Source organism: Saccostrea cucullata, unplaced genomic scaffold (genome assembly GCF_032062105.1).
Source record: "Saccostrea cucullata isolate Sc308-1 unplaced genomic scaffold, CSIRO_AGI_Scuc_v1 ctg5618, whole genome shotgun sequence".
Taxonomy (NCBI): domain Eukaryota; kingdom Metazoa; phylum Mollusca; class Bivalvia; order Ostreida; family Ostreidae; genus Saccostrea; species Saccostrea cuccullata.
In genome coordinates, this window is record NW_026938927.1 from 15,775 (window position 1) to 87,863 (window position 72,089).

Sequence of the window (72,089 nt, forward strand, 5' to 3'; positions counted from 1 at the left end):
TTTCGCCATAACTTTCCAACCATAGGAGATAGAGAATTTATATTTGATAAGCATACTCTACTAATTAAGTGCTTTCAAACGACATCAAGGACAATGATTGTGTGACCTTGACTGTGACCTATTTGCTAAAAATTGCTTTTTAGAACTTTGTTGCCGCCGGGCGCTTCGTGTTTAACAAACACATCTTGTTTAAAATACAATTATCACAATTTTTTTTTTACCTTTAACCAGTACTTCAGAATTCTAGATTTTCTGTTCCATTGTAATAGTTTCTTTCCTAATTCAATATAAACCATCATAGAGGAAGTTTTTTAACACCTAGAGACTGGTGTAGTACTCCTTTACAAAAATCTGAGTGGATACTTTCCTTTTCTCCTGCTGCGTAAAACCACCAAACTTCGCAATCATAATTTGCTATACTACCATGTTCGTTATCAAAGTACTTTGCGTTTTATTAAATTTACCGTTATAATTCAAAGTTTTTCCTAGGCAATCACAATTTTCAATAATATCAATTTGTTGCCATACCTTCAACAGTAATTTTTCTTCATCTACCTTGTAAACCTTGTTCTGTCTCTGAGAAAAGCCGTTGTCGCCTGCATACATTATCAAAAATTTAGCAAGAGCTCTTATTTCTACGGGAATATAAATATTCTGTATAAATTCCATTTCAAAATCATTTACAAACAGAGAAATAAAAATGTAGATAGACATTCACACTGTATCAAGCTCTCTTGGCAACCAAAATACTCAAGATTTTATATTAGAATACAAAGATTTAATAATATTCAACAACTGACAATCAAAACCACTTTTTGCTAATTTAGTTTATATAATATTTCAAAGAATTTTATCAAATGCGTTAACTTTTCATAGTCTACAAAACAGCAAAATATTTTTCCTTTTGCCAATAGCTCGGCTGATCAACCTAAGTAAAACAAAAATAGCATCTGTTATAGAAGTAGAATAACCGGCTTTAATACAAATTGTGCGTCACTTATGATACTATATTAATTTGCATTCACATCTCTGTCAATGCTTGTTATACACTTGAAAAAAGTAATTGATGAAAACTTTTACCGTTTAAAAACTTGAACAAGAATCATATACAAAGAGCGTAGACAAAGGTGTTGGGATTGCAGCGGATGGCAATTCTGGATAGAGAATACCAGTTTAAGAAGTCTACGTCTGCTCTACATCCGGTTTGTATTGTTCCAGTTGACGTTGAACATGATTGTTGTTTTTATTTTTTTCATTTCAAATAATTAAACAAATCCCAACTTCACATATAGCTAATTGAAAAATATATATTTCCTATTCTTGCATACTCATTCGTAGAAGTACTTTCAGATTTTTGGATATAATGTACTATATTTTGTAGTGGAGTATGTTTAACGGTTGTAAATGAGAAGGTGGTTTTGGGTTCTTCGTATACGCGTACGAATACCTCCCGGTATTTAAAGTGACAGCTTATAGGATTTTACTCTACAACTGAGTTCTGAAACGGACATATATGTATAAGGATTGTTAAAAATGGCAGAAGGGGCAACAGGTAAAACAATTATACTTATTTTTTGGAATATTGTTAGTACAGGGTTTTAAGAAAATCTGAGAAAAATCGGGTGTATAGTGTCATGTTAAGTGTAAAAGGGGAGAAGCGACCTAATAATCTGACATTTATTCCTTGGTGCCTCTCTTTACACTCTCAAAACTTTTATTATTAATTTGAAAATCCTTACAAATGTTTTGTGAGTTGAAAAGCAGAATGATATCCTTTAAAAATATGTATATCATAAGTAACGTTTTATAAAACAACTTATTTTTGTCACCCTCGCACTCAGTCAAAAGTGTCTTGAAATGAATGGCAACTGACATCCAGCAGCCAATTTTAATCCAGAACTAAAAGAAACAATTATACTCATGGAATGCGCCCTTTATCACCCTCATCCACGACGTACATATAATATATCATGTATAACACTGCAACTGTCGGTTAATTCGGCATACAATTGTGCTTAAATTATTATATCAGCTGTGATAATGAATTTTATGATCCCGTAAACGAAGTTTCGGGAGTATATAATTTTTGTCGTGTCCGTCAGTCTGTCTGTCTTCTGTCTGTCTGTCTGTCTCTCTGTCTGTTAGTCCGCAAACACTTTAACCTTGCCCATAACTTCTGATTTAGAGAAGCTATGATTTTCATATTTCACCTGTGTACTCCTTGTGACAAGACCTTCCTTTGAGTACCACCAAATTCGACCTTTTGACCTTGACCTTGGAGTTTGACCCACTTTTACACAAAATTTCAATCTTTTACTTTGGCTATATCTTTGGAACAGTAGATATCAGGGCATTTATACTTCATATATGTATTCTTTGTTTAAAGACCTTTCATTGGATACCAACAACCTTGACCTTTTGACCTTGAATATTTTCGTACTTGTGAAGAAACTTTAGCCTTGTCCATAACTTTTGAACGGTAAGGGTGAGGACTTTCATACGTCACATATGTAATTCTTGTGAAAAGACCTTTCATTGGATACCAAGAATTTTGAGCCTTTGACCTTGGAGTTTGACCTATTTTTCAAAAGTAAACCATGACCATAACTTTTAAAGGGTTTGGTCTAGTGCTTTCATACTTTACATATTTAATTCTTGTGACAAGACCTTTGATTTGATAGCAAGATCATTAACCCTTTGACCTTGACCTTGGAGTTTGACCTACTTTTAGAAATTTTTAACCTTGGCCATAACTTCTGAACGGATAGGGCTAGGGTTTCCATATTTTATAAATGTGTTTTATATGGCAAGACCTTTCATTGGATACCAATTATCTTGACCTTTTGACCTTAAACTTGGAAATCTTTGTATTTATGAAAAAACTTTAACCTTGGTCATAACTATTGAACGCTAAAGGCTAGTGATCTCATACTTCACTTATATAATCCTTGTGAGAAGACCCTTCATTGGATACCATGAACTTTGAACTTTTGACCTTGACCTTGAAATTTGACCTACTTTTAAAAGCTAACTTTGACCATTACTTTGAAAGGGTTAGGGCTAGTGCTTAAATACTTTACATATATAATCCTTGTGACAAGACCTTTCATTTGATAGCAAGATCTTCGATCCTTTGACCTTGGAGTTTGACCTACTTTTAAAATGTTTAACCTTGGCCATAACTTCTGAACGGTTAGGGCTAGGGCTTCCATACTTTACATTTGTATTTTTTGTGGCAAGACCTTTCATTTGATACCAATGCCATTGACCTTGAAGATTTCCAACCTTGGAAACTTTAACCTTGGCCTACTTTCATATTTCACAATTGTATTTCCTGTGAGAATACCCTAATTTTTATACCAATATATTAAATTTGCATTTAAGAAAATTTTCTTCTTTGCTATGCTGCCATACGGGGGCATCAGTTTTCACAAACACATCTTGTTTTATGGTTGACATTCGCTTTATTTAAGGAATAACTGTCTATTTTTTTTTATTTCATGATATGATCAAGGTATTTATGCATAAAATTATCAAGCAAGCCAATCGATTGATCTGATCATCGTCATGAAATAAAAAAAAAGTTATTCCTTATATTTACATGCTACTGATTCCGCCAATCCAGTGCTACAAGCCCCGCTTAGTCTCTATTTGTCCCGCTCCGCACGTGATTTTTTTTAAACCGCACCTATCGAAGAAACATTGCATTTATGTAGAAATAAAGTACAATACAGTGGAGCTTCAGATATCCGGACGCCAGATATCCGGATGCTTCAGTATCCGGACGATTTTTCATCAGAACGAAATTTTTAAATGCCATTTTGTCTTGTTTAACTTGTGATTCAGATATCCGGATGCTTCACATATCCGGACAAATGGACCGGGAACCAAAGAGTCCGGATAAATGAGGGTCCACTGTACCTATTTGTAATTTTATCTCGGACAAAGACATTGGAAATGTAAATATTTTTAAATAAATTATACTCGATGCTATGTAGTCCACCTTAATGTATGAAAACATAACAATCCCAAAAAAAAATTGTTGAAATCTGCGTTCCATTTTATAATCTATTCAATATTGATTATGTAAAGAAAAAAATAATTTGTCGTTCTGTTCGGACATTTTGGCCACTTTTTTATTGCTTTTTTAAAGACCGCCGATTGAAAGATTTTTTTTGATCCTCAAAGGATTTTATTCTTCAAACTACTTTTTGTAACCAGGATTTTTTATTCTTCATTCAATAGAAAATTCACGGTGTAGCGTGTCTAACATTTGGTTGCAATTTTTTTTCACGCATATTGAATTTTTAATAATATGTTTACCCTAACTGCATGCTGTTTGTATATGCACAACGTGTACAATGTGGCTTGGTTACCTACTTAAGACGATCAATAGTTGTGCACATTTGCATTCGATACTTAGCTGTGAATCTGATATTATAATATCAAACTGCATAATACACCTCTTTGGTCAAAATTTTTGTATCCATTTTAACACTTATGCAATTTATAACATCTTAATGAAAATAAAATTGACTTTATTCATGTGCTGATAATTTCTTGATTATTTTTTTTCAAAGAGACCATCCTTTAACCGTCATTTTTCCCGTCTAGATAAGGAAACAGAATAGATCAGGAAGAAAAAGTTAGGTCATATCTTGACCTTTGGCAAAACCTTAAATTAGTCTTATACAAAATACACTACGTGACAACCAACAAGGAAAAGTGTTTGATTCACACTCATTAAACATTTCTTGGTACACTGTATATATTTTTATGCGCCCGAATTTATTCGGAGCGTATATTGTTTTTGTCGTGTCTGTCTGTTTGTCTGTTTATCTGTTTGTCTGTCTGTTGTCAACTTTAACCTTCGCCATAACTTTTGAACCGTGAGTGATAGAGACTTCATATTTGGTATGCATACTCCACTAATTAAGCACTTTCAACTGACACTAAGGTCAATGACTTTGTGATCTTGACTGTGACCTATATGCTAAAAATAGCTTTTTCAAACTTTCGCCATAACTTTCCAACCATAGGAGATAGAGAATTTATATTTGATAAGCATACTCTACTAATTAAGTGCTTTCAAACGACATCAAGGACAATGATTGTGTGACCTTGACTGTGACCTATTTGCTAAAAATTGCTTTTTAGAACTTTGTTGCCGCCGGGCGCTTAGTGTTTAACAAACACATCTTGTTTAAAATACAATTATCACAATTTTTTTTTTACCTTTAACCAGTACTTCAGAATTCTAGATTTTCTGTTCCATTGTAATAGTTTCTTTCCTAATTCAATATAAACCATCATAGAGAAAGTTTTTTAACACCTAGAGACTGGTGTAGTACTCCTTTACAAAAATCTGAGTGGCTACTTTCCTTTTCTCCTGCTGCGTAAAACCACCAAACTTCGCAATCATAATTTGCTATACTACCATGTTCGTTATCAAAGTACTTTGAATTTTATTAAATTTACCGTTATAATTCAAAGTTTTTCCTAGGCAATCACAATTTTCAATAATATCAATTTGTTGCCATACTTTCAACAGTAATTTTTCTTCATCTACCTTGTAAACCTTGTTCTGTCTCTGAGAAAAGCCGTTGTCGTCTGCATACATTATCAAAAATTTAGCAAGAGCTCTTATTTCTACGGGAATATAAATATTCTGTATAAATTCCATTTCAAAATCATTTACAAACAGAGAAATAAAAATGTAGATAGACATTCACACTGTATCAAGCTCTCTTGGCAACCAAAATACTCAAGATTTTATATTAGAATACAAAGATTTAATAATATTCAACAACTGACAATCAAAACCACTTTTTGCTAATTTAGTTTATATAATATTTCAAAGAATTTTATCAAATGCGTTAACTTTTCATAGTCTACAAAACAGCAAAATATTTTTCCTTTTGCCAATAGCTCGGCTGATCAACCTAAGTAAAACAAAAATAGCATCTGTTATAGAAGTAGAATAACCGGCTTTAATACAAATTGTGCGTCACTTATGATACTATATTAATTTGCATTCACATCTCTGTCAATGCTTGTTATACACTTGAAAAAAGTAATTGATGAAAACTTTTACCGTTTAAAAACTTGAACAAGAATCATATACAAAGAGCGTAGACAAAGGTGTTGGGATTGCAGCGGATGGCAATTCTGGATAGAAAATACCAGTTTAAGAAGTCTACGTCTGCTCTACATCCGGTTTGTATTGTTCCAGTTGACGTTGAACATGATTGTTGTTTTTATTTTTTTCATTTCAAATAATTAAACAAATCCCAACTTCACATATAGCTAATTGAAAAATATATATTTCCTATTCTTGCATACTCATTCGTAGAAGTACTTTCAGATTTTTGGATATAATGTACTATATTTTGTAGTGGAGTATGTTTAACGGTTGTAAATGAGAAGGTGGTTTTGGGTTCTTCGTATACGCGTACGAATACCTCCCGGTATTTAAAGTGACAGCTTATAGGATTTTACTCTACAACTGAGTTCTGAAACGGACATATATGTATAAGGATTGTTAAAAATGGCAGAAGGGGCAACAGGTAAAACAATTATACTTATTTTTTGGAATATTGTTAGTACAGGGTTTTAAGAAAATCTGAGAAAAATCGGGTGTATAGTGTCATGTTAAGTGTAAAAGGGGAGAAGCGACCTAATAATCTGACATTTATTCCTTGGTGCCTCTCTTTACACTCTCAAAACTTTTATTATTAATTTGAAAATCCTTACAAATGTTTTGTGAGTTGAAAAGCAGAATGATATCCTTTAAAAATATGTATATCATAAGTAACGTTTTATAAAACAACTTATTTTTGTCACCCTCGCACTCAGTCAAAAGTGTCTTGAAATGAATGGCAACTGACATCCAGCAGCCAATTTTAATCCAGAACTAAAAGAAACAATTATACTCATGGAATGCGCCCTTTATCACCCTCATCCACGACGTACATATAATATATCATGTATAACACTGCAACTGTCGGTTAATTCGGCATACAATTGTGCTTAAATTATTATATCAGCTGTGATAATGAATTTTATGATCCCGTAAACGAAGTTTCGGGAGTATATAATTTTTGTCGTGTCCGTCAGTCTGTCTGTCTTCTGTCTGTCTGTCTGTCTCTCTGTCTGTTAGTCCGCAAAAACTTTAACCTTGCCCATAACTTCTGATTTAGAGAAGCTATGATTTTCATATTTCACCTGTGTACTCCTTGTGACAAGACCTTCCTTTGAGTACCACCAAATTTGACCTTTTGACCTTGACCTTGGAGTTTGACCCACTTTTACACAAAATTTCAATCTTTTACTTTGGCTATATCTTTGGAACAGTAGATATCAGGGCATTTATACTTCATATATGTATTCTTTGTTTAAAGACCTTTCATTGGATACGCTAGTGCTTCTGAATACATGACAATCCCAAAAAAAATTTGTTGAAATCTGCGTTCCATTTTATAATCTATTCAATATTGATTATGTAAAGAAAAAAATAATTTGTCGTTCTGTTCAGACATTTTGGCCACTTTTTTATTGCTTTTTTAAAGACCGCCGATTGAAAGATTTTTTTTGATCCTCAAAGGATTTTATTCTTCAAACTACTTTTTGTAACCAGGATTTTTTATTCTTCATTCAATAGAAAATTCACGGTGTAGCGTGTCTAACATTTGGTTGCAATTTTTTTTTCACGCCTATTGAATTTTTAATAATATGTTTACCCTAACTGCATGCTGTTTGTATATGCACAACGTGTACAATGTGGCTTGGTTACCTACTTAAGACGATCAATAGTTGTGCACATTTGCATTCGATACCTAGCTGTGAATCTGATATTATAATATCAAACTGCATAATACCCCTCTTTGGTCAAAATTTTTGTATCCATTTTAACACTTATGCAATTTATAACATCTTTATGAAAATAAAATTGACTTTATTCATGTGCTGATAATTTCTTGATTATTTTTTTTCAAAGAGACCATCCTTTAACCGTCATTTTTCCCGTCTAGATAAGGAAACAGAAAAGATCAGGAAGAAAAAGTTAGGTCATATCTTGACCTTTGGCAAAACCTTAAATTAGTCTTATACAAAATACACTACGTGACAACCAACAAGGAAAAGTGTTTGATTCACACTCATTAAACATTTCTTGGTACACTGTATATATTTTTATGCGCCCGAATTTATTCGGAGCGTATATTGTTTTTGTCGTGTCTGTCTGTTTGTCTGTTTATCTGTTTGTCTGTCTGTTGTCAACTTTAACCTTCGCCATAACTTTTGAACCGTGAGTGATAGAGACTTCATATTTGGTATGCATACTCCACTAATTAAGCACTTTCAACTGACACTAAGGTCAATGACTTTGTGATCTTGACTGTGACCTATATGCTAAAAATAGCTTTTTCAAACTTTCGCCATAACTTTCCAACCATAGGAGATAGAGAATTTATATTTGATAAGCATACTCTACTAATTAAGTGCTTTCAAACGACATCAAGGACAATGATTGTGTGACCTTGACTGTGACCTATTTGCTAAAAATTGCTTTTTAGAACTTTGTTGCCGCCGGGCGCTTAGTGTTTAACAAACACATCTTGTTTAAAATACAATTATCACAATTTTTTTTTTACCTTTAACCAGTACTTCAGAATTCTAGATTTTCTGTTCCATTGTAATAGTTTCTTTCCTAATTCAATATAAACCATCATAGAGAAAGTTTTTTAACACCTAGAGACTGGTGTAGTACTCCTTTACAAAAATCTGAGTGGCTACTTTCCTTTTCTCCTGCTGCGTAAAACCACCAAACTTCGCAATCATAATTTGCTATACTACCATGTTCGTTATCAAAGTACTTTGAATTTTATTAAATTTACCGTTATAATTCAAAGTTTTTCCTAGGCAATCACAATTTTCAATAATATCAATTTGTTGCCATACTTTCAACAGTAATTTTTCTTCATCTACCTTGTAAACCTTGTTCTGTCTCTGAGAAAAGCCGTTGTCGTCTGCATACATTATCAAAAATTTAGCAAGAGCTCTTATTTCTACGGGAATATAAATATTCTGTATAAATTCCATTTCAAAATCATTTACAAACAGAGAAATAAAAATGTAGATAGACATTCACACTGTATCAAGCTCTCTTGGCAACCAAAATACTCAAGATTTTATATTAGAATACAAAGATTTAATAATATTCAACAACTGACAATCAAAACCACTTTTTGCTAATTTAGTTTATATAATATTTCAAAGAATTTTATCAAATGCGTTAACTTTTCATAGTCTACAAAACAGCAAAATATTTTTCCTTTTGCCAATAGCTCGGCTGATCAACCTAAGTAAAACAAAAATAGCATCTGTTATAGAAGTAGAATAACCGGCTTTAATACAAATTGTGCGTCACTTATGATACTATATTAATTTGCATTCACATCTCTGTCAATGCTTGTTATACACTTGCAAAAAGTAATTGATGAAAACTTTTACCGTTTAAAAACTTGAACAAGAATCATATACAAAGAGCGTAGACAAAGGTGTTGGGATTGCAGCGGATGGCAATTCTGGATAGAAAATACCAGTTTAAGAAGTCTACGTCTGCTCTACATCCGGTTTGTATTGTTCCAGTTGACGTTGAACATGATTGTTGTTTTTATTTTTTTCATTTCAAATAATTAAACAAATCCCAACTTCACATATAGCTAATTGAAAAATATATATTTCCTATTCTTGCATACTCATTCGTAGAAGTACTTTCAGATTTTTGGATATAATGTACTATATTTTGTAGTGGAGTATGTTTAACGGTTGTAAATGAGAAGGTGGTTTTGGGTTCTTCGTATACGCGTACGAATACCTCCCGGTATTTAAAGTGACAGCTTATAGGATTTTACTCTACAACTGAGTTCTGAAACGGACATATATGTATAAGGATTGTTAAAAATGGCAGAAGGGGCAACAGGTAAAACAATTATACTTATTTTTTGGAATATTGTTAGTACAGGGTTTTAAGAAAATCTGAGAAAAATCGGGTGTATAGTGTCATGTTAAGTGTAAAAGGGGAGAAGCGACCTAATTATCTGACATTTATTCCTTGGTGCCTCTCTTTACACTCTCAAAACTTTTATTATTAATTTGAAAATCCTTACAAATGTTTTGTGAGTTGAAAAGCAGAATGATATCCTTTAAAAATATGTATATCATAAGTAACGTTTTATAAAACAACTTATTTTTGTCACCCTCGCACTCAGTCAAAAGTGTCTTGAAATGAATGGCAACTGACATCCAGCAGCCAATTTTAATCCAGAACTAAAAGAAACAATTATACTCATGGAATGCGCCCTTTATCACCCTCATCCACGACGTACATATAATATATCATGTATAACACTGCAACTGTCGGTTAATTCGGCATACAATTGTGCTTAAATTATTATATCAGCTGTGATAATGAATTTTATGATCCCGTAAACGAAGTTTCGGGAGTATATAATTTTTGTCGTGTCCGTCAGTCTGTCTGTCTTCTGTCTGTCTGTCTGTCTGTCTGTCTCTCTGTCTGTTAGTCCGCAAAAACTTTAACCTTGCCCATAACTTCTGATTTAGAGAAGCTATGATTTTCATATTTCACCTGTGTACTCCTTGTGACAAGACCTTCCTTTGAGTACCACCAAATTTGACCTTTTGACCTTGACCTTGGAGTTTGACCCACTTTTACACAAAATTTCAATCTTTTACTTTGGCTATATCTTTGGAACAGTAGATATCAGGGCATTTATACTTCATATATGTATTCTTTGTTTAAAGACCTTTCATTGGATACCAACAACCTTGACCTTTTGACCTTGAATATTTTCGTACTTGTGAAGAAACTTTAGCTTTGTCCATAACTTTTGAACGGTAAGGGTGAGGACTTTCATACGTCACATATGTAATTCTTGTGAAAAGACCTTTCATTGGATACCAAGAATTTTGAGCCTTTGACCTTGGAGTTTGACCTATTTTTCAAAAGTAAACCATGACCATAACTTTTAAAGGGTTTGGTCTAGTGCTTTCATACTTTACATATTTAATTCTTGTGACAAGACCTTTGATTTGATAGCAAGATCGTTAACCCTTTGACCTTAACCTTGGAGTTTGACCTACTTTTAGAAATTTTTAACCTTGGCCATAACTTCTGAACGAATAGGGCTAAGGTTTCCATATTTTACAAATGTGTTTTATATGGCAAGACCTTTTATTGGATACCAATTATCTTGACCTTTTGACCTTAAACTTGGAAATCTTTGTATTTATGAAAAAACTTTAACCTTGGTCATAACTATTTAAAGGCTAGTGATCTCATACTTCACTTATATAATCCTTGTGAGAAGACCCTTCATTGGATACCAAGAACTTTGAACTTTTGACCTTGACCTTGAAATTTGACCTACTTTTAAAAGCTAACTTTGACCATAACTTTGAAAGGGTTAGGGCTAGTGCTTAAATACTTAACATATATAATCCTTGTTACAAGACCTTTCATTTGATAGCAAGATCTTTGATCCTTTGACCTTGGAGTTTGACCTACTTTTAAAATGTTTAACCTTGGCCATAACTTCTGAACGGTTAGGGCTAGGGCTTCCATACTTTACATTTGTATTTTTTGTGGCAAGACCTTTCATTTGATACCAATGCCATTGACCTTGAAGATTTCCAACCTTGGAAACTTTAACCTTGGCCTACTTTCATATTTCAGTATTTCCTGTGAGAATACCCTAATTTTTATACCAATATATTAAATTTGCATTTAAGAAAACTTTCTTCTTTGCTATGCTGCCATACGGGGGCATCAGTTTTCACAAACACATCTTGTTTTATGGTTGACATTCGCTTTATTTAAGGAATAACTGTCTATTTTTTTTTTATTTCGTGATATGATCAAGGTATTTATGCATAAAATTATCAAGCAAGCCAATCGATTGATCTGATCATCGTCATGAAATAAAAAAAAGTTATTCCTTATATTTACATGCTACTGATTCCGCCAATCCAGTGCTACAAGCCCCGCTTAGTCTCTATTTGTCCCGCTCCGCACGTGATTTTTTTAAACCGCACCTATCGAAGAAACATTGCATTTATGTAGAAATAAAGTACAATACCTATTTGTAATTTTATCTCGGACAAAGACATTGGAAATGTAAATATTTTTAAATAAATTATACTCGATGCTATGTAGTCCACCTTAATGTATGAAAACATAACAATCCCAAAAAAAATTTGTTGAAATCTGCGTTCCATTTTATAATCTATTCAATATTGATTATGTAAAGAAAAAAATAATTTGTCGTTCTGTTCGGACATTTTGGCCACTTTTTTATTGCTTTTTTAAAGACCGCCGATTGAAAGATTTTTTTTGATCCTCAAAGGATTTTATTCTTCAAACTACTTTTTCACTGTATACAAAGTGCTAATCGAAAATCTACTTGATTTGGATCACTAGCTATATTTGTTTGGGTCATTCTAAGTTTCTGTCTGCACATTTAGACAAAAAATGTGCTTTTATATACGTTTTCTTACTGATAATGAAATTACTTCAACCAATATGAGACTTCTTCTTGCTATATTTGAAGATTATCATTTTTTTGTTTCATCTACCCGTCCATAAACATCGATAGCTCGCGTTTTTCACGCATCTAATGATCATTTTTCGACTAAACGTTCTCTGGAATGGACTGTTGACATTATTTCAATAAAACATTTATTGAAATGTTTAATATGAATCTTTATCAAACGTAGATATCAAATTCGACCCCAAGGTCTTTTTCATAACCTGTTAATTACATCAAATATGCACCTACCCAACTTTTCCAGAGCTATATTATGTTTGCGTAGAAAATATCCAGAAAGCTATCTTTGTTGTCATGACAGCTATACTTTTTTCGAGTATACCTATAGCATTTAGGCCTAGTGCAATAAGTACTGTACAATATTTTCTTCTCTTACATTTCAACAATGGCCCAGTCCGTAGGTATGCTCACCTTAAGCGTCTTATGCTCAATCGGTGAGTGTGATACATATTCATTTATATAAATTATAGAAAAAGTAGTGTGGCCTCTTGGTAAGTAACTTAGTTCCATTTTTTCATTCCGGAATAAAGGATTGCTCAAGCATACATTTCTTCAGGAAACGGGAGGGGGTTACATTGTTGTCCTTAACACTAGAAGATCTCAACACAAAAATCCTAGTTTATGGATGGGGATGGAGTCGGCTTAATTGGTGGACAAGCTACATCCTTCCACATATATTCTCATTTTACCTATCAACTTATGACAGTCATTCATCCCCCCCCCCCAAAAAAAAAACATACCAAATTAAGAATTTTCATGTTGCTCACCAATTTACATGTAATATTGTAAAATTTTAAAGATCGATTTCAACTCTTAGACTTTACATATACACATGGTTTTGTAAATATTAAGTGGTATATATATGCATTCAAAGTTTTGATTTGATAATTTAATGATTAATTAAAACGCATTCAACTTCAAATCTTAATGCCGCTTCGTTCATTTACTAATTTCAATTCAGCCAAATAAGCGTTAAGAAGAGATTGCATGAAATATTTTTAAAAATTTCATGTAATAAAAAGAAAACAAATGGTTACCACATTTCTCAAAGAAATGCATGGATCTTTTTACATAGAAATCATAACATATCCCTAAAAATCAGTGAACTTCCGTAACTATATTCTTTTATCGTAGACTGACTGTTAAGAGTTTGCGTTTCTTGGGAAGGAGGGAGGGGGGGGGAGTTATTTTGATATGGTTACTTTAATATTCTTAAATTTTAGTGAATTTGGAAAAAAAAAATCAGGTCTTGATCCCCTAATCTTTATCCTCTTTTCTGGATCTGTCTGTGGGAATATAATGCCATATTTTAATTAAACTTTTAAATTATAGATTCTGTTTCAGATTCTTAGTTTTAAGTTCTGATGTCTGATGATAGTGTGAAAATAGGTGAAATATTACAAAAGTTGCATTATAATCTCTTTATCATAGATTTATAAAAGAGAGAAAAAAAAAGTATACAAGGCGAGGACAATCACCCGCTCTATGACGGAAAAGTTTTATTTTCTAAAATTATGTTGTCGGTAATGTCATATTCAACATATTAGATTCATATATTGTTCTGAAAGGCATATTGATTGAAAATTGTTTTTAGACTTATTTAATCTTATTTAGATTTATAAAAGAGAGAAAAAAAAAGTATACAAGGCGAGGACAATCACCCGCTCTATGACGGAAAAGTTTTATTTTCTAAAATTATGTTGTCGGTAATGTCATATTCAACATATTAGATTCATATATTGTTCTGAAAGGCATATTGATTGAAAATTGTTTTTAGACTTATTTAGTCGAAAATGGGTACGTTTATATTAAATGATTCTAGCTATAAAGTATTGTGTTTAAATTACGGAAAAGTAAATGCATTATGTTTTTTTAATGGCGTCTGAACCCATTCTATCTAAAAGTTGAATATTTCTGAAATGAAAAAAAGTTAGGATAATGGGCATTGATTTATGTCGAAAAATATGCAAACAATACAAACATGTGGGCAGGGCATAAATACCCCCTCCCCCGGGAATATCAGAGATCCAGAGATTTGAACGGGTGCCTAGAGGAGTAAGCATCCCTTGTTGATCGGTCACACATGCTGTGAGTCCTATGCATTGATCAAGTGAACGGAACATTTCGTAATCAAATTTAGTATAAAAACAAAGGTCTAACAGTTGGGTGAGAGAAGTAAGCCAAAAAAAAAAAAAAAAAAAAAAAACGACCCAAGATAAATTAAAGGATAGGTTGAAAAACCTTATTTGTCTCAACAAATTCGTTTCTTTTTAAGCAAACTAACACAAACAACAAGAAGACACCGTAGCAAATTGTGGTTAACGCATCCAGTCTTACGCCTATCATGAGCTTTGGAAAAAATTCGATTAGTTTGTGAAGCCCTTTTTCCGTTTTACATACCTTTAAAACATAAGTAAAAAATATATTACGTGTATTTATCAATAAGTTATTAATGACATAAACTTGAGACAGTGTCTTTGGATTATACTCCCCCTATAAATAAACGCCTTCATTCTTCACGAAGTATTCTACTCTAATCAAACATAGCATTTTTGTATCAATCGTGACAAAACGCAAATCAAGTATCGCACAAACACCAGCAATGATAGCACATTTCATCAAATTCTATATTTATTTATTTATGTTTGACTTCTTTCGACTGATAAATGTTTCTCTTGTGATAATAAATGCTAATACCTTTTTCAAAACTGTTTAAATCGCAATAATTTTATAAAAAAAAACAATAAATCTTAATTTCATGCAAATCACAAAAAGGATCCGAAAAAAGTATAGCCATCGCAAAAATATGTTGCAAACATAGTATAGCATTCACTCAAAACAAGAATAGCCCAATTTCTCTAAAAAGCGTAATTTATAGAAATCTGATGATGTTTTGTGGGTGAATTGAGGCGAAAACTTAGATACAATAACTTTTACAACAGAATATAGTTTGGAAAAAATTAAGAACAATTGAAATAATTCAAAATGAGCGAAAATCCCATTTTAACTTAGTAAATGAGAATGGTATCGAATTTCTAACTTGTTTCAACTTAAAAATTTTCTCAAATATATTTACATTGATTCTATAAAGGTTTAATAAGTTTTCTAATTTCTTAAAGTTACTTTTACCCATATTTTGCCTGCAGCATTTTCTTTTTTACCCATAATGCATCAGAGTACCCAAAGCAATATAGCAAGTGATCCAAATCAAGAAGATTTTCGATTAGCACTTTGAATACAGTGTTTTTGTAACCAGGATTTTTTATTCTTCATTCAATAGAAAATTCACGGTGTAGCGTGTCTAACATTTGGTTGCAATTTTTTTTTCACGCCTATTGAATTTTTAATAATATGTTTACCCTAACTGCATGCTGTTTGTATATGCACAACGTGTACAATGTGGCTTGGTTACCTACTTAAGACGATCAATAGTTGTGCACATTTGCATTCGATACCTAGCTGTGAATCTGATATTATAATATCAAACTGCATAATACCCCTCTTTGGTCAAAATTTTTGTATCCATTTTAACACTTATGCAATTTATAACATCTTTATGAAAATAAAATTGACTTTATTCATGTGCTGATAATTTCTTGATTATTTTTTTTCAAAGAGACCATCCTTTAACCGTCATTTTTCCCGTCTAGATAAGGAAACAGAATAGATCAGGAAGAAAAAGTTAGGTCATATTTGTAATGCTTAGATTCTGGACATCTAGCTACTACCTTCCTGGACAATTCCGAAAAGCTCGGCAAAAAATTTCTGAGGATGTCGTAAAGACACGTCAATTTCGTTTTATCATCTGAAAATACATATAATCTGAAGTTTCGAGATTTGTGGTCTAACCTGCACGTAAATGTACACAAAGTAACAGTAACTCGGGTTGTACAAGAATAAAACCAAGACTTTTATTTCTAAAATTGTAATAATATCTAGCTTTTCTAATCTACCTTCATGGATCTTTCCGGAAAGTTCAGAAAACCACGGCAACCTCGGATATGTTTGCCAGAAAGGTCCGAGAAGATGCAATTGCTAAACAAGAGGCCCATGGGCCACATCGCTCACCTGAGCATATTGGCTAGAAAAAGGCACAAATCAATTAAGTATTGAAAAAATGGGCTTGAATTTTAAACTATTTGAGAATACTTTAATATCAATAACAATGGCTTTACTGTACTTGAACAGAATTTTTTTCCTATATATTCGTTTGTAAAAATTTCATTCCCATTGTGAACCCTCCCTACCCCTGGAATCATAATTTGAACAAATGTAAATATATTACACAATGATGCTTTCATATCAATTAACTATGGCATTTCCAATCTATAGAAGAGGATTTTTCCTATAGATTTTATTTATTTTTGCCCAACCCTACCCTCCGCCACGCCCCCCCCCCCCGCCCGTCATGATTTGAACAAACGATCCTAAACTACCTAAAGGAAACTTTCATTTAAATATGACCAATCAGAAAAAAAAATTCCTATATATTCCTATTCAAAACTTTGATTTTCCGTTGTGGCTCGGCCCTACCCCGGGGGTTATAATTTGAACAAGCTTGATTCTACACTACTTAAGAATGCTTCCACACAAGTTTTATCTTTCCTGGCCCAAAGGTTCTTGAGAAGAAGATTTTAAAAAAAATTTCCCTATATATTCCTAAGATGTAAGACTGATTTTCCATTGTGGCCCTGCTTTATCCCCGGGGGTCATGATTTGAACAAACTTGATTGATTCTACACTTCCTGAGGGTGTTACCACATATGTTTTATCTTTCCTAGCCCAGAGGTTCTTGAGAAGAAGATTTTCCCATATATATTCCTTTGTAAATCTTTGATTTTTCATTGTGTCCACGCCCTACCCCCAGGGGTCATAATTTGAAGAAAATTGATTCTACACTAACTGATGAAGATTCCACATAAGTTTTATCTTTGTAAGCCCAGTGGTTCTTGAGAAGAAGACGTTTTAAGATTTTTCCTATTTATTCCTTTGTAAAACTTTTTAAAAATTTTCCTTTGTGGCTCCTCCCTACCCCCAGGGATCAAGATTTGAACAAAATTGATTCTACACTAAGCGACAATGCTTCCACATTGTTTCATCTTTTCTGGCCCAGTAGTTCTTGAGAAGATTTTAAAAAGATTTTTCCTATGTATATCTATGTTAAACTTTGATCCCCCATTTTGACCCCGCCCTTACCCCAAAGGCCATGATTTGAACAAATTAGAATCTTCACTACCTGAGGATGCTTCTACATGAGTTTCATCTTTCCTGGCCCAGTAGTTCTTGAGAAGATTTATAAAAGATGTTTATAAAGTTGAAACTTTTACAGTTTGTAAATATATAATTGTTTAACAGATAGAAGGTATAACTTGAAAAAAAAATTTAAAAATATATCTATTGAGAAAAATATATAAAATATATTTTTAAAAATTGAATATTTTGAAATAAAATGTGCCTGCTTAATACTGTACTTTTAGTGAAAACCATCATTGAAGAAATATGTTTATAAATGAAGGACAAGTTGGCCGTGATTGGTATTTGAAAGACTCGTATTAAAAGCATGGCATGTATAAAGCTTCAGACAAAACCCCATTTGCAATGTACTTTCGGTTTCAAATCTTAACATTTGAACGAAATAAACAGGGAAAATAGCTTTCCAGAAGATATGATTAATCGAGGTCCAACTTGGCTTTCATTGATAAACATATATATATATATATATATATATATATATATATATATATATATATATATATATATATATATATATATATATATATATATATTCTGCAATGATGGCTTTCACTAAACGTATGGAATTAATAAGGTGTATTTTTTTTTAAAATACATGTGTATTATAGACATATTCTTTACATAAAAGAACTTTTCTCGATAAACATATTTTTACTCAGTATTTGTTATCAAGTGGTACTTTCTACATTGCATCTGTTCATCAATTATGTATTTATAAACTGTTAAACTGTTATATACGGAAGCCCATTTAGGACCTATCAAAAAATATTTTTGAATTTGTTATAATGATTTTTAGAATTCGTTATAACAAATTTAATTTGTTATAACAGATTTATTGAATTCGTTATCACGAATTTAATTTGTTATAACAGATTCATTGATTTTGTTATAACGAATTTAATTTGTTATTACAGATTTATTGAATTTGTTATAACGAATTTAATTTGTTATAACAGATTCACTAATTTGTTATAACGAATTTAAATTGTTATTACAGATTTGTTGAATTCGTTATAACGAATTAAATCTGTTATTACAGATTTGTTGAATTTGTTATAACCAATTCAAAAATTCGTTAAAACAAATTCTTCAATTGGTTATAACGAATTCAACAAATCTGTAATAACAGATTTAATTCGTTATAACGAATTCAATATATCTGTAATAACAAATTAAATTCGTTATAACAAATTAGTGAATCTGTTATAACAAATTAAATTCGTTATAACAAATTTAATGAATCTGTTTTAACGAATTGAATTCGTTATAACGAATTCGATGAATCAGTTATAACATATTAAATTCGTTATAACGAATTCAATAAATCTTTATAACAAATTAAATTCGTTATAACGAATTCTAAAAATCGTTATAACGAATTCAGAAATATTTTTGATAGGTCCTAAATGGGCTTCCGTAGTTATAGTTTTGGAGTTTGTAAAAATGAATTTTTGGACATGTTGATCTTTGGTGAAACCTTTAAAAATTGTTAGCACATATTTCTCACCTTTGCATGCTCCAGTTGAATGTTGTTTACAAGTCTGAGCTAAAATTTTGACGAATTGTGTAACTTGAATTTGTGTAAACGACTCTGTATTGAGTGAATCGTGTTCTCAATTTCATCAGTGCGTTTCCTTAGCGATGTCGCAAGGCTCGAATTTTGTTGTCTATGTTTTGAATACTAGTAAGTAATCCAGTTTTGATTCGAACATTCCTTTCATACTATCCTGACTGCTTTTTAAATAAACAAACCACACTCAATACTTTATCAAGTTTATCTGAGATTGAAAGGTCATTGTTATATATCGTCGGAGGCCCTTAATTCGTTAAACATGTAGTCCTAGAGTCGTGCCCTTTTCCCCAGAGTATTTCTCAAGATTGTGTTCGCTGCTGCACCATATATCGTAAAGATACTTTGAACGAGATGTAAAAAAAAATTAAAGGCATTATTTTTTTAGCTATCAGTTCAATTTAAAGGCGAAAATGTAATAATTAATGTATGATTTACGAAATGAAATAGTATTTCAAATTTATTTATAAAACGAATATGATCAAATAAGTTACGACTCATGGACCTCCGAGGATATATAATATAGTTTCTCATAATGATTATCATTGATTGTCATTTTTACTTTCAGAAACAGAATGGCGAAAGGAGGGCTATCTCAAACAACAAGAAAAAGGTTAGGAGAAATCATGCCTGGCACGTGTTTTCACATTATAATACGGTTTACTTTCATGCATAATACATGGGAAATGATACTTTACTGCTACATTACAAGGAATTATAACTTATAAGGTCTTATGATCTTTTAAACTAAAATTCATCCAAAGAAATAACAAAATTCCCAACATTGATTTTCCTTGTAAGGAATCTAATTTAATTTAAGTCTTATCTAAAATAGTTTTGAATTCGTTAAAATGTGTCTTAAAAATGTTAATACCATTAAATTCTTTGGAACGAATTAAATCTTATATAAAAATTTGTGCTCCATATTTCATTGAATTTGTTTAAACGAATTCAAATACTAGTAATTATTATTGCAAATTTAACTTGTTTTAATTGAAATATTATTTGATTTGTTATTAAGAATTAAATTCGTTTTAAGAAATTCACCATTTTGAAATATAGAATCAATATGTCTTAAATGTTGAATTTGATTAAACGAATCGTAATTACTTTTCGCTAAAAATAAAATACACTGTACCATATTTAAGGACAAATCGCTAAATTTGCGTCTCTTTAATATTTCCAATTATACGGTATCTTATTTCATCTCAAAGTTATTGAAACTTCAAATTTCTGGCCGGGTTTGATTGAGACGTTCTTGCACTTTCACAAATTATAATTGTATACTTAATAATATAGAAAATTCAGAGTAAACATGTTCGAAAGGAAAACGCGCTCAAAGTATATTGTCAGTCCGTGCTCAGTGGTGTGACTTGTGCAGACTTTAACAATTGAACACACCCTGTAATCGTAAAAATTAACAATAACAGAGCTCGTGCCCTGTTTACAGTTTATGTTTCAAGGGTCTATTCAATTTGTTAAACTCTTGGGAAGTGTTTTTGCATTATATAAGTCGTAATACTCCCAGTATTATATAGACAATTTGAGAAAATATTAACTTCAAATCTGTGTCTATGCACCTTTAACTCAAGTCCACATCTCAAAAGTCCGTTTTATGTTATTAAAGTCATAGGTCAGTTATAACATGAGACCAACACGTTTGATACAGGAGGGGGAGGGGTTAAACAATAAACAATAATATTTTTTATTTAGTACGATATGAATTAATTATGTTTTTTATTGGAGTTAGATAGCAATATCTAGTAAAACTTTTTATTCAAAATATTTTATAAAGGGTTGTTTGGTGAGAAGGATAAGATGCGTTGGTGTGTCGTTGAAAAGAATAAATTTCGGATCTACAAGAAACCTAAGGAAACTCAGTTCAAAGAGTTTTGTCTAGAAAACTGCGAGTTTAGACATATAAAGGGCACGGAGAAGTATGACCATGAACGGATTTTCCAACTCATTTGTGATGAAAAGACAACGTTAACAGTAAGTCCATCGTTGATTAAAATATAAGTTCTTTAAGTTTGTTTTATGCACTGCTATGAATATGGAATAAGGCATAAAGTATTTGTCGTGTCCGTCTACCGTTAACGGTAAAAGCAGTCGAATGGCGAGGAGGCGACCTAATTCAAGTAATGCTTCATTTGTCGGTGATAGGGTCGTTTAAACAGTGAAAGCATCCTTTTAATGACGATTAACAAGTAGGAGAATAATTATTTTACTGATATCTCGCGTCTCGGGAGTTAGCTCCGCGAAATAAAGTTGTAAAAGGTAGGCAGAGTTGCGACACCGGCTGGTGTCGCCGAATATTCCCACTTTTCAATATGGCCTCCGCTCTACTCTCCCCCGCACAAGTCATAATATAAAAGCGGGGTTTAGAGTCGGAGGAATCTCGGATTAATGTCACGGATAACGGATTTTTATTTTCTAATTGAATTGCGACATTAAAATGAAGTGAAAGAGACGTGCGGCTGTTGTCAGCGAGAAGGATTAAAAACAATGATTTTGCACGAGGAGAGTGGATGTTTTCCGTTATTGCGAATTTTCCTTTTCGTTTGGATCGAAATTACGCGTAGAGAATGTTCCGTTATTGAGAACTTGCCTTTTCGTTTGGATCGAAATTACGTGTAGATTCTCTGTGGATAAGTTTTTAAAAGTGATTGAGAAATTTTTACATTTTACATTCTCAGGAAAATTCCGAGTATTTCTCTAAAATTTATGATCGGAAAATATTAGCATTTACTATTTGTACATGTACGTGTTTTCGCTAAATTGAATCATATTTATTTTTAGACCATGCTGTAATTTAGATACAGAATAGTTGGCAAATACAATACGGTATACAGGCCTAATACAGAACGGAAAGTAGCTCCGCGCCCACCACAGCCCCGTTCTGTATTGCTAATCAGAACAGTAAACTTCAAAGAAAAACACCGCTATCGTGTCACAAGTTTACTATATTGGACGATATTTCAAAACCATTGGACTCAAATAATGAAATGAATGATACATTACTTCAAAGTATTCTCCGCGGTTTGAATTACGTAATTTCAATCTAATCCATTTCCGAAATGCGTCAGGGTACACTGATTTAGGTTGTGACACGATAGCGGTGTTTTTCTTTGAAGTTTACTGTTCTGTATTAGCAATACAGAACGGGACTATGGTGGGCGGAGCTACTTTCCGTTCTGTATTAGCCCTGTATACCGTATTGTATTTGCCAACTAATCTGTATCTAAAATACAGCACGATCTAAAAATAAATCTGATTCAATTTAGAAAAAGCACGTACAAGTAGTTGTGACATGACCCGGCGAGTTTTCCTTTGAAGTCAAGCGTACTGTAACTGCGATACAGAACACTTTTTATGGGCGTTTCTTATGCAAATGAGCAGAAACTGTACTGTATCTGCAAAATATCAACGATACAGTACGGCTTATTTTTAGCGATGACGGAAAGCTGAATCTGTATACAGACACAAGAATCGTTCAAAACACTGTTAGTATTTACTCAAAATTTGAGGTGAATTAAGAATAAAATTTTACAACGTAAAGTTATTAGTGTAGGATTCAAAAAGTTTAGAAAGGAGGGAGTGGGACAGCTCACAAATGATTACTTTGAACCCCCCCCCCCCATAAAAAAGAAGTGAAAACTCGTATATTTCGGGGAGGGTAGATTTATAACCAACCAAGACACTATGTTGTGCTATCGTTTCTTGTTGATAAATTAAAAAGCGCATGTAAGTTTGGCGGAAATCATTTACGAAAGCGAAAAAGAACAAAAAAAAAAACTCACAGGAGGGTTGAGTGGGGGGGGCACCAGTGAGTGCTGGGATCCCCTTTGGCTATTCTACATTTTATTAAAAACATGAAGGTAAAATACTCCTCCTCCCCCCCCCCCCCTTTCCTTTCATCTGTTTATTTCAATTTTTTTATATTACGACAGGTGGAGGATATTGTCGGACATTTCTCTCAGAATACGTTTTCCCGGAAGTATTTTTGTTTCAAAAACATTCCCACATGATTCTTATATATTAAAATGCTTTGCATTAAATCGTAGCTTTAATTAAAAAAAAATGTCGGCAACAGCTGAATAGAGGAAAAAAAACCCTACGCAATCAAATCTAAATTTATTATTTTTTTTTTGGGGGGGGACAAATTATTTACAAGTAATGAATCTCCTAAATAATTATTTTAAAATGATAAATACCTGCACGTCCACCTCTCTCGGTATTTCAGTTGTGAATGCTTAAAATGGGATACAAAATCAATTTTCTGCAAAATCACCTGATTGGTTGAGAGATGTGTACCCAAATACGCATGTAAATTAGTGAGGTTATTAAAAAGGTCATGTCACAAGTCATTTAGAATACTCGTTTCCTACTGTATCGGAGATACAGGGCGGGGCCCGGCTCGAGCTATCGCTCTCGCCTCAAGCCTCGCCCTGTATCTCCGATACAGTAGGAAACTCGTACTCTAAATATAACTAAATGCTTTAGTTTTCCTGTTATAAATTTTGGAGAAATACCCGGTATTTTTGTCAAAATTTCTCAATAACTTTTCAAAAAACTTATTCCATACTGAATCTACACGTAATTTGGATCCAAACGAAAAGGAAACTTCACAATAAGTTTACGGAAAACATCCACTCTCCTCGTGCAAAATCAAGTTCATTTTTTTTCCGCGTTTTTATTTTCTAAAATCCTTCTCGCTGACGACAGCTACACGTCTTTTTCACTGCGTTTTTAATGTGGTTATTTAATTAGAAAATAAAAATCCGTGACATAAATTTCCATCGAAGAATTTTCTGTCAATCCTTTTTTTAAATCTAGTAAAACCGGGATTTTAAGACCCGTGAAATATATTATGATCAATCAATAGATCACAACAATTACGGTTAAATCTCCATTTAGACTGACTATCACTCGATTACGTCTACCCCGTTAAATTGTCAAAACTAATCTGACCGAATCTTACGTTTTCCGTGGAAATATATACACTGCGGATGTGTACTCCCCGTCGGGGCCTCATCTACAGAACTCGCGGAAGTTCGGATGTTGCACAGTTATAAAGTGGGCGGAGCTATTTTTGATTGATCGTGTCACAAATCATTTAGAGAACTCGACAGATTCTGAATCGTAGATACAAATTTGGGGGGTGGAGACTCGTGCTACGCACTCGTCCACCCCCAAATTTGTATCTACGATACAGAACCCGTCTCGTTCTCATTGCATGTAGAAAAACCCTCATGTATTGATTTCTGCTTTGTATTTAGTAATATTTTATTTTAGTTCATTGCCTCAACAGAAGATTATCTACATTGGAAGGATGCAGTTATTAGAGGGAAAATGTGTATGACTCTTCAATGTTTTATGGATTCTCGAGGTATTAAAAAATTCAAAAATATTAGTTTATTTGTTTTTCAAGCTGCGCTATTTATACATGTATTTAGAATTTAAATGAGGATCTAAAAGTAATTGTCTGTACATGTAGATGAGTACTGTAGATCATTAAATTTTCGCGACACCTTATTTTCGCGAGATAGTCATTGACTCTTGATTAGCGAGAAAAAAATTTTCGCGAGTTGTGGTTATTGCTTTATATATTCTTAAGGAATACTATTATACGCGAGAATTAAATTTTCGCGAGCACACTGTCTCGCGTAATCACGCGAAAATAAAGTTCTCGCGAATAAAAAGTGATTTACAGTATTGATTGAAATGTGCAGTCATGGTGCATTCTCAGAGATCATCCTCCATTTGAATTTAATTTGTCTTGGTGTTGAGCAGATAAACAGAGTTCATAGTTATGATGACCAAGGGTGCTTTTACAAAAATTTTGAAACTTGTTTGTGGTCCCAGTGTCATGGGTTCTGGGGTGTGGTGGCTCTCTTAGTGAGAAAGTGAAGATGTTTTATTTGTTTTCAAAATTCAAAACAAAGTGTATGGTTATGATGATCAGGTACCTCTTCCAAATTTGTGAATTTCGTGACGCTGGGTCATGGGTTCTCGTGTTAGAGTAGGACTCCGTTATTCTGTTGTGAAATAATCTTCTCTGCTCCTGGGTATATCAGACGAAATTTTTAATAAGTAAGGGGGTTTTTACTATAATTGCTATCCGTTTTCGTCCGTCGGCGTTCGTCGTGCGCCATGCGTCGTGCTTTAACATTTGAACGTTTTCAGCTTCTTATCTGAAACCGCTTGAACAATTTTAACCAATTTTGGCATATAGCATCCATGGGTGAAGAGAAACAAGAATTGTGAATTTCATGGTCCCTGCCCCTTGGGCCTGGGGGTAAGGCCAAAACCACTAAAATTAATGCAATTTTCTTCTTTACTCTTGGACATCAAGCAGTCAAACTGTTGGTATTCGTGATTGTAATCAACATGGAATCCTGTACCAAAATTGTGAAATTCATGGCCCCTGGGTCAGGGTTTCTAGAGCTACGGTGGGGCTAAATAGATTATGTAGTTAAAATGCATTATTTCTTTGAAATTCTTCTACTCTGCTCCTGGGTATTATCGCAAATCTCGCTTCAAAGCACAGGAGTCTGAAGTTTTTATTGTTAAAAAAAAATAATAACAATCCGAAAAAAAAATTCCTACCCTTATCAAAAAAAGCCCGTTTTTTTTTTAGTTAAGGGTAGGATTTTTTTTCCGAATTATTATTTTTTTTCATTTTTATTATTTTTTTTACTATAAAAACTTCAGACTTCTGTGCTTCAAAGTATACACTGCAGCCGAAATAGCGTTGTGTTGAGTGATGACACTGTTGGATTTGACAGTTGAACAATTTGAATCAAGGGTTTGATTCTATAAAACAAGCGTTATAATTTAGGGAATAACTATCTTCTAATTTGGTATTTGCGACCGTTAATGCTGATTTAACGGTCGCAAACTGAGTTTTACCGGCGACGCGTAAGCGGAGCCGGTAAAACGGATGTCTGCGACCGTTAAATCAGCATTAACGGTCGCAAATACCAAATTAGAAGTTTAGTTATTCCCATTCTAATGCAATACGTGCATTTTGTTTGTTGTTTACCTCTTATTTTGTTGAGTTTTGTTACATGAAATATGTCACGGGGCATTGTGTTTTTGCGTCGCTCTATTATGACGTCACAATGAAAAGCTTTCTGCCTCGTTAATGCTCGTTTCACTGCTTCAAACATCAGTGCATTAGCCAATGAAAGCGTGTTTTACAAAATAATTGCATTAGAATGGTTGATTAAGACCCGCCCACTCTCGTACTGTATCCTCTGCCTATATAAGTTGGAAAGCGTCCAATGGCCTTGCGAACGTTGAAAACCAATGGTGACTCTCTGAACAAAAAAACCCAAACAAACAAACTATAAAATCACTTTTTAGCATGTGATATATTCCTTTCGCTGACGGAACATATATATCGTTTGATGACACACACTATATTCATTTTATTCTACATGTAATTATGCCGATTTTCTATAACTTTCTATTCACTGCCTTTTTCATTTTCGGTGTTGCAAATTGAAAACGCGTACTTGCGTAGAAAGCATGCCCAACTCGGGTCAATATTCAACGTTACAGGGGCCCCACTTGTTTGCCCGTTTTCTACAGCTGTTCTACAGCTGTTCTATCTTGGAAATCTTTCCATGAGAAAGTGGGCGGGCCTATAAAAAAGCACCAATCAGATTCTTTGTTGGATTTCGCAATTGTATTTCAGTCAGATTCATCAGTGTCGTCACTCAACGCATCGGTATTTCAGCCCAAGTGTATACTTTCTAGCAAGATTTGCGATAAACAAACTATATATAAGTACATAGTAATGGTGACCAAGAGTGCCTCTTCCAATATTGTGAATTTCGTAGCCCAACGGTTAGGGATTCTAGTGCTAGAGCGGGCGTTATAGATTACATAGTGAAAATGAATTATTATTCTTTGAAAATCTCTCTGCTTCTAGATATTAGATAAACTAACTAAGTACATAGTTATGTTGAATAAGGCTACCTCTTTCAAAATTGTTAATTTCTTGGCTCCAGTGTCGGAAGTTCTGCTGTTAGGGTGGGGCTCTATGTATTGATTATATAGTGAAAATGCATAATTCTTTGGAATTCTTCTTCTCTGTTCCTGGGCATGAAATAAACTAACAAAATGCATAGTTATGTTGAATAAGATTGCTTCTTCCAAAATTGTTAATTTCATGGCCCGAGGGTCAGGGGTCCTAGTTCTGGGGCGGGCTATATAGATTATATAGTGAAAATGAATTATTTCTTCGAAAATCTTCTCTGCTCCTGGGTATTAATTAAAATAACCAAGTACATAGTTTTGTTGAATAAGGCTGCCTATTCCAAAATTGGGAATTTAATAGCCTCGGGGTCAGGGATTCTGGTGTTAAGGTGGGGCTCTATTGATTATATAGTGAAAATGCATAAATTCTTTAAAAATCTTATTTTCTGCTCCTGGGTATTAAGCAAATGAACTACATTGTATGTACAAGGCATGAAGAGGAAGGATGCCTCTTTGAGCTTTGTGAATTTCACGGCCCCTGGGTCAGGGGTTCTTGCGTTAGGGCGGGGCTCTAATATTTATGTAGTGAAAATCCATGAATTCTTTGAAAATTTTTCCCTTTGCCCCTGGATATAATGCAAATGATCTAAGTATATTTTTATGATGAAGAAAGCTGCCTCTTCCAAAGTGGTTAATTTCAGGGCCCTTGGGTCAGGGGTACTTGGAGGGGGGTACATAGACTAAAAATAAATTAATGCTTTGAAATTTGCTCTTTGGTATTAATCAACCATTCCTGATGAAATAAAACTTATAATAAAATTTTGAAATATGTGGCCCCAAGTCAGTGGTTTCTGTGGGATGTGTACACAACTGGATATAATGTGGAAATGCATTTTCTCTTTTTAGCTCACCTGAGCCAGTGAGATTTTCATTTCAAAATTTGTCTGTAGTCTTCCTTGTTGTTGTCGTAAACTTTTTACATTTTCTTCTTCTCAAGAACCATTGGGCCAATTTCAACCAAACTTGCCACAAAATATCCTTGGGTAAAGGAAATTCAAGTTTATTCAAATGAAGGGCCACGCCCTCTTCCAAGGGGAAATAATTATGAATTAGTAAAAAATCGATGGCATCTTTTAAAAATCTTCTTCTCAAGAGCCAGTGGACCAGGAAGAAAGTAGTGTAGAAAAATTCCCCCTTTTCGGATGTTATTGCACCTATCAATCGTGTTTCTCACTTTTAATTTGTAACCGATCGATCATTTAAACCAATAAAAAAAATGACGATCTTCTTCCAAACCTTGTCAAAAGACTGATTATACCCGCACTTTCGAAAGAAAGTTCGGGTATATTGTTGTTACTTATATCCGTCCGTCCGTCTGTCACACTTTTCTTCCTTGAACGCCTCCTACATTTTACACAGTAGCCTAATCATCTTTTGGAAGATGGTTGATGGCGTCATGTAGATGTGCAGTAAGGTTTCGGAATTTTGATTTTGCCCCGGGGGGTCAAATGGGGGTTAAAAAATGAAGTTTTTTATGCATAAAGCCCCGTCTTCCCTGACCTCCTCCTACATTTTACATAGTAGCCTAATCATCTTTTGGAAGATGGTTGATGGTGTCATGTAGATGTGCAGTAAGGTTTCGGAATTTTGATTTTGCCCCGGGGGGTCAAATGGGGGTTAAAAAATGACGTTTTTATGCATAAAGCCCCGTCTTCCCTGACCTCCTCCTACATTTTACAAAGTAGCCTAATCATCTTTTGGAAGATGGTTGATGGTGTCATGTAGATGTGCAGTAAGGTTTCGGAATTTTGATTTTGCCCCGGGGGGTCAAATGGGGGTTGAAAAATGAAGTTTTTTATGCATAAAGCCCCGTCTTCCCTGAACTCCTCCTACATTTACATAGTAGCCTAATCATCTTTTGGGAGATGTTTGGTGGTGTCATGTAGATGTGCAATAAGGTTTTGGAATTTTGATTTTGCCCCGGGGGGTCAAATGGGGGTTAAAAAATGACGTTTTTTATGCATAAACCCCCGTCATCCCTAAACTCTTCCTACATTTTACATAGTAGCCTAATCATCTTTTGGGAGATGGTTGGTGGTGTCATGTAGATTTGCAGTAAGGTTTCGGAATTTTGATTTTGCCCCGGGGGGTCAAATGGGAATGGGGGTCGATAAATGACGGTTTTTATGCAAAAAGTCTGTCTTCCCTGAACTCCTCCTACATTTTACACAGTATCCTAATCATCTTTTTGGAGAGTTAAATATTTTGAAAATTAGGTAAAACATCAAGGTCAAGGGGTAAAAAATCATTGCATGCTGGGAAACATCTTGAATTCTTATGAGTAATTAATGTACATGTCAAATGTGAAAGTCATATCTCTTCTCAATCAAAAGTTATAAGCAAATGCTACATTTTTGAAAAGTAGGTTAAGCTTCAAGGTCAAGGTCACAGAGTCAAAAGTCGTGATTTATTTGGAAAGGTCTTATCACAGGTAATAATATACATGCACGTATAATATGAATGCCCTAACTTTTCTCTTTCAAAATGATGAATTTAAAACATGTTATTTTTTTACAAGTAGGTCAAACTTCAAGGTCACGGGTAAAAAAAATCATGCCATTGTCACAGGTAAATACAAATGCATATGTTTAATATGATTGCCTTGTCTCTTCTCATTCAATAGATATGACCGTGATGACCAAGGTTAAATTTATTGAGACAGATGGACAGATTGACATACAAATGTACATATTTTTATGTGAATTGGTTAAAATTGGCCCAGTGGTTCTAGAGAAGAAGTTAAAAATGTAAAAGCTTTACAGACAAACAGATGGACGACAGACGTAATGTGATAAGGAAACAAGAAAAGCTCAAATGAGTATTTTCAAAGGGTTACCATGGTTACAGTATTTGAAAAGCTTGTTATGCCCCGCCATGAATATGGCCAGGGAATATAGTGTTTGTCATGTCCGTCTTCAGTCCTTCCGTCCTTCTGTCCTTCCGTCAGACTTTGCGTTTAGCCCTGTTCAAAGCTATGTTTCAAAGAAACTATTTAAGATATTTTCATCAAACTTTATATGTTGATAGATATTGATGTGAGCTTTGCAACTGCATCAACATTTATTGACCTTGACCTTTCCTTTGACCTTGACCTTGACCTCACTTTTCTTAAATTAGTGTTTAGCTCAGTTTTAAACATACCATTCAAGATGGTGTTTTCAAACTTCATATGTTGATACATACTGATGAGGCCTATTCAACTGCATCAACATTTTTGACCTTGACCTTTCCTTTGACCTTGACCTCACTTATCTTTAATTAGTGTTTCGCTCAGTTTTAAAGATACCATTCAAGATATCTTTATTAAACTTAATATGCTGTTACATATTGATGAGAGCAATTCAACTTCATCAACATTTTTGACCTTGACCTTTCCTTTGACCTTGACATCACTTTTTTAAATCAGTGTCAAACTTCATATGCTGTTACATAATGATGTATGCAATTCAACTGCATCAACAATTTTGACCTTGACCTCACTTTTATCAAATTGTGTTAAAGTCAGTTAATTAAAGACATCATTTCTAGATATTTATATTAAACTTCATATGTTGATACATAATGATGAGAGATATGCAACTGCTTCAACATTTTTGACCTTGACCTTTGCTTTGACCTTGACTTTTCCTAAATCAGTGTCAAACTTCATATGCTGATACATTCTGATGTAAGCAATTTAACTGCATCAACAATTTTGACCTTGACCTTTAATTGTACCTTGACCTCACTTTTATCAAATTGTGTTTAAGTCAGTTAATTAAAGATATCATTTCTAGATATCTATATTAAACTTCATATGATATTGATGAGAGATATGCAACTGCGTCAACATTTTTTACTTTGACCTTTGCTTTGACACTTTTCCTAAATCAGTGTCAAACTTCATATGCTGATACGTTCTGATGTAAGCAATTCAACTGCATCAACAATTTTGACCTTGACCTTTTATTTGACGTTGACCTCATTTTTATCAAATTATGTTTAAGTCAGTTAATTAAAGACATCATTTCTAGATATTTTTATCAAACTTAATATGTTGATACATATTGATGAGAGATATGCAGCTGCATCAACATTTTTGACCTTGACCTTTGCTTTGATCTTGACCTCACTTTTTCTAAATCAGTGTCAAATGTCATAAGCTGATAGATATTAAGGTACTAGTAAGCACTTTTTACCTTGACCTTTCATTTGACCTTGACCTCACTTTTATCCATTTGTGTTTATGTCAGTTTTGAAAAAACCATTTATAATATTTTTCCAACCTCATATGGTGAAACATACTAATGAGAGCTTTTCAACTGCATCAACAGTTTTTGACCTTGGCATTTCCTTTGACCTTGACCTCACTTTAATGAAATTAGTTTCAAACTTCATATGCTTATACATACTTATGTAAGCAATTCAACTACATCACTATTCAAGATATTCTGATCAAATTTTCATGTTGCTTTACTAATATACCCTCGGCGGGGCATTCATGTGCTAAGGACATACTTGAAGTTTTTTCCTGCAATTTTTTTGAGAAGCTGAAAATGTATGACATGTATCCATTGTTTAAAAAATTGAACATTTCAGAAAACAGTATGATTGAAAATAGTTAACCAAGATGTTTTGAGTAGCAAAATAAAGCTAGTAAACTTATAGCTAATTCATCCACAGAACTTAGTCAATTTTAAGATGCACAACCTTTTCAACTTTTATATTAATTAGTTTAAAAATATGTACCGGTATATCATCATTTCTGATTCCAGGGAGAACAAGAGATATGATTAACATGTTCATGTTTTATGGTTTTTTTTTAGTAATTTGTTTGTTTATTGTGAAAACATCTCTCTCGGGAATTTTTTCCTCATATGGAGACACCACCACTTAAAAATAATGAAGACAAGATGTGTTTGTGAAACACTGCTGCCCCCGTATGGCAGCCTATGGTGAAGGTTGAAGTTTCTAAAATGTATGTCAAACTCAAAGGTCAAAGTCAAAGGGTTAAAATTGTTAATATCAAAAGAAAGTTTTGTCACAAGGAATAAACATGTGAAATAAGAAATCCCTAGTACCTCCTGTTCACAAATTAATTAAGGTTAAAATTTTTTTAAAGTGGGTCAAACTCAATGGTCTAGGTCAAACATATTTATACCTGTTGAAAGTTCACAATGAATACACATGTTACGCATGAAAGCCCTAGCACCTACTGATAAAAATTTAGGCCAAGTTTAAAGTTTGGTATTTTTCTTGAAAAATGAGTAAAAATCCAAGGTCAAGGTCAAGAGATCAAGAGGTCAAAATTGGTGGTACCCAAATAAAAGGTCTTGTCACAAGGAATTAACCTATGAAATGTGGAAGCCATTTGTATAGCCCATCCCACTTAAAACTTATGGGCAAGGTTAAAGTTTCTGCTGACAAACAAACAGACATAATATAAACACTAGAAGCAAAATATGTATATAGTCAAATGGAAAAAAATCTACTATTTTGGAGTCACAAGATCTATTGTAATTTCAGGGGCAGGGAGTGGCTAGGGAGATTGGATCCCACCTTGGAATTTGCTTTGTTATTTGAATAAGACTGTATACTGAAGCAAAAAAAAAAAATGATTTTGGACATCCTCCCGCTTAGAAAACATTTACCCCACGACCCCACTATCATTGTTTTTATTTTTAAGCGCTAAGCGCAGCGCAAAGCGCTTTCTGTCAGCGTAAATCTACTTCCGTTCGCGATCCAGCGCCACTAAGCAAGTTAGATAACTCCACTTGTTTATCTAAAAATATGCAACTGGAAATCCCCGACTCTCTTTCTGCTACTTTAGTGTAATGCTGCGTTACGCGCATTTCTAATATTAGGAGGCAATTAGTAAGGTAAAGGAATATTTCACTGTTAGAAGATAAGAGCAGTTCTTATCATGCTCTTCTCTATACATTGTAGTTCTTTTAAGTCGTGTCGGCACACTTTACTTTTGTACCATGTAGCTAACAATTGCTGCACCAAGGCGCAAATACTTAATTAAAAACAGTATATTATTTATCATGCACATGTAATATAGTGATTGAATAAGTACATAATTTAAAACTCAGATGGATTTTAATTCTCAAACTGGAAGTGGCGGATTTAAGGGGGGGCGCACCCGGCCCCCCCCCCCCTAAAATTGTCAAAGTTAACGTAAATCCGAGTTTTGTCTAGAAAATGTAAATATATCTACTTGGTAGACCTCATTTTTACCCTACAAAATCTCTAAAACTCAGGAGCTTCCGGGGGCTTCGCCCCCCTGGGCCCCCACCAGGGCTTTGCCCTGACCCACTGGGGGCCTCAAGGCGGCCCCCAGACCCCTTGCCTACTTTTGGCGCCCCCTCTAACTTCAATTTCTGGATCCGCGCCTGCACATGGTCACAGGGGCTGAAAATTTCATTCTCAATTCGACGAATACATGTTCAGTGTAAAATTTAGAATTATTTTGACTTTTCCCTTGGAAAGGCTAATATGTAGGAGTGTGTATTTAGAGGCAAACACCTTAGTGCGGATATTACTGTCTCATGACAGCATCTAGTTTACCTGGTAATTACGGAGGCATATTAGTGTCAATTTTCAATAAAGAAAATAAAAGGATAGATAAGAATTCTTTAATTTTTTTTTTTACGGAATTAATATGCATGGGGCGCCGTTTTAATATTTTTAAGTTTTTTTTTTCTAATATCAAAAAATCATTTTGTGATATCAGAAATTCGATTTTTTTACATCAAAAAAATAATTGTCTTATATCAGAAATTATATTTGTAATCACACATTTTATACATATTTTTTTCACAGATAGAAATAATGAACGTCGCATTGTGCTTCTTGGAAAAACAGGCAATGGCAAAAGCGCAACAGGAAATTCTATTCTTGGCGACGATATCTTTCTATCGGCTTTGAGAAATATATCAGTTACAAAGAAGTGCAGTCGTGTTGCTCGAAAAAGATTTGGAATATTTTTGGAAATCATCGATACTCCAGGTCTTTATGATACGGAAATGTCGAACGAAGAAACCATCAAAGAAATTGTGAAATGCATCGGTTTGTCAGCTCCCGGTCCACATGCTTTTTTGCTCGTTTTAAAAGCCACGTCACGATTTACAGAGGAAGAGGAGAATGCTTTGAAGAAATTTGTTAACCACTTTGGGGACGCCATTTACCAGTATTTCATTATTGTCTTTACGGGCAAAGACCAAATGGATGAGGAAAATATCACAACATCAAGTTTCCTAGAACAAGTTCCCAGAAATTTGAAGGAGTTGCTTTCGAGATGTAGTAATAGATACTTTTTCTTAAATAATAAAGATAGTGATGGAAACAAAACAAAGCAGGTTTTGGAATTGCTTAATGTTATTCACAATAACTTGGGTAACAACAATTGGTCATTTTACTCCAATGAAGATTATGAAAAGGCTACTGAAGCTCTGAATAAAAGAGTTGAAGAGATACGAAAAAAAATGGAGGAAGAGCATCAAAGAGAAAAAGAACGTATTGAAAAGAAGGTGAGAGAAGAAATCAAAAAGCAGATGGAGGATCAAAATGCAAGTGATAAGGAGAAAGAAGCGCAAATCAAAAAGATACATGAAAAATACGATGCTTTACTAAAAAAACACGCTGAAGACAAAGAAAGTAGCGAAAGTAGCCAACCTGTTGAGATTGCCAAAAAAGAAATTGAAGAAGAAAATAAGGAAAATTTTCTACAGAAAGCAGTTTCGCATTTAGAAAATGCAGGCCATTCTATCGTAAGCGGTATTGGTGCAGTTGGCCAGGAACTTGCAAAACAGCCTGGAAAACTTCTTTCATTGCTTGGTTGGTGAAATTTAGGTGGATCCATGAATATAGTGGATGAAATGTTATACATGAACTCATTTTGATGAACAGTATGAAATTGTCTTCAACTTAATTATAGGACGGTTCCTTGGATTTTTTGTACCCTTATTTTTTGCTTTACTGGTCAGAAACCAGAAGAGCTTATGCGATTGTAAGGTGTCCGTCCGTCTGTCTGTCTAGTGTCTGTCTGGCTGTCCCTCTGTCTGTAAACAATTGCTACTCTGTGAAATTCCTTTAAAACGCTACTCTTCCTACAGTTTTGGTCTGATTTCAATATAACTTGGCACACACGTAGACTGCATAAGATACATAATTAAGTGCATCGGTTTTTTGATTTCGATGAACGATGTTGCCATGGTTACTAAAAATAGAAATTTCTGTGAAATTCCTTTAAAACGCTACTCCTCCTACAGATCTAGATTTGGTCTGATGGCAATGGCTTCTTTTCTCTTTCAACCGTTCACGGTAGCTCAGTCGGTAGAGCGCTCGCTCCGTGATCGGGAGGTCGTGAGTTCGTATCTCGGCCGCGACCGACCTAGTCGTTAAAATGGGTAGCAACTGTTCCTTCGCCATGCGCTCGGCACTTTGAAGTGAAAGTTGCGGGTCCTTCGGATGAGACCTTAAAAACCGAGGCCCCGTGTCAGCGGCAGGCGTTGGCACGATAAAGATCCCTCACTGCTCAATGGCCCTGAGTGCCGAGTAAAGGTCAAAATTTGAAGCCCTTCACCGGCATACGGTGACGTCTCCATATGAGTGAAAAATTCTCGAGAGGGACGTTAAACAATATACAATCAATCAATCTTTTCTCTTCCTTTGTAGTAAGTACAAACCAGTAGAGCTACAGTCTTGGCAGAGACTTCTGGTTTTATTTTCGTGAATGATGTATCAATATCATGAAATTGATGATATAAAGAAAATAATTATGAATACAGGATGAATATAAAATTGGCGCACGTGCTGTTTATTCTTTTGAAAATATCGATGCAATTGTACATTTAAACTTATTTTTTTAATTAGTATTGGTGCAGTTTAAATAATTTATAACTTGTAAATATATTAAAATTAAAAGAGTTTATTTCCTTTATTGCTTTTTAATAAAAATGTTATGTCTCTTGTCTTTACACAGAACATTCTTGTTTTGATTTTAATGCAGTGATTAACTGTTCCCAATGTTTGAGAGGAGAGCAACTTGGGAGAGGAACTCTATTCACTAGTGTAGGAGTGCTCCATGCAAATAAGAATGTTACATGAAGGCAAGTTTTATGCCTTGATAGTAGATATCTGTTTTATCAGACATGATTGCCTGTTCTCACTATTTAATTATCTGTGACTTTTTAAACCGCCATGTTTTACGGAAGAAATTACTGCTAAAGTAACCGCAATTTCCTTAGACTTCTTATGCCAACTAGGGGATTGACGCCGTTAATATAACTGATACAGTCATGTATGTTTAATAACAAAAGGACCTAGTCTTGTATTCTACTATTTTCAAGTTTACACCTTGTTCTTCTGTCAAATATAATACGTCGATTATATTGCTTCCAAATTTTCCTTATTTCAAGTACAATGTACATGCACTCTACAGAGCATAGAAATATATTTATATCCATATTTTTTCTTGTAACGAGAGAAGACAATTTGGGCTATTCGCTTGTTTTTGATTAACCTTTTATATAAATTATTAAGAAAACAATTAAGTGAAAGTATGTCATTTATTGAACTAACAAATGACTAAAACTATATTTACATTTTACATAAACTCATATAACAATTAATTGATTGGGCTTGACTTGTTAAATATACTGCCTAGTCATATGACATTATTCTTCCTAATCACATTACTAACAAGAGGCCCAGGGACCACATCATTCACCTGGGCAACTGGCGAGGTTTAATCAAAATTCAGTTCAGTATTGAAAATTTTAATTATAAAAGTGGATTCAGGAGAGGGGAAGGGGTATTTGAACAAACTTAAATCTAGACTTCCTACAGATGCTTTTAAATTAGTAGGATACATAATGGCTAACCTGTTTATAAGATGAAGTTTTTATTGATTATTAGCCTTTATATTCCTTTCTGCAACTGTATGATCCACTTTAATGGCCCCTCTATTATCCTGGTTGTTCATGATTTGAACAAATTTAAATCTACATCACCTTTTTTATTCTTTTATATTGATTATAAATCATGGCTTAATTTGTTGTTCTTGTGAAGAATTTTAACGATTTTTCTATGTACTCCTACGTCATAACCTTGATCACCAATTGTAGCCCCACTCTACCCCCGAGAGTCATGATTTGAACAACTTAAATCCACACTACCCAAGGATGCTTCCACATAAATATAAAAAATCACAGCTTTGCTGTTCTCAAGAAGAAGAACTTTCAAAGATATTTTTCTATGTACTCCTTTTTTAAACTTTTGATCACCCATTATGGCCCCACGTGCACCCTTGCCCCAGGGGTCATTTGTGATTTAAACACACGGGTACGATGAACTTGGTAGTTGTGGAAGTACCGCGCATCGAATTATGGGAAAAAGGGTACCAGATTCCCGGAAGTTGACATCATTTCCTGGTTAAACAAGAGGGGAGAGGAGTACTAAATGGGTAGAGGTGTCACACCGGTAATCGACCAATCAAAATGAACTTATCAAATGTAGGTCCATACATATAAAATTGATTTTCCTTTCTTTTGAGACGTTTTTCTATTCTCTTCCAAGCCATTTTTACAACTTTGGTACCTGTGCCTAGTAAATTTTATGTAATTTTTGAACAAATAAAGGTTTTTGACAGGAACTATTTTTCCGGGCATGGGAAGCTACTTCCTGCGATGCACTCGGAATGTTTATAAACACATTGAAATAAATGATGGAATATATCAAGTTTATTTTTCTTGAACTAAGAAAGCTGAAAACCTAGGATCCCCCGCCCCCCTGAAATCGAAACCTGCTGCCGTAAATTGTTCTTGCCAGCGTTTGGGAAATATGGGTGATTTGCATCAATTACACTTTTATTGACTTCATCGGTGCGTAAACCGGACGAGATTTATTGGCATGGTTCATATTGATGCATGTTTATAAGGAGCTTCTATAATAACTAAAAACTTTATTTACAACAGCACTTTGCTCAACTAAATTAACTATTTGGGAATCCTATTAGAGTAAACAATGGACATGTTCATGTCGATTAAAGGCTATAAATATAACTTGAAAAATCCATTAAAATGTGAGTCTCTTATAAATAAATAGGTCGGTTAAAGGATAAAGATTTCTGAAATAAGTCTAATGAAATGTGTATCTCTTATAATGTCGACCAATATATTTTTAACAAACCAAAAAAAAAAAAAAAAAAACGGTGTGGTTACAAGGCATCGTAGTTCTTAGCAGCCGTTTACTCTAACATTAAATCCTCCGGGAAATCTTCATTTTATCGCTTCATTACTGAAGCCGCTTTATAAGGAGATTTGTCTATAGATTGCTCTTGTTTTATGTCTACGTGGAGTCAAAGATCTAACTTAAATAAGATTGCAAGGCTAAGACTGACTAATGGTAATCACTCGCCGGTTTTGGTTCCGGATTTTACACACCAAACCTATCGGTGGTTATCTCTGCGTTTGAGACGCTTGAATCTTTATGTTTACATTCTGATCGACTGCGGATTACGTTATGCCTCAGCGCTGTTCTGTGCCGTTTTGTTGTAATTATGGTGGACACCAGTTTCCAAAAAATAAACAACGTCGGTTGCAGTGGAGAATTGCCATAAAACGGCTTGACCCGCGAACTAAAAAACTCTGGGAGCCTAATGACAGAGACGTTGTCTGCGACCTGCATTTTGTTGCAAGCGATTACAAGGACACGTCAGGTTAGGAAACGTAAATATTGACTTAACTTTGTTAGTTTGTTTTAAATTTTGTGTTTTTATTTACGATAAGACCTTTATGCACTTTGAGATGATAAAATTAATACATAATGCTTCAAACTCTTCGGAAAGGAGGAGTGTATTCTAGTGTATACATAAGTACTCAGTACGGTTCATTGCACAATGGTCATTTTGTTTGTCAAAATAAAGTTTTCTTAATATTTGAATTTATGACTGATCAACCACTGCCAATAAATTTCAATTTTCTTCTGTTGATTAACATTAAGAATTTGAATATTGATAGTGGTTCTTCATATTGTTTTACTTAGTTAAGTTTACCTAGTTCCTGTTGCTTTGTGTTATTTTTATTTATTTCAGCGCAGCAGATATAGACCAACAAAAGATTCCAGAAAGATAAGTTCAATCACTTTTTTTATTATTATTTGATAAACAGATAAATGTGCAGTCTTACATGTAGTCTTACTTAAAACTTATCTTTAAAATCATGTGTGTTTATTGTTATTTTTTTATATATATATATATATATATATATATAAAATATACATGTATATTGATCAAAAAGTGTCATAAATCAACATTTTTTCAACAGCTGATCACCTCCATCTAAAAGATGATGCAGTGCCATCTATTCTTATTCCTGATCATGACCCTCCAACTCCAAGCTCAAGGCAACAAAGAATGTCTCGGAGGAAGCAAGAACTTGATGAGCCAGTCCTTCAAGCTATCGGTGTACAGCAGGAAGTTGTCATAGAGCAGAGAGAAAACGAGGAAGCACCATCACCACAAGCAACGCCAGAGGAAGCTTCTTTAGTTAAGAATCCTTTTTCAAAAAAATGCTCCATTGAGAATTTTAAGGACAATCCAGATGCAATTTCATACTATACAGGTTTCAGTGATTATGACCAGTTCATGACACTGTTTTATTGTCTTGGTCCATGTGTAGATGAGCTCGATTACAAATGTTCTGTACTTGAACCTAAGGACCAGCTTTTTCTTACTTTAATGAAGTTAAGGCAGGCCAAAGAAGACTTTGAATTGTCTCTGTTTTTTCAAGTTTCCACTTCCACTGTTTTAAGAATTGTCATTACTTGGATAAATTTTTTGTATTTTCAATTGAAAGAACTAAATTTCTGGCCTTCTGAAGATATTGTTCAAGATTTTATGCCCACCAATTTTGATGAAAAATTTCCCAGTACGAGAGTAATATTAGATGCTACAGAAATCCCCATACAAAAACCATCTGATGTAAATTCTCAGTCTATTACCTGGTCTAATTACAAACACAGAAACACAATCAAAGCAATGATTGGTGTTACACCAAGGGGTGCAGTATCTTATGTTTCAGATGCGTATGGAGGATCTGCAAGTGATAGAATGATCATTGAAAGATCTGAGTTGTTAAACAAGGGTATGTTTAAAAAAGGTGACAGCATTATGGCTGATAGGGGGATTATGGTTCAAGATCTTTTTGCAAATAATGACGTTCAAGTAAACACCCCAACGTTTCTAAAAGGAAAGTCTCAGCTTGATGCCCACGAGGTCGTTCATGATCGGCGTGTGGCATCCAAGCGCATACATGTAGAGAGGGTGATAGGTCTTGCCAAAAGGTACAAAATTCTAAAAGGTGAACTCTGTCACAGCAAGCTGCAGCTTGGTTCACGTATTATATTTATATGCTTTGTTTTAAGCAACTTCAGAAAGTGTATTGTTGACAAATTTGCATAATTGCTTCAGGAACTCCGATCCTCAGCCAGGAAGGCTAACTCTTTAATTTAAAATTCAATTCAAAAAGTCTCAAAACTCAACTTTAAGATGAAATAGAAATTTTATTATATTTTTGAGTAAAATGCTATTAAAATATATAAGTCGTGAAACTATACAGAAGATATTAACTTTAAATCTGTGTCCATGCACCTTTAAAGATGATGTTTGAAAAATTATCGGAAGTAAAAACACATAACTTTAAAAATTCAAAGACATTTTTGTGAGCATTTTCAAATAGTGGATAAGTCAATGCCTGATTTTCAGAACCTGAGGATTGGAGTACCTTAATGGAACTTGCTGATATATGTTTGATTTGGATTGAAGAAAGACTATGAAATAAATCATGTATAACAATGTAAATTCTTTCAAAATTTTTTATGGAAACAAAATAAGGAAACCATTAATCTTCACATACATATTTATTACAGTGTATATGCATGTACATACAAATGCTGTAATGGGAACACAAAATGTCCATCTACTAAGACTTAAAACAGTCTAAAATACACAAAGGTTCCTTTTGCAAAGGCATCAGTTTACAGAAAATAAATGTTGTTTTCAATGGGGATTTGCCATAAAGTGACTAGACCCACAAAATAAATAAACTCGTTTTAAACATTTTAATGAAATACTGGGTATTTCCATTTCTGTATTTTTTCTTTGTGATATCTCTTTGAAGTTTAGTGGAGTTAATTTCTTTATATTTCCATTTCTATTTGTTTTCTCTTTGATAACTTGTTGAAGGTTAGTGGAGTTGATTTCTTGATAATTCTACCAGAATGTAAATTTGGCAAATCAATAGGTCAAGAGCTAAGGAGGCCTAAATATGCATGTAAATCTTGTGCGATTGTCTTTGTGTTTGATGTCAGTGGGTGGGTACATTTGAAATTGACATGGAAGTAATTTAAATCTAATAGTCTACATTTTAAAATCTACATTTTATAAATTTATATGTACAATTTTATTTCACAATGACACTATATGCTAACTAGACAGTGATTCCTTAAATAATTTTACAGCAATTAATGTTTACAAAGAGTTGATCAATGAATGTCAGCACAATATATTTTCCTGGCAGCAATATAATAAATATGGTAGGCTTATAAAATGCATTCAATATTTTGCACTGCAAGAATTACCAGAGTATTTTGCATACAACTTTGAAGCAACAAATGGTCGGAACCACTTTCTATAAAACAGATCTAGTTTAGGAACTAAACAAAATTTACAATACTCCTGGTCAAATTCAATTTTTTCTACAAACAGTGATTTAAAAGTATAAACTACAAAATAACAAAATTGCCTTCCAGTGATAAGTAATTGACCTTGAATTTGATCATAATAATTTGATGATTTCTTAAGTTGAATGACTCCATTTTTTTGCTCTAAATACCTAAAATACTTCAGACACTTTAATTCGATATTTACATTTCGACCTAAATATGGACATTTAACTTCAACAATATGCATATCGTCAATAATTCCATCTGGGGAAGCACCAAGAAATGGTTTTTCTGTGTAAATAAAAAAGCCACATCCCTTAACTTTAACTTTGTATTCAGATTCAAAACATTTTATAGCTTTCCTTTCATAATTTTTACCGTGCAATGTTGCTAAAGAGTTAATCTGCTTTGATGAGAATATTGATTCACATAATTTGTCCTTGTTTCGCCTGTCCGTCATATGGGATATTTGTCCAAAGTTAGATGCAGTTAGTCTCCAGGTCCTCTCTCCAAACCATTTTTTGTTAGTCGATTGCCCACGTGTTGCAACTTCTATCTTCTCTCTCTCCAAATCATTCACCTGTGAATATTTTTTACATAATGCAAATAAATTTTGGTGGGTCCTTTTAATGTTTTTCAAAACACAAAGTGATTAATTTTTTTCTGTTCTTGATCTGATAAAGTTTTTTTTAATAAACAATTGACAAAGTATTGAACACTTAGTACATGTACCTTCAATGCTTCATCAACCCAATACTCAGTGAAAGGTAGTGAGAGATAATCATGATCATGAACTGCAGACTGAAAAAGAAAGATAAAATCATGATTTATAGTTCTAAGCTTTAATTTTTTTAAAACTAAAAGTAAAAAACAGATCACCAACACTTCGTGAGAATGCAGCAGTAAATTTATTTTGTTGTTATCTTCCGCAATTTTAACCTCAAGGTGTTGGTCTCCAGCTTTTCTTTGTTCTAATTTTTTTTTTTTAGATACAGTTTTGAAATAAGAAATACAAAATGTTCTCTTGCTTCAATTGCAATTAAATTAATCTTTTTAAACATTGAGGTACTGTAAGCACTGCGCTCACAAAATGATACCCCCACCTCCTATTGGTTATAGTGGAAAAGAACATGTATTGCGATTGGATACACAAATGAGTTTGGGACCAAAGGTATTTTCATTATACCCCCCGCTTGAAAAGTGGGAGGGTATATAGTAATCGGTATGTCCGTCCGTCCGTCCGTTTGTACGTCCGTCCATCTGTTACGCTTTGGGGTACCCATCTCTTATCCGCAACTCCTCTCATACCACTGAAGGAAATTTAATAAAACTTTGTCAGAATCTTTATTACATATTGCCATTGTGCATCTCCTATATTACATTTTGATCTGACATAAATTTTAGATCTTCCAGACCAAACCATGGATACTTCCACTATATTCATATGGGAGGCAGGGGGTATTATTTAGTGAGCTTATTGCTCACAGTACTTGGAGTTTTATTTCTTATACCTTCAAATCAGCTCCTTTGAATAAGTAGCGATAGGCAATATCTGCCGACGATTTTGCGGTATAATTGATGAGGATGTTCCTCACCCTGTCCTCAAAACCCTCCATATTCCTCCTCTTCTCTGGACGGGGATCATCTAATATTGACTCTGACTTGCGTTTTCGTGAAAGATGTTCTACCTTTACTGGTGATCCTGTAAGAAAAAAGTGTCAAGTTGAAATATTTAAAATGATAGGTAAAACCACAATACATTCTTCAAATTCATATTCTGTGTTATTTATGTTATAGGTACACCCAGACTAAAGCTAAATATTGTAGCAGAAAGTATACAGGGAACTTATACTGCCTTGCTAGTAAGCTAGCTTTTCTAGTGATGCGGTAAACTATCCCTCTATTTCAGGCAAGTTTAGAAATGTTGAGCCTGTTAAACCCTTGGATGGGTGACCACTTCATGTTAAATATCAAATCTTGTAATAATTATTCAAAAAGCATATTGAGGATTACCAGGGGTATAATAGCTCAAAAAATAACTATAAATCAATATATAAATGTAAACCTTTATGGGAAATCTTTGGTTTATTGAACATCATAAGGTTTTCTGTGCACGTTTTCTCAATGCCAGTCAGTTCTCCTAACCCAGTGAACTTCTCCAGCATCACCATCACTGCTGCTAGATGCTTACACGTTCCGTTTGGGCCCTTACCAGCAGGACATTCGCAGTGGGAACTTAAAATATCTCCGGATTGCTTTTCTAGTCGAAGCTTGTAGTTGTATGTCACCTGATTGATAAAAATACATACATGTTATTTGCCCAATTCATAAAAATACAAAGAATACGTGTATTACAAATTACAAAATGGACTTTCTATCTGGAATAAAATGATAAGTATAGAGATTTGAAAAAAAAAAAAAAGGCATAGATTAAATTTCTTGCTGAGTCTATGTAAATGTTCAACTGACCTTATTTTTCATGGCTGCACTGACTATTCCCGTAAAAAATATGTCGGCCTGAATGAGCACAGAACACGCCAGGATTCTCTTCGAATCGTACAACAATTCACCATTCTTGATGGCCTTAATATTTCTTGCCGAGTCATTATCACCTACAAAAATAAATACTTATTAATTTCATTACTAAAGTTCATTGCATTAAAAACAAGAAGTCTGTGAAGAAATCATTAATGCTCACTAGTGATATCCCTGCTCTAATGTTGATTTACCATCTCTTCTGTGTTCACTGTTTGAAATAACTTTAAATATTTCCAAACAAAGAGTAGCAAGAAAATTGGTAGAATTCATCAGCATATACATGTAGGTATGAGATCAAATTTATAGGGAGCTGGGCCCATTCACATTATTGTTTAAATGAACTCAGAAAAGGCTCATTTTTGGGGGGCTAGTACATTTTTGACAGGTCTGACAACTTTCACTAGCAATCAGCCCTGCATGTCTACTGTCTGCGTAATTTTTCAGGGAGTTTCAAACATTGCCCTTCTTGTATTTCGAGTACATACAAAAATAAATCCAGTGCCACTATATGGCATGCCTAGCAAAGAGTACTAAAATTTCAATCATCAATTCTACAATTTAATAAAGTAGTAAGTTGCGCTGAGAAAAAATTGTTAAGGACAGACACAACTGACACTCAGACAGACACACAAGGATTATATCACAGTATAAGTATTACCCCTCTCTCCTTAGGAGTGGGGGTACATGTAAAATGAAAGATGATAGATAAAAAACATATTTTTTTCAACATAGGATTATACTACTCTGAATTTAGTACATGTATATTATATATTCAAAGTTATGAAACCTGCAAGGCGGTGAAGAAAGTAGGCTTCTGTTTGGTCCCTTGTTACACTAGGTAAAAGTCCTTGGTGATCTGGCTTCAATTGTTGAAATCCAGTGGATGGCCAGTTCACATCTAGAGGTTCTGGCAGAAGAACAGGCGGTGGTAAAAAGTTCTTGTTCCTATCATAGGACTCAAGCCTGGATATAAATTATTGTTGGAATTTAGAATTAATCATTACCCAGATATTTGGATGAAAATGGCATAATTCAGATTATTATTTCATAAGCAGATAAGTTAGAACAAACATAAAATACTGTATATATATGTCTATAAAAATAGGGAAAAAGTTTCAATATATTGCATTATTACACATGAAGTAGGTTCACCGGCCTACGGCAAGCTCACTTATGGTATAATAAGGGAGACATTTTTTTTCTAAATTATTGAAAAATAGCCCTAGAGCATAAAATTGACCTCAATTTTCATTCTTTTTTTTTTTACTTTCAGTTTATAAAGTAAAACTCTCTTAATTTCTAAGTTGTAGTATAATCTGATTCATTGCTCTTTAATTTGAAACATTTATAATTTCACTATATAGGCCTAATATGGTGATAAATTGTATTTTTCAACCTTCAACATGGGAAGCAGGGTTGCAAATAACCACTCGCCCACTCGCAAATGCTAGTAAATTTTCCTGTGGGCGACCAGCTCTTGAGAATATTATCGCCCACATGGCAAGTAAGAATTTTATCGGACCTTTTTCAGAATCAAATCGTAGTTTGGTTCAACTATCCAATGTACTTTCGTTTTCATATCCCAGGCGGATTTTTCAAATATTAATTGTAGCTTTATTTGAGATACAAAATATGTCAATCTAGTCAACATTTACCTTAAATTTAAAGAGTAATCATTATTGTAACAAGAATCCCCCCATTCTTTTTCTGCCGCCATGAAGGCAGCCATGTTGGGTGTCCACTGTAAATATAACACCTGGTTAATTCAGTCCAGGTATGTTTGGCTCCTTTATTTATGAAAAAAACGGCATACCGACCCTTGATAATTTGGGAATGTTACAAGAATCAAATATTTTTAAAGCCTAATTCAAAATACATGCCCTGAAACAACTTAAATCAAAAGAAACAAAATTGAATGGTAATCACTCGCCGGTTTTGGTTCCGGATTTTACACACCAAACCTATCGGTGGTTATCTCTGCGTTTGAGACGCTTGAATCTTTATGTTTACATGCTGATCGACTGCGGATTACGTTATGCCTCAGCGCTGTTCTGTGCCGTTTTGTTGTAATTATGGTGGACACCAGTTTCCAAAAAATAAACAACGTCGGTTGCAGTGGAGAATTGCCATAAAACGGCTTGACCCGCGAACTAAAAAACTCTGGGAGCCTAATGACAGAGACGTTGTCTGCGACCTGCATTTTGTTGCAAGCGATTACAAGGACACGTCAGGTTAGGAAACGTAAATATTGACTTAACTTTGTTAGTTTGTTTTAAATTTTGTGTTTTTATTTACGATAAGACCTTTATGCACTTTGAGGTGATAAAATTAATACATAATGCTTCAAACTCTGCGGAAAGGAGGGGTGTATTCTAGTGTATACATAAGTACTCAGTACGGTTTATTGCACAATGGTCATTTTGTTTGTCAAAATAAAGTTTTCTTAATATTTGAATTTATAACTGATCAACCACTGCCAATAAATTTCAATTTTCTTCTGTTGATTAACATTAAGAATTTGAATATTGATAGTGGTTCTTCATATTGTTTTACTTAGTTAAGTTTACCTAGTTCCTGTTGCTTTGTGTTATTTTTATTTATTTCAGCGCAGCAGATATAGACCAACAAAAGATTCCAAAAAGATAAGTTCAATCACTTTTTTTATTATTATCATTTGATAAACAGATAAATGTGCAGTCTTACATGTAGTCTTACTTAAAACTTATCTTTAAAATCATGTGTGTTTATTGTTATTTAGCCTATTGAAAAGTTCTAAACTATGATAACTATCCAACTAATAAATCATCACGTGCAATTTTTCATTATTATGATGTGTTTCATATATATATATATATATTAAATATACATGTATATTGATCAAAAAGTGTCATAAATAAACATTTTTTCAACAGCTGATCACCTCCATCTAAAAGATGATGCAGTGCCATCTATTCTTATTCCTGATCATGACCCTCCTACTCCAAGCCCAAGGCAACAAAGACTGTCTCGGAGGAAGCAAGAACTTGATGAGCCAGACCTTCAAGCTATCGGTGTACAGCAGGAAGTTGTCATAGAGCAGAGAGAAAACGAGGAAGCACCATCACCACAAGCAACGCCAGAGGAAGCTTCTTTAGTTAAGAATCCTTTTTCAAAAAAATGCTCCATTGAGAATTTTAAGGACAATCCAGATGCAATTTCATACTATACAGGTTTCAGTGATTATGACCAGTTCATGACACTGTTTTATTGTCTTGGTCCATGTGTAGATGAGCTCGATTACAAATGTTCTGTACTTGAACCTAAGGACCAGCTTTTTCTTACTTTAATGAAGTTAAGGCAGGCCAAAGAAGACTTTGAATTGTCTCTGTTTTTTCAAGTTTCCACTTCCACTGTTTCAAGAATTGTCATTACTTGGATTAATTTTTTGTATTTTCAATTGAAAGAACTAAATTTCTGGCCTTCTGAAGATATTGTTCAAGATTTTATGCCCACCAATTTTGATGAAAAATTTCCCAGTACGAGAGTAATATTAGATGCTACAGAAATCCCCATACAAAAACCATCTGATGTAAATTCTCAGTCTATTACCTGGTCTAATTACAAACACAGAAACACAATCAAAGCAATGATTGGTGTTACACCAAGGGGTGCAGTATCTTATGTTTCAGATGCGTATGGAGGATCTGCAAGTGATAGAATGATCATTGAAAGATCTGAGTTGTTAAACAAGGGTATGTTTAAAAAAGGTGACAGCATTATGGCTGATAGGGGGATTATGGTTCAAGATCTTTTTGCAAATAATGACGTTCAAGTAAACACCCCAACGTTTCTAAAAGGAAAGTCTCAGCTTGATGCCCACGAGGTCGTTCATGATCGGCGTGTGGCATCCAAGCGCATACATGTAGAGAGGGTGATAGGTCTTGCCAAAAGGTACAAAATTCTAAAAGGTGAACTCTGTCACAGCAAGCTGCAGCTTGGTTCACGTATTATATTTATATGCTTTGTTTTAAGCAACTTCAGAAAGTGTATTGTTGACAAATTTGCATAATTGCTTCAGGAACTCCGATCCTCAGCCAGGAAGGCTAACTCTTTAATTTAAAATTCAATTCAAAAAGTCTCAAAACTCAACTTTAAGATGAAATAGAAATTTTATTATATTTTTGAGTAAAATGCTATTAAAATATATAAGTCGTGAAACTATACAGAAGATATTAACTTTAAATCTGTGTCCATGCACCTTTAAAGATGATGTTTGAAAAATTATCGGAAGTAAAAACACATAACTTTAAAAATTCAAAGACATTTTTGTGAGCATTTTCTAATAGTGGATAAGTCAATGCCTGATTTTCAGAACCTGAGGATTGGAGTACCTTAATGGAACTTGCTGATATATGTTTGATTTGGATTGAAGAAAGACTATGAAATAAATCATGTATAACAATGTAAATTCTTTCAAAATTTTTTATGGAAACAAAATAAGGAAACCATTAATCTTCACATACATATTTATTACAGTGTATATGCATGTACATACAAATGCTGTAATGGGAACACAAAATGTCCATCTACTAAGACTTAAAACAGTCTAAAATACACAAAGGTTCCTTTTGCAAAGGCATCAGTTTACAGAAAATAAATGTTGTTTTCAATGGGGATTTGCCATAAAGTGACTAGACCCACAAAATAAATAAACTCGTTTTAAACATTTTAATGAAATACTGGGTATTTCCATTTCTGTATTTTTTCTTTGTGATATCTCTTTGAAGTTTAGTGGAGTTAATTTCTTTATATTTCCATTTCTATTTGTTTTCTCTTTGATAACTTGTTGAAGGTTAGTGGAGTTGATTTCTTGATAATTCTACCAGAATGTAAATTTGGCAAATCAATAGTTCAAGAGCTAAGGAGGCCTAAATATGCATGTAAATCTTGTGAGATTGTCTTTGTGTTTGATGTCAGTGGGTGGGTACATTTGAAATTGACATGGAAGTAATTTAAATCTAATAGTCTACATTTTAAAATCTACATTTTATAAATTTATATGTACAATTTTATTTCACAATGACACTATATGCTAACTAGACAGTGATTCCTTAAATAATTTTACAGCAATTAATGTTTACAAAGAGTTGATCAATGAATGTCAGCACAATATATTTTCCTGGCAGCAATATAATAAATATGGTAGGCTTATAAAATGCATTCAATATTTTGCACTGCAAGAATTACCAGAGTATTTTGCATACAACTTTGAAGCAACAAATGGTCGGAACCACTTTCTATAAAACAGATCTAGTTTAGGAACTAAACAAAATTTACAATACTCCTGGTCAAATTCAATTTTTTCTACAAACAGTGATTTAAAAGTATAAACTACAAAATAACAAAATTGCCTTCCAGTGATAAGTAATTGACCTTGAATTTGATCATAATAATTTGATGATTTCTTAAGTTGAATGACTCCATTTTTTTGCTCTAAATACCTAAAATACTTCAGACACTTTAATTCGATATTTACATTTCGACCTAAATATGGACATTTAACTTCAACAATATGCATATCGTCAATAATTCCATCTGGGGAAGCACCAAGAAATGGTTTTTCTGTGTAAATAAAAAAGCCACATCCCTTAACTTTAACTTTGTATTCAGATTCAAAACATTTTATAGCTTTCCTTTCATAATTTTTACCGTGCAATGTTGCTAAAGAGTTAATCTGCTTTGATGAGAATATTGATTCACATAATTTGTCCTTGTTTCGCCTGTCCGTCATATGGGATATTTGTCCAAAGTTAGATGCAGTTAGTCTCCAGGTCCTCTCTCCAAACCATTTTTTGTTAGTCGATTGCCCACGTGTTGCAACTTCTATCTTCTCTCTCTCCAAATCATTCACCTGTGAATATTTTTTTCATTATGCAAATAAATTTTGGTGGGTCCTTTTAATGTTTTTCAAAACACAAAGTGATTATTTTTTTTCTGTTCTTGATCTGATAAAGTTTTTTTTTTAATAAACAATTGACAAAGTATTGAACACTTAGTACATGTACCTTCAATGCTTCATCAACCCAATACTCAGTGAAAGGTAGTGAGAGATAATCATGATCATGAACTGCAGACTGAAAAAGAAAGATAAAATCATGATTTATAGTTCTAAGCTTTAATTTTTTTAAAACTAAAAGTAAAAAACAGATCACCAACACTTCGTGAGAATGCAGCAGTAAATTTATTTTGTTGTTATCTTCCGCAATTTTAACCTCAAGGTGTTGGTCTCCAGCTTTTCTTTGTTCTAATTTTTTTTTTTTAGATACAGTTTTGAAATAAGAAATACAAAATGTTCTCTTGCTTCAATTGCAATTAAATTAATCTTTTTAAACATTGAGGTACTGTAAGCACTGCGCTCACAAAATGATACCCCCACCTCCTATTGGTTATAGTGGAAAAGAACATGTATTGCGATTGGATACACAAATGAGTTTGGGACCAAAGGTATTTTCATTATACCCCCCGCTTGAAAAGTGGGAGGGTATATAGTAATCGGTATGTTCGTTTGTCTGTACGTCCGTCCATCTGTTACGCTTTAAGGGTACCCATCTCTTATGCGCAACTCCTCTCATACCACTGAAGGAAATTTAATAAAACTTTGTCAGAATCTTTATTACATATTGCCATTGTGCATCTCCTATATTACATTTTGATCTGACATAAATTTTAGATCTTCCAGACCAAACCATGGATACTTCCACTATATTCATATGGGAGGCAGGGGGTATTATTTAGTGAGCTTATTGCTCACAGTACTTGGAGTTTTATTTCTTATACCTTCAAATCAGCTCCTTTGAATAAGTAGCGATAGGCAATATCTGCCGACGATTTTGCGGTATAATTGATGAGGATGTTCCTCACCCTGTCCTCAAAACCCTCCATATTCCTCCTCTTCTCTGGACGGGGATCATCTAATATTGACTCTGACTTGCGTTTTCGTGAAAGATGTTCTACCTTTACTGGTGATCCTGTAAGAAAAAAGTGTCAAGTTGAAATATTTAAAATGATAGGTAAAACCACAATACATTCTTCAAATTCATATTCTGTGTTATTTATGTTATAGGTACACCCAGACTAAAGCTAAATATTGTAGCAGAAAGTATACAGGGAACTTATACTGCCTTGCTAGTAAGCTAGCTTTTCTAGTGATGCGGTAAACTATCCCTCTATTTCAGGCAAGTTTAGAAATGTTGAGCCTGTTAAACCCTTGGATGGGTGACCACTTCATGTTAAATATCAAATCTTGTAATAATTATTCAAAAAGCATATTGAGGATTACCAGGGGTATAATAGCTCAAAAAATAACTATAAATCAATATATAAATGTAAACCTTTATGGGAAATCTTTGGTTTATTGAACATCATAAGGTTTTCTGTGCACGTTTTCTCAATGCCAGTCAGTTCTCCTAACCCAGTGAACTTCTCCAGCATCACCATCACTGCTGCTAGATGCTTACACGTTCCGTTTGGGCCCTTACCAGCAGGACATTCGCAGTGGGAACTTAAAATATCTCCGGATTGCTTTTCTAGTCGAAGCTTGTAGTTGTATGTCACCTGATTGATAAAAATACATACATGTTATTTGCCCAATTCATAAAAATACAAAGAATACGTGTATTACAAATTACAAAATGGACTTTCTATCTGGAATAAAATGATAAGTATAGAGATTTGAAAAAAAAAAAAAGGCATAGATTAAATTTCTTGCTGAGTCTATGTAAATGTTCAACTGACCTTATTTTTCATGGCTGCACTGACTATTCCCGTAAAAAATATGTCGGCCTGAATGAGCACAGAACACGCCAGGATTCTCTTCGAATCGTACAACAATTCACCATTCTTGATGGCCTTAATATTTCTTGCCGAGTCATTATCACCTACAAAAATAAATACTTATTAATTTCATTACTAAAGTTCATTGCATTAAAAACAAGAAGTCTGTGAAGAAATCATTAATGCTCACTAGTGATATCCCTGCTCTAATGTTGATTTACCATCTCTTCTGTGTTCACTGTTTGAAATAACTTTAAATATTTCCAAACAAAGAGTAGCAAGAAAATTGGTAGAATTCATCAGCATATACATGTAGGTATGAGATCAAATTTATAGGGAGCTGGGCCCATTCACATTATTGTTTAAATGAACTCAGAAAAGGCTCATTTTTGGGGGGCTAGTACATTTTTGACAGGTCTGACAACTTTCACTAGCAATCAGCCCTGCATGTCTACTGTCTGCGTAATTTTTCAGGGAGTTTCAAACATTGCCCTTCTTGTATTTCGAGTACATACAAAAATAAATCCAGTGCCACTATATGGCATGCCTAGCAAAGAGTACTAAAATTTCAATCATCAATTCTACAATTTAATAAAGTAGTAAGTTGCGCTGAGAAAAAATTGTTAAGGACAGACACAACTGACACTCAGACAGACACACAAGGATTATATCACAGTATAAGTATTACCCCTCTCTCCTTAGGAGTGGGGGTACATGTAAAATGAAAGATGATAGATAAAAAACATATTTTTTTCAACATAGGATTATACTACTCTGAATTTAGTACATGTATATTATATATTCAAAGTTATGAAACCTGCAAGGCGGTGAAGAAAGTAGGCTTCTGTTTGGTCCCTTGTTACACTAGGTAAAAGTCCTTGGTGATCTGGCTTCAATTGTTGAAATCCAGTGGATGGCCAGTTCACATCTAGAGGTTCTGGCAGAAGAACAGGCGGTGGTAAAAAGTTCTTGTTCCTATCATAGGACTCAAGCCTGGATATAAATTATTGTTGGAATTTAGAATTAATCATTACCCAGATATTTGGATGAAAATGGCATAATTCAGATTATTATTTCATAAGCAGATAAGTTAGAACAAACATAAAATACTGTATATATATGTCTATAAAAATAGGGAAAAAGTTTCAATATATTGCATTATTACACATGAAGTAGGTTCACCGGCCTACGGCAAGCTCACTTATGGTATAATAAGGGAGACATTTTTTTTCTAAATTATTGAAAAATAGCCCTAGAGCATAAAATTGACCTCAATTTTCATTCTTTTTTTTTTTACTTTCAGTTTATAAAGTAAAACTCTCTTAATTTCTAAGTTGTAGTATAATCTGATTCATTGCTCTTTAATTTGAAACATTTATAATTTCACTATATAGGCCTAATATGGTGATAAATTGTATTTTTCAACCTTCAACATGGGAACTCCGAAGGGTATGGGGTTCTAAGATATATAATGTGTGTTTATCTGGGTAACCTTATAATGTGAATAAAATTTAAAAAAAATGAATGAAACCGGTCGGATGGTCCCCATTAGATTATCACATGCCGAAAACCATATTCTTGGTTGAATGCTGATGCCTATCTACACTCTATAATATCGGTTTGACTGCAGATAAATACCATTAAAGGAGCTATGATCAAGGGTTTTACTTTATAAAACAAAGCTATATACAAATACCATTGTAATCGAATTCAATCATATATGTATAGGAAAACTAAGTGATGTCTAACTGATGACAAGGTTGAATTTGTTACGTAGGTCAACATAAACTGGACGGACACTGTTTTGTATTTCTATACGAAATTTTCTATGAACAAATTAATTTTTGTGTGAAAATATTGATCTCAAGGGTATACCTTTCAATCAGATCAGTTTTTCTCCCGTGAGTAGCTGCATCCCTGTGCATCAATTCCTTTTTTAATTGAGGTACCGTCCAAGTGATGTAGCACGACGCCATCGTTCAGAGTAGGATTCAAACGCACAGTTAACCACCGATAGAAATCAAGCGTCTCGCGGTGATTGTTTACCATTGAGACGACATTTTCACAAATAAAAACGGAAAGAACGCATATGACCTCTCTTGAGTATTAAGGATCACTTATATTTGGACAAATATTCCAATTTTTACTGAAAATCCTTGATTATGAAGTGTATATATTCCTATTGCATATATCTGAATGGATGAATGATTTATTCCTCTTAATCTAGAAAAATACTTAGGAATCTTGCTGATTTTTTTTCTTTACAAAATATACTACTTAGTAATTAAAATATTGACAAGATCATGCAACATTGTACTTAATTTCTTAGCATGTACATCTACAATAATAAATCAACACTAATCAATACTTTCAGTATTTTGATTATATGCTCTCTCTCTCTCTCTCTCTCTCTCTCTCTCTCTCTCTCTCTCTCTCTCATTATCCTTCTCCCCACTCCAACTAGGAGTAGGGAGTCGAGGTGGCATAGGAATTGGGCAGGTTAATCTAGAGGGGAATGTTTCCCTTTCGAATTTTCCCTAACCTACTTCTCCCTCTCCCAGCATCTTTTCTCTCACACTACTCTCTCCCTCTTTCTTACCCTCTCTTTCTTTTTTTTAAAAATTCTTTTCTGCGTTACATCATTTCACCATCTCTTTATCGTAGAGAACCTTATATATGGAAACATTATTAAAAAGTATTAGTGTTTTAAGTCTGGCATTACTATTATCGCCAAAATTTAGGGGTACCGGTTGGTTAGATTACAGTGTGCGGGAAAAACTTTTTTCAGCACTAGCCCAATCGAGCTAGTAATGAAGAACAATTACTAGCCCGAATCAGATTTTGCTAGCCCACATACTTTACAACATGAATACATAACTAAGAACATTCAAGTGATAATCTTTTATTGTGTTAATTCATTTCCATTTCCACTTCATAGTTCAAAATGTTCTTTCCCACTGTGTTTTCTGATATTTCATTGTCAAATTCAGTCTCGCTTTCTTCACTTTCTTCCTCAGTCTCACTCTCTTCAAATTCTTCTTCCTCACTGTCTGTCTCCTAAAAATATTCAAAACAAATGTACAGATGGAAAATAAGATATTCAGTTGCACAGTGCAAGGAAACACTTCATATAAATTTACCAGAGCTTGAGTCATAGATGTGCCTGGCTGTGGCTCCTCTGATGTGCCTGGTTGGGGCTCCTCTGATGTGCCTCCCTCAGGCTGGGCCTCCACATGCATATCTTTTCTTCATCTAGTGCTCTCTTTTTAGAACTGCAACTTCTACTGTATGTAAGTTTTCTTTTCCTGATTGGGGCAACCTTAAAAGTAAGTAACATCAAGTCCTTTTGCTTGGTCAAGCTTGCATAACAAAGGGTACGTTTTAAATGAAAGATGTTTTTTTGCCACGGCATTGGCATTCCGGAACAGAATACTCAAATTTTTAAACTCGTGACTCTTCAGTTGTCGAAGCGCTTTAGCGGCGTCCGAATTTTCAACTGATGCCCTTGTAGAAACTGATGCAGCGTATATATGAGGTTTAGACAGCTCATGGGCCACAACAGCATCGATACGGAAGTTTTCAGATCCAGTTGTGAATTTGTTTTTGCTTTTCACGTGTATGCAGTAAGTACAAGTCATGGTCTTTTTCACCTCGTCGTATTGCAGCCAAGGCCGCCCCTCCTTCCACTTGTTTAGAAATTCTCTTGTCCTTTTTACTTTATATTTCTTTTTAACTTCTGTCACATTCTGTTGGCGCTTTGTTTCTTTATTGTCTCGCTTAAACCAGTCGAAATTCATATTGATAGACATAACGCAGCCATAACCGGAAGTAAATGCTAATGTGCATTTTTATAAACCCAAACTGTACAGAGAAGACCGATTGCCGAAAGTTCTCGACACGCTTAAACAAAAGAAACCCACGCACATGTAAAAAGAAAGGAAACAATAAGAATTTTTATACTTATTTTATTACTTTTAAAGATTTATCAACAAATAAATGTAAAATGCATGCAACTTTTCACTAGACCGATCGGGCTAGTGCTGACCTACATTCTACTAGCCCGATCGAATTTTTACTAGTGTTCGGACATCGGGCTAGTCCTTTTGGCGCACACTGAGATTCAAAATTAATCACAACCAACAATTTCTAAGGATGATTTTGAACATTCTTGAAAAAATAATTTTCTAAAGAAACATATATGGACGTTACGCGCGATGTTGGTGCCATTTTACAATTTTAGAATCTGACCTATATTAAACTCACCGGTGATTTTAGAAAAATACTTGCAATATGGACGAATTTGGTATGAATGGATAGATTTTTTACAGAACTACCCGATTCTACGAGGGTTGATCCAAAAGTAATGTCACAGTGTCGATATCTTTTATATTTGGCGTCATATTATCAAATACAATATACCAAAAGATGCACAAATATAAATCTAATTAACATTGAAATTTTAATTTAATAATGTTTAGTCGAATTTATTTTATATATGTTTAAAACATAGAGCATAGGGGGTGTCGCCGCGTCACAACGGAACGTCGTGTTTTCAAGTGTATTTTTTCCTAAAATGAAAAAACACATTAATAAAAAGATTCCAAAAATGCACATAATCTCCAAATCTTTTTTAAGACACAATTCTCGCCATTTTCTAGTCTTTGATTGAAAATTAAATGACGGTATTGGTATTTGCGATCATAAAAATTGTTGTTTTACTCTAATGAATTGATCAAAGGGATTATCGAAATGGGAAAAAAAAGGCTCGACGAGTTGTAATGCATTTTTGCTTCAAAATATGGGAATCATCACTAGCGACATTTTCGTTAATCAATCAGACTTACAGAATAAAGAATGCAAATAAGAGACATCTTAATAGATGGTTTCAGCAATTTTGGGTGGGTGATTGGTCACTGAATGATTAGCAGAGGACAAGAAGACCGAAAGATAGGAGATCGGACGGAAGCGTTCAATGGTGTCTGACGTTGTCAAAAAAGACAGACGTATAGAGTGACATGTGATTTTTTAAGTTTGTCTTATGCTACTGTTCAAAAAAATTTGACAGAGGGCTTAATTATGAAAAGAGAAAGTGTATAATGGTACCAAGAATTCTTAAAGAAAGTGGAATTGGTGAAAGTATTTGCAAATCACAAATATTTTTTGATAAAACGAAGGGGAAACGCTTAAAAGTATGACGGTGTGTATCCGTCATATGACGTTATATTCAGGTGCGGCGACTACCATGAACGCGCATTGTTTAAAATCCGATATTTTGACAAATATACACCACATTCCTTTGAATTTTTCAGGTCTGATTTGAAATTAATAAAGCTTCTATCCTGTTTAATATTGTTGCTTTACGTCGATTTATAGCAATTTTATCAAAGTTGTGACATTACTTTTGGATCAACCCTCGTAGTAAGAAAAAAAAACATTTAAATAAATTTTATGCAAAAATTATAATTTTAAAACGCAAATAAAAGGTATTTTAAGCGTGTAACGCGTTACGTTTTTTAGCAGGGATCGTGCATTTTTCGTGTGTAGAGCGTTCATAAGTGAATCTAGAATTTTCATTTTCCTCACAGAACAAGATCAAACTATGTCGTTTGTGACTTCATTAACGATTTTGCATTAAATATCGACAAGAAATAGAAAGCGATATTTTTTACAGATGAAGAATCTGTAACGCTTTTAATTAAAAACGTGCTTATGAATATAAACAATAAATGAAATCATTTACAAGAAAGTTTAAATAGAAACAAATTATATCAAAATAATGTGCTTTTCCTATAGATTTGAAATATTTCATTTATATTGATATCAAACTGCATGCTTTGTAGCAAGTAATTGGATTACAAGTTCAACAGAAATGTCCAGCGTTTAAAATGACGTGCAAAAACAAGACAATGCTTTTTTTCGAGTCGTTAAATTATATTGTTTTCCCCATCGACTACAAGAATAATTAAATGTTCATAATGTGCTACTCTAAACGGTTAGATTGAATGTCAGATTAATAAATTTACTCCAGTAATTAATATTTTTCGCAACATTTAGGAGGTTCAACATATTTGTCCAGTGGACGTTCCGAACGCGTAAAAGTCGTTCTGCTTCAACGTCAATACACGGAAAATGCGTTTAAGACTGCTTCGAGTAATTAACAAAATTCATTATATATATACAAAACCAAAGCACCCTTTATGTTTATTAGTTTAATAATAAATAGCCTAGGACTTTTTAAACTCCTATTTCAAATACAAAGAGAGAGCAATAGGGTACCAGTCAAGCAAGTATTACTATTATAGGCATTGTGTCAATTTTTCCATAGCGCTATGAAAGCGTAACGTCAAACGTCACCAACATCCCGCGTAGCGTCACTTTGATTTATAATTACGAAATAAACCATAGAAATTTGCAACGCATACAAAACGTTTACTCTTAGAGTAGAGCTATTGAACCACTAAAAGTGCCATGGGCGCTTCCTATTCCTACTTACACACTGTAAGTGTCAGATTTTCAGTTTAAAATTGTTTTGCAACTTTTATTAGTAATTAAAAAAAAAACTTTGTATATGATATAAACCTACATGATTATTCACGTATGTGTTGCAAATTTTATTTTACTGTAATTTAATTATATGATGTGACAATAAATATAAACCTACTAAATGATTTTAATTCCTTTTATCGTTGGCGTGCATGTTTCTGGTCATAAAGGATTTGATATATGTATGACCATAGACCTAAACTGGCTAAAGCGAAGGGAAGGTCTATGATATGACTAACATTTGGTTTACTCTACCTGCAAGGCCGTAACTACCATTGAGGCAAGTGAGGCAAATGCCTCACTAAATTTTTAGAGTTTTTTGAAAAGTGAAAAAGTTCTACATTGTTTATGTGTGTCTTCTTGCTAAATTAATATTTTCAACTTTTATTTCCATTTCTTTAAATCGTCCATCTCACCAGGTACCTCATTTTCATTTAGAACGCATGTAAAATTTAATTCAAAATGTTTATTTAGTAAATTGTTTGATTATTCAACACCCCTTCTAAGAATTTCTCATTCATATTGAAACACTTGCCGATGGAGGGCTGCAAGTTTTAAATCTGTACTGGGCTTTCAGGATCACTGAGGATGACTGAACAGTGAGAGGTCTTTTTAGGATTCGGTTTTTACGGTCTCAGCCAAAGGACATGTCTCTACCTCCCTCAGTGGGATTCAAACCCGTGATGTAAGGATCAATTCCTTAGTCTGCGACTTTAGAGCATACGCTCTAACCACTGCGTCATGCGGGGGACAATTCCAAACGTAAAATCTTTTAAAGATTAAATCTTTTATTTTCTAATACCCAGACATCCCTCCCCTTGGAAACCTCAATCACTGGTCATGAGGTACTATCCTTGCCTCGTCTGAGACTAGGAATGCCCAGCACCCTTGCCTCACTAAAAATTTGAGCCTAGTTACGTCAGTTGACCTGACGATTTGGTGTTCACTAAATCGCCTCCGGTATAACACTGCCGTCTGAATGGGGTGTCAATTGGTTGGTTATTGGACCAATCAATTACTCAATTATAGAGGTTTTTTTTAATTCCAAGTCATTCCGTCAAGTACTGAAGTTATGGAGCAGGCGGCGTAAACTTATTTTTAATGTTTTTCGGTAGATTCAGAAGAGAAAAATAAAGTCGGTGTTTATATGATGTAGTTGCTGGGAAGAGAGGGTGAATTAAGGGGGGAGTTTCATTCAGTCGACAAAAAAATTTTCATGAAACTAACTTAGTAAGACTGTATTTTATTATAATTATTCTTCAAATATGAATTATCTTTAAAGATTATAGGACAAATGATACCATTAAAATCACCTTGAATTTCGAAACAGATGCAAATACTAAAAACATAATTTACCGCTATAAATATTATAGAGAGGTAATGTGTCGGATTTCATGGTGATTTTTTTTTATCAGGAACGTGTAGATGAAGTATAGTTAGAGGTAAAAAAAAAATAAAGAAAATAATCTTAAAATTTATAATTAAAAAAAAATCATAGAAATGGGGTGCATCGTAAAAGTAGCGTTCTGTCAATAAAAACCTGTGATAGCCCATAGATGCCAATTGCGACAACCTCGCCTCTGTTTTCCTGGTTTCGAAACAATTTTTCATGTAGATTTTAGTATCGAATCTACTGTTGTTGACTATAAAATCTGCGGCCATCGACGAACTTGACGATAAATTAATGCAAATAATAGGTCACATACACATTATCGTGTACATGTTTACTTCATGTCCTACATTGTCAAAATGTTACAAAAACCAAGTGTGTCTAGTTTAACCTCTACTAAAACCTTTTAAAAACTAGTAGGCGTCTTCTTTAGGCCATAGGGAGTTGTCATGTAGGATTTAATTGTAAAAGTTCAAAGGCTTCTCGAGATATCGCTTGGAAATGAAAGTGTTATAGACACGGACGGAGGGACGAACAGAAGGGTGGGGAGGGCAGTAGTAGTTACGGTGTAAAAATTAATTGCAAAAACTCAAAACCTTCTTGAAATATCGCCCTGATATGAAAGTTTTACACACACACATAAAATGTATTAATTTGCGACCTTGACCAATGACCTTTTGACCTCAAATTTAATTGAGGTCTTCTTATGTCATGGTATAAAATATCATTGCAAAAGCTCAAAGATTTTTCGAGATATCATGCGGAAACGAGACTGTTTATTTTACAAAACTCTTTAATGACAAGTTTTTCAACGTGTCAAAGATGGAGTTCTATGAAGAAGAATCTCGTTATCGAAGAGGGAAATTGGTGACTTAGTTATTTTGAATATGATGAAATTCAAAGCTGAAAACGTAATTATAAGACCTAAGAAGCTTCTAACTATTACTTCCTTACGTTTCTAGGTATGGGCCAATTGTTGACTGAGTAAATCTTTGAGGGATCAGTGGCTATCCCATTTTCACTAACAATATGTCCCAGAAAGGAAATTTCTTTATGCAACAACAAACATTTCTTTGGGTTCATTTTTAAATTAGCCTCTCTCATCAGTCGCCCAAAAAACTTGTCTGGAATTGTCAATATGTTCTTTAAAATTTTTACACAATATTATTATGTCATCTAAATAGACAAGGAATATTTTCCAAGAAAGATTTGATAAAACCCCTTTTTGGATCGTGGGCTGTGCACATATTTGAATTATTAGCTGAAGGTATTCAAATATGCATGTTTTCTACAAATTTCAAGAACATACATTGCATTTTCTCAACGCCTGTTTTTCAATACCTGGATTCTCAAAAGGAATCACGTTATGGGAAATAAAACCACTAAGTCTCTACTTTATTTTGATACAAATGTATATGAAATGTGAAAGAGGGTGATAGTCAAATAATTTATTCATGTATAAGTACAGGGCCATTTTATGCATAAAGTGAACCTAGCTCTTTGTATTGAATCTGTACCTTGTTATTGTTAGAACAAATTATTAATTTTTGTTAATAATAATTATACACTTAAAGTACATCATTAAGGCGAGTTAGCAAGATCCCAGTTTCCCAAGGCCAAGACTTTTTCCCAAGGCGATCAAGCCGAGGGAAATAGTTCTGGCTTAGGGGAACTGGAATCTTTCTAACTCCCGCAATGATATACTTTCTAACTGTTATATTATACCGATACAAACTAACAATTTAGAGGATTCAGATAACGTGATTTCAAAACAGGGATTAGCTCACTGTACTAACACACGGAAATTAGTTCATTTTCATATCATACCAATGTAAAAGTAAAATCAAGAGGATTACGAATATCTGGAAATAGCTTTCGAAGCAGTTATTAGCTCACTTGACGAATGCACGGGGATTAGTCCATTCATAACGGTTTCTGGGAAAATAGTCTTGGGGAACTGGAATTTTCCAACTCCCTCAATGATATACTTTAACTGTGTCTTAACGATCTAATGTTTTATATAAGGAAAAATCAGATATATAATAAAACTAATTAGTAATTTGTTTTAAAGTTATTCGTTATTCTAACTAATTATTAATTTGTTTAAATTAATTACTTGTTTCTTATAACAAATTGATATTTTGTTATAACAAATTGATAATTTGTTATAACAAATTGATAATTTGTTATAACAGATTGATAATTTGTTATAATGAATTGATTATTTGTTTAAACAAATTAATAAATTTTTTTTATAAACAACATGACAAAAAGGAATCTTTGGTTAAGATTTAGTAAGATGAACAGACAGCATATATAATCAAAACATAATATAAAAACAAGGTTAAGTACAGGCTTGTTTATAATGTCCCGTTCATACAAGTCTAACTCTTGTCGACGTCTAGGAAAAGTTTCACACATTGTGTTTTTATAAATGCAAATAGTTCGAATAAACTCTTTGATTGTTTTAAAGAGTTTTGTTCAATCTAAGGTCCCTTTAATTTTCTCCTTGTCAACTTTATCTTTGTCTTCGGGTCCGGTCTAGTACAGTATGAGAATGGTTGCAAGGTTCTATTATCTGCTTCCTAAGATTCGGTTAAATTGTTTCTATATAAGGGAGTGATTCCGTCGCATTTCCATAATTTATGAAGTTCTTACTTCCATGGGTCTTAGCGTTGTTTGTTCAACCCATGCCGTTGTGATTGTGTAGTTTTCTGATTCCCTCGTCTCTCAATGAGTTATGTTTCTTGACGTCTCGATTCCAGCGCTGTTCCCGTCTCCTCTTTCGTCACAGTTTACTTACATAAAAAACTAGTTCAGTACGTCTAGTATTCTGTAGCTCTGTGATACCTTTTAAGTTTTTTTAACTGACAAATTTTCTGGAAGAGATTCGTGATTTGCACGAATACGATTCCTGCAAAAAATAAAATGATCCCAAAGTGCCTCAAAATATGTCCATAAAACTGTAGGTATCACATGACAAAATATTTAGAAAACGAAAGTAGAATGTCACTTTGGAATAAAGGCAGGATGATTTCAAAAAATAAAAGGCACAGTGCTGATCTTAATCAGATTGGGATAAAATGTTTTCAATGAATTTTCAACGTGATTGTTGTTTTTATCTTCCCATTCAAATATCTGGTTCTGGTATATCCTTATGTCACTATAGCTATTTTTCAAAAAAAAAATTACATTTATTTTCCTGTTCTTGTTTACTCGTTCAAAGAAGTGCTTTTGCTTATGGATATAATGGAATATATTTTGTAGCGGAGTATACTTGTCATGTTTGAGAGTTACATATTCGCGTAAGAATACCTCCAGTATTTAAACTGACAGCATATGACTGGATTTTACCAGTTGAGGTTCGAGACGGACATGTATTTATAAGGATTTTTAAAAAATTGAAAATGGCAGAAGGGGCAACAGGTAAAAATTAAAATTAAACTTATTATTTCTGAGTTATTGCAATATTGTAAGCATAAGGTTTTGCAACAATCTGTGCAGAATCGGGTGTACATCCTTAAGTTTAGTTTATTTGGGGACAAGGGACCCAATGTACCGCCATTAATTCCTCGGTGCCTCGCTTCACACTCTCCAAACATTTTTTTTATTTAAAAAATCTTTACATATGTTTTGTTAATTGAAAGCAGAATGTTATCCATTGTTTTCATGAACAAATCGTTCACCTTACTTCGTTATAATAATATCTTATATAAATAATCACTAGTTAAATAAAATCTGATTGGTCGAGACAGTCACGTGACCGTTGTGTTTGCCCTGCAACAAACTTGAGGGGGAAAAAATATACAAACTCTAAATTGTTAGAACTTATTAAAATATAAAATAAGCAATGCTAAACAATTCTTATTCTAGTACAATGCATGTATAATACAATCAAAACTGATTTAGCGTCCACTTGAAATCAATGTCCACTTGTGACAGGCAGTAACTTTCAATTCCACCTGACAATATTTACTAAATATATTAAACTGGAATAAATGGCCACTTGTCTAATTTGGTCAGAGGGCAGTAAAAGGTGACCATTATGTCCAATGTTGTGATTCTGTCACAAAAACAACATAATTCCCTTGAAGAATTCATGTCATGATCAAAGAGTGTTCTAAGCCGTTGCATTTGCCAAAATTGATCGATTGATTGTATATTGTTTAACGTCCCTCTCGAGAAATTTTCACTCAAATGGAGACGCTACCACTAGCCTATAGATAGCTGCAATTTCTTTTCCTATACTTGGCCCTCAAGACCATTAAGCAGAGAGGGATCTTTTTCGTGCCAGCACCTACTGCAACACGGGGCCTCGGTTTATACAGTCTCATCCGAAGGACGGCTCTCCATGTCCCCTAGTGGGATTCGAACCTGCGACACGAGGATCAACTCCTTACATCGCAACTCTAGAGCAGATGCTCTAACCACTCTAGAGCATATGCTCTAATCACATGGACAACACATTTGCCAGGAATATTTATTAAATACTTTCTTGGTACTTCAAGTTCACTCTTAAATTTCATCTAACTTCTCACGATTAGGAGGGGTTTCCTTTCCAACATTATGCAGGTATCAGTTAAAAAGATAGAGAGAAATTACTTGCATTGCAGTCAATGAAACCATTTAAGCAATGAATTTAACCTAATTTTGACCTAGTGATCCCACATTTGTATTAATTTTATACATAAACTTTTAAATATGGATCCAATGATTAAATGTGATTTATTTACTTACTTTTAGTCCATGCTCTTAGTTTGCATAATCCTTTCCTCAGTTTCCTGTAGATAAATGCCTGTTTGAATATGGAGCAAGACATATCCCAGATTGCAGGTTCTTCATTCCATCCATTCTCGTCAATTCTGATAATTTCTCTATTCTTAGTGGAGTGTTTACTGATTAATCATAAATCCACCTGGATAGAACAAAAAATAAAAACATATACTGACCCATTTTGTTATGAACAAGGACCTTAAGAAATACTAACTGACTCTGCTAATGCCGTCAAGTCTTTTTGTTAATGTAAAAAAGACATGAGTGTTATACCATATATTTCAAAATACTCACATTTTCTCTTCATCAAAGTTATGTTGCCGCTTTCTCCTTTCTCTTTGTTCCTGCCATGACCTCGGTGGTTTAAATTTGGCGCAAACTTCGATGTAAATAATGCTGTTGTTTATAACCCCCTAGTTACACGTACCTTAACGGTTTTATATTTCTAAAAGATCTAATCAGTAGAATGTGTAAACTTTATGAAAAGGGAAATCTTTATGGATATAGAATATAATAATTCAAAAATCATTTATAATTAAACAGGATGAATTACCTAAACAAATTAGTACTATTTAAAAGATAGATTTAGGGTGGATAATAGAACAGCTGTGAATAAACCGGATGTACACTGATAAGCCGTTCTTAGAAAGGTCTGCAATGTTACAGACAAGTTGTTCCTGTTGGCTATGCACATCTGCAAGAAATTAGCCCTACAGAGTGAAAGTACATATATATCATCTAATACCGGGGGTAATTTGATTTCTAAAAGAGAAAGATGTTTTAGCAACAACCAGTGCTATGTTAAAATTATAAGGGCTTCATTTAATTCTGGTATATTTTCAAATTAGCAAATCATGAAAAAAAAATGGGGGGGGCAGTATTTGCATCATTAATTGGTATAATTTACTTATATTTATTGCTTTTATTTTCTAAACACTTATTACCGTCTTCCATGGAAGACGGTATTGTATAGTTGAAGTTTTTTACAGTCTTCGGACAATGCACTTCCTCTCTTTTGTGATTGGTAGAAATTGCATGATGAGAAAATTTTCAATTATTTCATTGGTTGAAATGCTGTTCAAGGCAAGGGAGATAGCTTTCTGATGATCTAATTTTCGTACGACTTAACAATTTTGCAAGATTTTGAATCTTAAAAAAATGACAAAACGAACAATAAAATCAGCAGTAATTATCTCTTAATAACATGACATTTTTTATAGCAATAAATAAGAAGGTCTCTTTAATTTCTTTATAAATTAAATTTGATTTGTATTGCTTGCAGGCTTTACAATTTGTTATTATTCTTTTCCCCAAAATCTTGTTTGAAGAAGGGAATGGAATCAGCCGAGGTTTGCCGAAAGCTCTCAGCCAGTCAAAGTCTACGGAGATGACCGAGCGACAACCGTAGTATGGCTAATACCAGTAAAAAGCTAATGTAGAAATACAAAATCAAGAAATTCAAAAGAATTATACGGCCTGATAGGTGTATAGATCAGTTTACTATTTAAGATTGTTGCTAAAGACGGTAAGCTTTTTTAAAAAGCTCTACTTGTAATACACCTGTATTTGACTTGTGCACATGTAGTATTTTTTTTTTTAATTTGAAAATGAAAAAAATTGACTCCGAAATATTTAGGTACATGTATAATCATGATCTGTATTATAATACACATACAATTAACGCTTTGGAAAACGTAAGTGTTTAATAGTACCACTGGTGTAGGATATATAGAAAACACTTTTGCATAAAATGTTCATTCAATGTTTATACACATGGAGTAAACACATTTTTGACAGCTTATACAAAATGAAATTACTGTCGCTTATATTATATGCAAAATATATTCTCTACGTTCCTGTGTGAAAGAGAATAAGTAAAACAATGTGAACCGATTTAGAATTTTACACCAGGAGAAGAGAAAATATATTCCTGGCAAAAATTTAGCATGCCTGAAAATGAACATTTTTTCATTAAATACACTGTATACATGTACCAAGATTTGCAAAAAATGCATGCATATTGTATATGCCTCTGTGTTTTGTACAGGTTAATAATGATCGCTAATATCAAGAAATCTTTATGGCACATTTTTGGCACACAATCATTTTGATAGTTAAAAGAAACATTTCTGGTACACTTCCGGCACACTATATAATAAAAGGTATCTAAGGAAAAATTGTGGCATACTTATGGCACATATGTGCATCAGATCATTTAATGTGCCGCTAGAAATACATAATGTGCCCCTAGCAGCACACAATGAAACGCAAGTGGCATACTTTGTGCTGCTAGCTGCATTTACTGCACACTTCTGGCATACTGTTCTGGTACACAGATTTGTTTGCGGCAAACTTGCCGCAAGCTTGCGGCAAACTAGCAGCAAACATTTCATTTTGGTAAGGGATAATAACAATCTCCTAATACACCCTGTAAAGGGGCACATGCGGGGTTTCGCTTAAGTAACATATGGGGTTTCAACTCCGAAGCGGTGATTTTTTACATTTGGAAAATATATTTGTAAAAATTCTTTGCTAATGAATTCTTTGGAGCCAAATGTATTTTTGTTGGAGACGCAACCTGCCAGCTCTTGAGTGAGCTTTCATATCTGTTCATCTAGTTGACAAACAAACCTTTTGCCTAACACATAACCATTCACTTTTTCTTCGTGATGAATGGACGAAATCCATATTCTTGAAAGAAAACAAAAAGATTAAAACATAGAAAAAGCCTTTGAGTTGAAACCCGCTATGTTAACAAACCTTGAAATCCCGTTAGGAACAGTAGAATTTGGTCACAAAAGTTTAAATTTATTACAGAAATTGAGATTGTTTGAGGAGAAAAAAGTTTACATGGATTCTTTTTGTATCAATCTTTATCACCCTTAAAATGATCTTTAAAGGTCCGTTTTTGAAAATAAAAGAGCAAAGAATATCAGCGACACCACAACTTTTTCCAGTCGACTGAACTGTCCAGAAGTGTTAGCACAATCCGTAAGGCTTTCAAACTGCCTGTTGCACTAAATCGGAAGGTAATACATTATTACAGCCCGTGCGCATGTCAATTGGCTCCAAAGAAATTATTCATTAGAAAAGAAGTCTTACAAATATATTTTCCAAATGCAAAAAATCACCACTTGGGAGTTGAAACCCCATATGTTACTTAACCGAAACCCCGCATGTGCCCCTTTACACGGTGTAATACACCTCTTTGGTCAACATTTTTTGAGTCAGTTTTATCATTTGATTATACAATTTATGACAGCTTTAAAAACATATAATTCACTTTGTCCATGTTCCTATTATTGCTCGAACATATTTTTTTCAAAGAATGTTTTTAATAAAAGGGGACATGGCACATTACACCTGAAATATTTGTGTATCATTTTGAACCGTTTCACCGTCCCATTTTGGGGGAATGGGGGGTAAGAGGGACTGAAAAAAATGGGTATGATGTCGTAGGTTCGTAGCTAATGAAACTAGATCTGTAAAATACAGATATAGATATGGCTGAGCCAAGAATAAATCGCATCAACTATATTTATTAATCCAATTAAACTGTACAGTTGCTCCAATTTACATATATAATGAATATGAGGGAATGATTATTTTGTATTGATTACAGGGCGGATTTAACTTAAGGAAGCATACTAGTTGTAATGTACGTTGTTTATTTTCAACTAAGCAGCTTCCATGAAGACGGCCAATGAAAAAAAGCTCAGAATCTTGCAAAATGCAGAAAATACCATGAAGAGATGATCACTTTAAAAATACACGTCATTTAAGAAAACAAGATGTGTTTGTAAAACACTGGTGCCCCGTATGGAAACATAACGAAGATTAAACTTTTATCAAATGCAAATTAAATATCATAATGTTGGTGGCCAAAGTAAGGTCTTTTCACAAGAAATACAATTGTGAAATTTGAAAGTCATAACTCCACATGTTCAAAAAGATAGGTTTCTGAAAGATAGATCAAACTCCGGGGTCAAGGTCAAACGGTCAAACTTATTTGTTTCTAAAGAAAGAGCTTATCACAAGAATTACATATATGAAGTATGAAAGCCCCAGCCGTTAACCGTTAAAAAGTTATGGCCGAGATTAAAGTTTTTAAATGTAGGTCACACTCCAAGATCAAGGTCAAAAGTTCAAAGTTCTTGCTATGAACAGTCTTGTCACATGGATAGATTATGTGAAATATGAAAACCCTAGCCCTAAACCTTCAAGTTATGGTCAAGATTTTGTTTTAAAAAGTAGGTCAAATTCCAAGGTCAAAGGGTAAATGGTATTAAATGAGAGACTTTCTCACAATAATTAAATATGTGAAGAATGAAAGCACTAGACCTTACTGTTTAAAAGTAATGGCAAAGGTTAAAGTCTTTTAAAAATATGTTAACCTCCAAGGTCAAGGTCAAAGATCCACCTTGTTTGTAACCAATGAAAGGTTTTGTCACAAAGTAGACATTTGTGAAGTATGAAAGTCCTCGTATTTACCATTTAAAAGGAATGGCCAAAGTAAAAGTTTGGAATTTTTGTGTAAAAGTGTGAAACTCCAAGGTCAAGGTAAAAGGTCAAATTTGGTGGTGCCCAAAGAAAGGTCTTGTCGCAAGGAATACACATGTGAAACATGAAAGTCATAACACCTCTAAATGAAAAATGGGCAAGATCAAAGTTTTTGCAGACAAACAGACAAACAGAGAACTAGACAGACATATAGACAGCTAGACAGACAGAAGGATTGACAGACGAACACGACAAAATCTATATATACCCCCGAATCTTCGATTACGGGGCCATGATTATCTTAAAGGAAAGGTTCTTGAAAAGTTTTGATTCCTTATGACAGTCAGTGACAGGTGCACAAACGAACGATTTCCAATGAAATATAATCGACCCGCAGTTTGTATTCTAGAACAAGATGTGTTTGTGAAACACTGATGCCCCCATATGGCAATATCGTGAAGATTTAACTTTTCTTAAATCAATTAAATTAGGTTGGTACCCAAAGTAAAGTCTTGTCACAAGAAAAACAATATAAGAAATATGAAAGTCATAGCACCACCTGTTCAAAAGTTATGGCCAAGAATAAGTTTTGAAAGCTGCGTCAAACACAAGGGTTAAGGTCAAAGGTCAAAGTTGTTCGTTTTTAAAGAAAGGTCTTGTCACAATGATTGCAAATTTGAAGTATGATGACCATGGCTATTACCGTTCAAAAGTTATGGCTAAGGATAAAGTTTTTAAATGAAAGGTCTTTTCACAAGAATTACGTACGTGATGTACGAAAGCCCTAGCCCTTACCGTTCAAAAGTTATATTGGTAAATACGGAAATCTCAAAGGTCAAGGTCAAAAGGTCAAAGTTGTTGGTATCCAATAAAAGAACTGCCACAAGAAATACATATTTGAAATATGAATTTCCTAGTATTTAACATTCGAAAGTTATGGACAAAGTAAAAGTTTGGATTTTTTATGTAAAAATGGGTAAAACTCCAAGGTCAAATTTGTTGGTACCCAAAGAAAGAACTCGTTACAAGGAATACACATGTTAAACATGCAAGTCATTGCTCAATAAAATCAAAAGTTATGAGCAAGGTTAATTTTTAGCTCACCTCAACGAAGTTTGGGGAGCTTATGTAATACCCTCGGCGTCGGCGTCCCAGGTTAAGTTTTCTGGAGCAGTTTTCTTTTTAAGTACTTCTATGTCCTATATTGATTAGACATGCATGGAAGATGCTTCCGATGTGTTTAATTGTTCCAGTCAAAGTTTCAACAAATGAATGACCAGGTTAATATTTTTGGAGCAGGTTAACATTTTTGGTGCAGTTTTTGGTATAGGTCTCATTTCTTAGGAACTATAAGCCCTATGTTGACCAAACTTGCATGGATGATACATCTAAGGATGCATACTACCAGGCTTGCATCAGAGGCTGAATCTGACCTACATTTTCTGTATGAGTGAACAGGTTAATGTTTTTGGTGCAGGTCTCATTTCCAAGTAACTATAAGCCCTATGTTGACCAAACTTGCATGGATGATACATCTAAGGATGCACACTACCAGGCTTGCTTCGTGTGCTGAATCTGACGTACATTTTCCGGATGAGTGAACAAGTTACAGTTTTTGTTGCAGGTTTCATTTCCAAGTTACTATGAGCTCTTTTATAACCTTACTTGCATGGATGACACATCTACGGATGCATACTACCAGGCTGGCTTCGGATGCTGAATCTGACCTACATTTTTTTCTGGATGAGTGAAGAGGTTAAATTTTTATGCAGGTTTCATTTCTAAGTAATTATTATGTTCCCCAAACGAAGTTGGGGAACATATTGTTTTTACTCTGTTTCTTATTATTATTATTAAGGTCTTCCGTTTCCAACGGAAGACCTTCTACTGATTCTGTTGTTTCTTTTCCACTATTATTAAGGTCTTTCGTCTTCAGCGGAAGACCTTCTTGTTAAGGTCTTCCGTCTTCACGGAAGACCTTATAGTGATTCTACTGTTTAAGGTCTTCCGTCTTCACGGAAGACCTTATAGTGATTCTACTGTTTCTTATTAAGGTCTTCCGTCTTCAGCGGAAGACCTTATAGTGATTCTACTGTTTCTTATTATTATTATTATTATTTTTTTCCCCAAAAATTTGTGCAGGCGATTTCTCGAAAACTACTCGGTGGTTTTCAATGAAACTTTCAGGAATCATGCGTCATTATATGAACTTTGTTCATCAGAAGGAAAATTTGGAATACTCATCTTTGGTTCCAAGTTATTGACAGTTTTCTGATTTTAAAATGGATTTTTGTCCCCCCTTTTTTGCGAAAATGGTCAAAGATATTAACTG

The 72,089-nt window shown here is 33.8% G+C and overlaps 5 protein-coding genes across 5 annotated transcripts; 3 read left to right on the forward strand and 2 right to left on the reverse strand.

The window, feature by feature from the left end:
• Window positions 1-9,932: 9,932 nt before the first annotated feature.
• Window positions 9,933-36,314, forward strand: LOC134251847 (GTPase IMAP family member 4-like). The gene is made up of 5 exons (XM_062734267.1): window positions 9,933-9,982; window positions 20,018-20,062; window positions 21,245-21,441; window positions 24,745-24,838; window positions 34,300-36,314. The coding sequence occupies exons 1-5, from the start codon at window positions 9,964-9,966 to the stop codon at window positions 35,319-35,321; spliced, it is 1,377 nt and encodes a 458-aa protein (XP_062590251.1). The 5' UTR covers window positions 9,933-9,963; the 3' UTR covers window positions 35,322-36,314.
• Window positions 36,315-39,000: 2,686 nt separating this feature from the next.
• On the forward strand, window positions 39,001-40,939 carry LOC134251848 (uncharacterized). The gene is made up of 2 exons (XM_062734268.1): window positions 39,001-39,196; window positions 39,804-40,939. The coding sequence occupies exons 1-2, from the start codon at window positions 39,001-39,003 to the stop codon at window positions 40,937-40,939; spliced, it is 1,332 nt and encodes a 443-aa protein (XP_062590252.1).
• Window positions 40,940-41,438: 499 nt separating this feature from the next.
• On the reverse strand, window positions 41,439-46,468 carry LOC134251843 (uncharacterized). The gene is made up of 7 exons (XM_062734264.1): window positions 46,395-46,468; window positions 45,527-45,711; window positions 44,671-44,813; window positions 44,267-44,489; window positions 43,713-43,903; window positions 42,934-43,002; window positions 41,439-42,781 (listed from the first exon to the last, which is right to left on the reverse strand). The coding sequence occupies exons 1-7, from the start codon at window positions 46,466-46,468 to the stop codon at window positions 42,092-42,094; spliced, it is 1,575 nt and encodes a 524-aa protein (XP_062590248.1). The 3' UTR covers window positions 41,439-42,091.
• A 306-nt stretch (window positions 46,469-46,774) lies between these two features.
• Window positions 46,775-48,787, forward strand: LOC134251844 (uncharacterized). The gene is made up of 2 exons (XM_062734265.1): window positions 46,775-46,970; window positions 47,652-48,787. Exons 1-2 carry the CDS (start codon window positions 46,775-46,777, stop codon window positions 48,785-48,787), a joined length of 1,332 nt encoding a protein of 443 aa, XP_062590249.1.
• A 903-nt stretch (window positions 48,788-49,690) lies between these two features.
• Window positions 49,691-53,549, reverse strand: LOC134251845 (uncharacterized). The gene is made up of 6 exons (XM_062734266.1): window positions 53,369-53,549; window positions 52,513-52,655; window positions 52,110-52,332; window positions 51,556-51,746; window positions 50,784-50,852; window positions 49,691-50,629 (listed from the first exon to the last, which is right to left on the reverse strand). Exons 2-6 carry the CDS (start codon window positions 52,522-52,524, stop codon window positions 49,940-49,942), a joined length of 1,185 nt encoding a protein of 394 aa, XP_062590250.1. The 5' UTR covers window positions 52,525-52,655; window positions 53,369-53,549; the 3' UTR covers window positions 49,691-49,939.
• Window positions 53,550-72,089: the final 18,540 nt, after the last annotated feature.

Bases quoted from the DNA above. Each gene is read 5' to 3' on its own strand.
- LOC134251847 (XM_062734267.1), top strand. The intron at 21,442-24,744 runs GTAAGTCCATCG...ATTTTATTTTAG, and splicing joins ATGAAAAGACAACGTTAACA to TTCATTGCCTCAACAGAAGA. The intron at 24,839-34,299 runs GTATTAAAAAAT...TTTTTTTCACAG, and splicing joins ATGTTTTATGGATTCTCGAG to ATAGAAATAATGAACGTCGC.
- LOC134251848 (XM_062734268.1), top strand. From the start codon at position 39,001: ATGCCTCAGCGCTGTTCTGTGCCGTTTTGTTGTAATTATGGTGGACAC. The intron at 39,197-39,803 runs GTTAGGAAACGT...TTTTTTCAACAG, and splicing joins CGATTACAAGGACACGTCAG to CTGATCACCTCCATCTAAAA.
- LOC134251843 (XM_062734264.1), bottom strand. From the start codon at position 46,468: ATGGCTGCCTTCATGGCGGCAGAAAAAGAATGGGGGGATTCTTGTTAC. The intron at 44,814-45,526 runs GTTTCATAACTT...TTATTTTTGTAG, and splicing joins CTTTCTTCACCGCCTTGCAG to GTGATAATGACTCGGCAAGA. The intron at 44,490-44,670 runs GTCAGTTGAACA...TTTATCAATCAG, and splicing joins GTGCAGCCATGAAAAATAAG to GTGACATACAACTACAAGCT.
- LOC134251844 (XM_062734265.1), top strand. From the start codon at position 46,775: ATGCCTCAGCGCTGTTCTGTGCCGTTTTGTTGTAATTATGGTGGACAC. The intron at 46,971-47,651 runs GTTAGGAAACGT...TTTTTTCAACAG, and splicing joins CGATTACAAGGACACGTCAG to CTGATCACCTCCATCTAAAA.
- LOC134251845 (XM_062734266.1), bottom strand. The intron at 51,747-52,109 runs GTTTACATTTAT...TTTTTCTTACAG, and splicing joins ACCAAAGATTTCCCATAAAG to GATCACCAGTAAAGGTAGAA. The intron at 50,853-51,555 runs GTATAAGAAATA...TTTCTTTTTCAG, and splicing joins TCAAAGGAGCTGATTTGAAG to TCTGCAGTTCATGATCATGA.